Source organism: Carassius auratus, unplaced genomic scaffold (assembly GCF_003368295.1).
Source record: "Carassius auratus strain Wakin unplaced genomic scaffold, ASM336829v1 scaf_tig00214206, whole genome shotgun sequence".
In the NCBI taxonomy this organism is placed as follows: Eukaryota; Metazoa; Chordata; class Actinopteri; order Cypriniformes; family Cyprinidae; genus Carassius; species Carassius auratus.
The window spans coordinates 41,085-113,173 of record NW_020527559.1 but is presented as its reverse complement, the minus strand read 5'-3'; the positions used below and the strand labels follow the sequence as shown (position 1 = coordinate 113,173).

General features: G+C 39.0%; 2 protein-coding genes across 3 annotated transcripts; both read right to left on the bottom strand.

Annotated features, from left to right (window-relative positions):
• Positions 1 to 34,178: 34,178 nt before the first annotated feature.
• On the bottom strand, positions 34,179 to 41,047 carry LOC113091540 (uncharacterized). The gene is made up of 7 exons (XM_026257118.1): positions 40,883 to 41,047; positions 39,814 to 40,478; positions 39,640 to 39,685; positions 39,119 to 39,210; positions 38,629 to 38,739; positions 35,555 to 35,831; positions 34,179 to 35,466 (listed from the first exon to the last, which is right to left on the bottom strand). The coding sequence occupies exons 1-7, from the start codon at positions 40,892 to 40,894 to the stop codon at positions 35,248 to 35,250; spliced, it is 1,422 nt and encodes a 473-aa protein (XP_026112903.1). The 5' UTR covers positions 40,895 to 41,047; the 3' UTR covers positions 34,179 to 35,247.
• A 2,829-nt stretch (positions 41,048 to 43,876) lies between these two features.
• LOC113091538 (protein ALP1-like) lies at positions 43,877 to 46,003 on the bottom strand. Of its 2 annotated transcripts, XM_026257116.1 has the most exons (4): positions 45,830 to 46,003; positions 45,324 to 45,423; positions 45,142 to 45,234; positions 43,877 to 44,052 (listed from the first exon to the last, which is right to left on the bottom strand). In XM_026257116.1, exons 1-4 carry the CDS (start codon positions 45,928 to 45,930, stop codon positions 43,891 to 43,893), a joined length of 456 nt encoding a protein of 151 aa, XP_026112901.1. In that variant the 5' UTR covers positions 45,931 to 46,003; the 3' UTR covers positions 43,877 to 43,890. The 2 variants fall into 2 exon arrangements, with proteins under 2 accessions (XP_026112901.1, XP_026112900.1); XM_026257115.1 differs by lacking the exon at positions 43,877 to 44,052 and having other exon boundaries at positions 44,303 to 45,234.
• Between the last annotated feature and the right edge of the window lie 26,086 nt (positions 46,004 to 72,089).

Here is a 72,089-nt window from a genome sequence, read left to right as displayed (position 1 = left end):
TATTTATTTGTATGTTTATTGTATTTCATTTGACTGATCCTATCTTTACCCGGAAGTAAATTACACCATCGTGCCAAGTAAATTACACTTACACCGTCATGCAAAGTAAATTACACCATCATGCACATTCATATCCATGACAATATCATGAATAAGATTCCTTACATGTTGTTTAAAGGGCCAAAATGAGTCAGCCTCCGAGAAGAGGGCATGACCACCAATAAAATTGGAATGATTTTCCAGGTAAATTTAGAAATACGTTTCCTTCCATGGCGCTAAACACCATTGGGCAGTGGCCTTGGATAAACTCAGCCCAGGATTACTTTTTTTTAGTTTTGCACAGTAGCCACACAACAAAGATGACTTTATAAGCAGGGGCATTACAAAGCACCCAGTGTCAAACTATACATGTGGTAGTTTAATGTTTTGAACAAAATCATTACAATAATGGTAGAAAACCCAACAGGGAATTTGGTACACTAATCTGACCGTATACTCTGGTGATTTTTATGTTTTAATATGTTTTAGGTGTCACCACTGACTGTGTTCCTAACAGATGCCTCCAACTTGGCGGTGTTCCCCTCAGGCAATGAGTATTTTAGCACAACAGATTTGGTGCCCCGAGCACATTATGAGGTGCATGGGGCAGCCTATGAAGCCCTGCAACTATCACCCAATCCCCAACCCCAACAGCACTATGCATTTGCTCATCAAGGTGCCAGTGCCACCATATCATCTGCAACAACAGGCCTACCCCCAAGGGCCACACAGTCATAATCATATCAGAGGTACAGTATGTATAGTTGCATTTGTTAGTTGGGTAAAACTGAATAATTTCATTGTTTTGGGAATATGTATTGTTCATTTTAAATTTGATGACAGCAACATGTCTCAGAAAAGATGGGGCAGGAAAAGTTGAGTAATGCTAAAAACAACACCAGAAAGGACCTGTTACACCTAATTATGGTAACTGGCAAAAGACAATTATTTTCTAAAGAGCATCCATTCCTGCCCATACAGGATTTTGACGGCCCTACAATACATTGTTAATAATTTACTGTTGTTCATGCACTAAATGTGAATGAATCCCTCACATGCTACTGGTTTCCAGTACTAGAGCAAAACAGCCCTACGGCATGACGCTTTGCTTTTAACATATTGCACTTCTTCATTAGCTTTTCATCCTCCAGACCAAGCCAGTTAGCTCAAAAAATCAAGTTGTATTTCGTTCTTCCTGACCGCCAGAGACAGTGCTTCACACTGGATACTATCTCTCGTTGCAAATGCATCGGTCGAGTCTAATACAAACTATGTCCCTCGTGACCAGGATGACTCGGGGTGCTCCCCTATTTAACCCCGTGACTTCCTGCAGACTGTCCCTTAATCTTAAAAAATCAAAAAAAAAAAACTGGAATCCGTTCTTCACAGCTTCGTAACAAGAAGCATTGTTGTTGTCTCGCGATTGCGGGTCCTCCAGAGGCTGCAACGGATTTATTGGGATTCCATTGATAACGAAATAAAGCAGGTGAGTTTGTTTACATTTATGCTGGGGTTCGTTCTCGTTTTCCTGGCATTGTGTTGGTCGCTAGACAGAGTGTTTTCGCTCGTTGAAAGGACCATAATAACTTGCAGCTGTAAGTTAAGTTAGTTAAGACCACGCTTGGAGTGTGTGCGCTCTGTGTAGCGATTGGTATCTAGACTAATATGTACAATACTTATCTACTGTGTCATTGAATGAGCTAGCAGTTGGTAAAAAATAATAAAGATAAAAAAATAATAATAAAAAATATATGTATATAAAGAAATTAAGCTTGTGCCTTGTGTATATATTACAATATACACACATTAATTATAGTAGGATTTGTTAGTGTATTTACACGTACACTTCAATAATGGTGTGTGTATAATATATTATAGAAATAATTTCTCTCTAGTAAGTTTCTGGCAAGGCTTGCTTAGGAAAGTGACAGATTGATTCCGCTCAACCTACCAAATATCTTCCGGAACCAGAATGGAAAAGTTACCTCATACTTGCACATTGTGCATGACTGTTCTCCAGGCGGATGATGGGCATGACTGCTGCCCTTCCTGTTTAGGCCTAGAACACCTTAAACAGGGCCTCACAGAAGACACTTGCATGAACTGTAGCGTCATGTCTTGGGAAAGGAGGACTTCGAGGGTAACTATGGTGGAAGGGCTCTTGGGAGAGTCGCTACCACCACCTCCACCAAGTAAAACAAGAAGTAAGCGTAAAAATACTGGGTCAACCAGTGCTTCCGCTGGTAAAAGACCCAAGGAAGACCCTTTAGGGAAGAAGGTGGAGGTGCTGACGGCTGAGTTTGCTCAGATCAAGTCTTTGCTTATGAAGTTGCAACCGAGTGGGAGACTAGTATCCTCAGTCGAAAGCCCTGCTAAGGAGTCAACCATTTGGGAGGAGGATGTCCTTTCAATGGCGGCTTCTCAGAGCCAGTTCTATGATGATGATGATGGAGAAGTGGAGGTTAAATTTGATCATCAATCCCAATTCTCCCATGATGGCTCCCAGGAAGCTGGTCATGGATCGGCAGAAGGTCCACAGTCAGAGCAATAGCTGGTGAAGCAAGCTCTTCAGGCTGCATTGGCTCGCTTGGGTCTTGACACAGCCCCGGCGGTGGCAACCTCTTCTAGTGCTTTTTTCAGAGGTTCAGCGCATCCCTCTCCTCTTACAATTCCACCATCAAAGGATTATATCGAGGAGTTGCAAAGATGCTGGGCTAACCCTAGGTTGCTTATGCACCCCACCAGTGCAAACAGGGCATTGGCTGCGATGCAGGATGCAGACACTTATGGCTTGGGTCAGATTCCTAAGGTTGATCCGTTTATTGCCTCATTTGTTCTTTCTCCAGAGGAGGTATTGAGGCCTAATGTTCGATGCCCCCGGCCTCAATGCAGGATTACAGATGATCATCTTATCCAGGCATATAACACTGCAGCACGAATGGGTCGCATTGGCAATTCTCTCTCCCATCTCATGTTGGCCCTGTCTCAGTCCCTTCAATCATCAGGGAGTGATCCTTTTAACCAAAACTTAAGTGATGCCTCCCTTCAGGCAGTGGCATTCATGACAAGAGAGCTGGGAAGGCTTATGTCGACGCTCACACAAGCACACCGCCAAGTCTGTCTTGCAAAGTCACCTCTCTCTGAGGCATGTAGGACAAGACTAAGGGACCTTCCTCTAGTTCCGGGGCAACTGTTTGGGCCAGCTGCACAGGAGACACTGGAGCGTAGTGTCCAGGTGAATAAGACCAGGCAGCAGTTTGCTGACCTGAGGAGAGTGCCACAGGCTCACGTAAATTACCGACAGCCTTCTGGGGGGTATGAATTGCAACGCTCTACATTTTGAGATGTAGTCTAATACAAACAATGTCCCTAGTGACCAGGATGACTCGGGTGCTCCCCTATTTAACCCGTGACTTCCTGCAGACTGTCCCTACGGAATCTTCTTGCCTGACTCCGAGTGTCAGAAAGCTCTGGCGGTCACATTTTTTGAACAGTTGTTTGAAATGGATTGAATCATTATTTAAAATAATCTTGGAGAATTTTTAATTGTCTGAATCATAAATGCAGCCAGGTTTAAGCCTGCAGTGATGTTTTTTTGACTTGTGCGTATCCAGCACTCTCTTTACGTTCGTCCATTATTTGACGTTGAAAAAGGAAACGTCTTTTTTTAGACATGGAAAATCGATTTTACAATCGATTCAATGAACACTTATGTCTTAAAAAAGAAAATGATTTTTTCACAAAAGTGACAACCCTAATATGTATACAGTATATTGCTCAGAGAGAATCAGTATTTATGTTTCACGAGTTCACCCTTACATCTAATCTGAAGGCGAATAGTAGGCATATTTTGGTGTGCTGTCCTGGGGGAGGGGTCCGGGCCCAGAGCACAGCCCGAACCCAAATAACTCCCCCTATCCCCAATTTGGGATAAATAGATTAGAAGTGAGGAGTTGGGATGGAGGAGGGATGCCGAAAAACTGTCGTGGGACAGGAGGTAGGAAGACTGGATATATATACGCTTGTGTGCTATTTAAGATGATTAGCTAAACGAGATGCACCTGTGCCAAATTGAATGATTATCTGATCGTGCTTCTCCCGAACTTTGTTAATAAAACCACATTTCATGAGTTCACCCTTACATCTAATCTGAAGGCGAATAGTAGGCATATTTTGGCGTGCTGTCCTGGGGGAGGGGTCCGGGCCCGGAGCACAGCCCGAACCCAAATAACTCCCCAAAAGAAGCTTAAAGCCATAAGACAGCAGCCAGAGAGCTACATTTAGTTGCCCCCCAAAATATGCGTGTTGAGAAGAAAATGCAGAGTGACCAGGAAAGCCCGAGCAGTGTTCGACGAGAGCTGCGGCTCACAACGTCTTACCGGCGAGCCCTCCGAGCCGCTTATGAGAGGAGCACGATGCAGGGTATCAAGAAATGAGGGACTCTTGATGCCTCCGAAGGGAGCTGCGGCTCTGCTGCACCGGAAGGGAGAGTCCCTCTTGTGGCTGAGTACGAGGCGCGGTTTGTTGCATCTGATGGAGGGCTCTCACTGCGACTGAAGGGAGCCAGCGGCTGTACCCCATCGGGAGGGAGATCCCTGGCCGCCATCGAGTATGCAACATAACTCGGGCGGGGGGGTTCACACTGCGACCGAAGGGAGCCGTGGGTCTGCTGCACCAGAAGGGAGAGCCCCATCAGATGCAGAATAGGCAAGAAGATTCGAGGCACGGTTTGATGCATCGGATGGAGGGCTCCTGCTGGGATCGAAGGGAGCCAGTGGCTGTGTTCCCCCGGGAGGGAGACCCCTATCCACCATAGAGCATGCAACAAAACTCGGGCGGGGGGGTTCACCCTGCGACCAAAGGGAGCCGTGGGTCTGCTGCACCGGTAGGGGAGCCCCGTCCGATGCGGAGTAGGCAAGAAAACGCGACTGATGGAGGGACTCTCGCTGCGGCTCTGCTGCGCCATAAGGGAGAGTCCCCCTTGCGACTGTATACGAGGCATAATTTGATGCATCGGATGGAGGGCCGTCACAACGACCGAAGGGGGCCTGTGGCTCTGCTGCACCGGGAGGGATAACCCCGTCTGCCACTAAGCGCACAGCGCAACTCAATGACAGATGAAAGGCTCACACTGCGACCGAAGGGAGCCACTGCCCAGCTGCACTGGAAGGGAGAGCCCTGTCCGATGCTGAAATAGGCAAGGAGATTGTAACGATGGCTGGAGGGCCCTTACTTTGGCAGAAGAAACGATAACTGAGAGGCTTCTATTATTCAAGTATACAACATGACTTGGGGAGGAATATTTATTTATTATTTTTTATTTTTTTAAATGTCTGATGAACAACAACCGAGGGCATCTATCGGATTATATGAGAGGCCCCTTTTGAGCTGCTTAAGTTTAGGGCTGAAACGATTCCTCAAGTAACACGATTACAAAAAAAATTATGTAGGCAAATTCCTCTGCCTTGAAGCCTCTTTTAATTTATTCTAAATCCCACGTCATTTTTTTTTTTTTTTTTGGCGGAAGGAGACAAGCGCTGCGTCCGAAAATCACGTACTGCAGGGAGTCACTAATGTTCTGATTTGAGGGCGTAAAGAGAACGTCGTGGCATGTGTCCATTGCAAGATAGAGCTGGCATACCACAACTATGGCCCTACAATTTCCGCGATGCAGAAAACGTGGAGGGAATCGCGGAATCCAGTCATAAAATTGGAAATTTACAGTTGAACGCGGAATGGCACAGAACTTGCCCATTATTTATTTTATTTATTATTATTATTTTTTTTTATTATTATTTTTTTAATTATTATTATTATTTTTTTTTTATGTAAATGTAAATCCTGCATGTTCTGTGTGTCTCTGTTAATGAACGGAGCAGAAGTGCGACTTCCTTTATCACGCGCACTGAAGCGCGCGTTACGCTCGCGGTAATATCTGCCTCTGCTGTCTCACTAAATAAGAACACATGAACAACATCTCCAGAACTGCTCTGACAGTCAGTTCATGAGCATTTGACCATTTGATTTAAGTAAAACTAGCGTCACATCACATACACAGAACTGAAAAGGTTCAACCCATTGAAATAAAAGTCTGGTGTCCTGACATTTTATCCTACCCATCAGATTTACTGTGCATGCACACATCAGTATAATTAAGCAAAAACACATTTTAACTTATTACTCGATGGAATTTTTTTTTTATTTTTTTAAGAATACTCGATTACTAATATTTTTTAAACCAGAGTCGTTGATGAAGGGAGGGTTCAGCGCGAATTTAGATTGAGCATTCCGGAGTTGGACATAAAAGCGAGCCTGATGAGGTTGAATTGGAGAAATCGACATAAGTTTTTTTTTTTTTTTTTTTTTTTGAGGCTTCTGCGGTAGAGAGAACTGCGGCAGTAGGGAAGGATGGAAAGGGCTCCTGCGGGAGCAGACACTGCTGCGGCAGTGGTGAAATATAGGTAGAGGCTCCTGCGGGAGCAGACACTGCTGCGGCAGTGGTGAAATATAGGTAGAGGTTCCTGCGGGAGTGGAAACTGCTGTGGCAGTGAGGAAAAAACAGAAAAGGCTCCTGCCGGAGGGGACAATGCTGCGGCGGTGGGGAGATACAGAGAAGGCTCCTGCGGAAGGATGGCTCAAGTGAGGATTGAACGTTACAGATACTGTAGATAGGGCATGTTAGTAGGGTAAGCTATGGTAGATAAGGAGTTTTAGTGAAAGGGGATGGGCTGGCGTTAGAGTGTTCGAGATATATAAATAAATAAATAAATAAATAATCGGTCTGACCACTAATAGGTCTTGGTACCCTCTGCCTTCTGGCAAATCTGGAGCTGGAGGCCACTGAATAGAAAAATGGTTTGTACCATGAGGGAGCGGAAGAGTTGAGGGCGCGTTTACGAATGGAGCTGGCCTCACGTTTGCTTCAGCTGCTGTAGCTGTGGGTCGTGGGAAAGGGCTGGGGTGTGTGATATCTTGAAGAACCTGTGTAGGCCCGTGTTGCAAGTAAAAGTAGCTTCATGCTTGCTTATGCTGCTGTAGTTGTTGGCTGATTTGACAATTGCTCAAACCTTGTCTGAATTAATACAATCCTGTTGGAAAAGCATCTTTTCCTCTCGTTTTGGCCTTCAGGCCCTTTTTAAACAGCCTCCAGAGCAGATACATTTGGGATGCTGTTTTCCTGTTGTAGTATGGACTGTGGAAATAGAGGCTTTGAAACGATGTAGCATTATTATTATTATTATTACTATTTTTTTATCATTGTACCAATAGACATGTCTATAGCAGTAACGTTAATTGCATTGATGTGATATTCAAATTCAAGCCGTTTCTAAAGATATTTACTTTGCATGCTTTTCATATTACAGTCCTAAAAAGACGATAGAAAATTTACTCACACTTGCTGTTCTGCAGCCAAACACGAGGCAGTTGCGTGTTTTTTTTCTTCTTTTTTTGTGAAAAAATTCTGAATAATCATGCCAGTAAATGGTGAAATATGTCCCAAAATAATTGATCCTGCCGGAATAATTGCATTGAACTTATGTCTGTATCATCTCAGTGAGGTTTAAACATGCACAGTAAAGCAAATGTAATGTCTTTAGACATTTCGGTGTGGATGACAACTCTGTCTGGAAAAAGCCTTTGCTTCGTGTTTAAAAAGTGGCATCGGCATCGGACAGAGTTAAGTCATAACGTCGTTTGACAAATTTTGGCGTCTTCATAATCGCATTCTATATATAAAGTCTATTTAAATTGTTCAGATAAGCAAATCATGAGGTTTCTTGCATGAGTAGCATTTTAATTGTTTGGTCAGACGGTTCATATATTGGTCTATATATTCACGTTCATAAATCGGGGATTAAACGTGGAATTATATTTTGTATGCTAAATATGTAAACAAGCATATGTGCACAGTACCTATAACTGCCCTTTACATTTTGCAATATTGACATGCTAAATGGCTAACTGACCCGGTTTAATCTCATCAAGTTTGTTAAGATAAGATATGTACCAGTTCATTGCATTTACGAATGACATCTGTTTAATCAGCTCAACATGTATACCGGTTTAGTCCTTTCATTCACGAATGAGAGCTCTCGATCTCTGAGACTCATATTAAACTCGCTCATTGTGGATGACAACTCTGAAAAATTCTTCATGAATGAGTGTAAACTGAGAACGATTCGTTCGCCTAAAAGATTTATTCGAAAAACGATTCTTTCACAAACGACATCACTACAACGTACGGTCTTCGCCGCAAGTGGAGGCAGCATCGAACGGCGCCATGGCTGAAAAGGCGAGAGAGGCTTACCGCGGTGAGAAATGGAGCATGGCGGCGATCCAGCATTATAAGAGAGCCCGGTCCTGGCGGGACAATCGTGTTGTCGAGTGAGGCGAGCTCAGCGATTTGCACAAGCTTTTGGCCACAACGTGTGGCTTGGCGAGAAGAGCAAGATGACGCTTGTTGGTGTTCGGCGGATAGATATCTTCGTCGGAAGGAAGATTGGGGCTGTGGTAAGATGACGGACAGAGCGAACCGAATGCTGACAGAGCGAACCGAATACTGACAGAGCGAACCGAATGCTGACAGAGCGAACCGAATGCTGACAGAGCGAACCGAATGCTGACAAACGGTCTATGCCAAAAAAAACTGTCGCGGGACAGAAGGTAGGAAGACTGGATATATATACGCTTGTGTGCTATTTAAGATGATTAGCTAAACGAGATGCACCTGTGCCAAATTGAATGATTATCTGATCGTGCTTCTCCCGAACTTTGTTAATAAAACCACATTTTGCTTAAAAATTATTTGCAATAATAATTATAATAATTTCAGGTGAAACTCTGTGTCTTAGTACTTCTCATCTCTGTCTTGCAGGGCCAGTGAAAGAATCGATTATCTCAAAATGCTGCAGAGCCATCTGATGCAAATCATGCATCAGTCACTCACTGCAGACCTCAACTCAGTGTGTTATGTTTAGGGCAGACAACTTTGCCAACAACATTGTGGAGATGTCTGGCCTTTCTGAGGCCTTGAATTCTTTAGAGGATATAATTAAGGTGGATTAAACACACGGTTTTGTTATTGTTAGTGGTGCTGTTCATTATCTTGTAAAATACTCTGTTCACTTGATCGGCCTTACCAATGTTTGGAGGTCGGACCTTTTTGAATAACTGACCATTGTGCTGTATAAGGCCGGTGACACACTGGCTGCGTAGCGTGAGCGCCGCGTGTCTGAAGCGTCCCAGAAGCGTGGTGGATTCTGTGTCTTTACACACCAGAAGCGTGCCTGACGAGGTGCTGGCGCGCTGCTGCTGTAGAGGGAGACCGTTGACAGACCAGGCTCATGTCTTCATTACAACAATATATACTTTTTTTTTTACACACCTACACCTACGCCTACTGATAAAGGACACCGTCAAAAGTATTGACGACGAAATAGATTATGTTTGACAGGTGCAATATTTGAAAAAAAAAAAAAAAAATTATAAAATAGGCGTCGGTTCTATTTCTAGCAAGCAAGTGTTTTCCGCGCATCTCACGCAGGCGGTCTGTAAGCTCTAACCTGTTAACATGGGAGCCGATTTAAAAAACGACACGCCACGCGGCTGAGACGCTTTCGCCACGCATCCAGTGTGTCGCCGGCCTAACTGACCACTGTCAAGAAAAAAATACCTTTTTGAATCACACAAGCTGTGTTTCGAAGAATGTTTTTATTTATATGAGGAAGCAAAACAGTAACAAACAAATACCTTTAAACATTTTTTACATTGGGTTAAGTTAATGTTTACATTTTGGCAAGTAGCTTTTGGCAAACTTTGTTTCTCAGCAGAGGCCAAGAAAAATGGTAATGAAAGTTTCTGAAGTTTCTGTCTTTTGTCAAGTAGCTGTATAATAAGGGGATAATGTATACAATGGTGGTCATTATTGAGAAAATAAGTCTCTTCAGTGCGAAGCAAGACTGGTCCGCCCTGTAAGGACTTGTTTTCCCAGAAATAACTGCTATTCTATACATTATCTCTTATGAATGCTGTACATGCATAGTTGTACTAGATTTGAGATTTAGTCAAGTCTATAGGGTGAATCAATTCATCTTGGAAAGGTTTAAAATCCCTGTTAGCAAAGTTGTACAGATATGGTATATCAGGGTATGTTTGCCCAAATAGATGTTTAGTGTTCAACTTCTCTTCACTTCGGAATGGGTCTGCTCCAAAGAAGGAGACTCTTGTTAAGGGGTTTCCCAATACCTCTGCATAAAGGTAATGATTGATGGTCAGCTGACTTTCTCAGACCACATTGCTAAAACTGTCCGATCCTGCAGATTTGCTTTATTCAACATCAAGAAGATCAAGCCCTTTCTTTCAAAACATGCTGCACAACTCCTTGTTCAAGCTCTTGTTCTGTCCAGGCTGGACTATTTCAATGCCCTCTTGGCAGGTCTTCCAGCCAATTATATCAAACCTTTACAATTAATTCAAAACGCGGCAGCAAGATTAATTTTTAATGAGCCAAAAAGAATACACCTCACACCTCTGTTTATCAGTTTGCATTGGCTTCCAATAGCTGCTTTCATAAAATTCAAGGCATTGATGTTTGCCTAAAAAACTACCACTGGCTCTGTGTTCTTGTCACGAATGTGACCGGACGATGACTGAGTGTGTGTGTGTGGCTTTTGTGGTGCAGCGATGATGGGTGATGAGGAGCAGGTGGTGATGATTCAGGTGATGATTCAGGTGGAACCTGGTGTGTTTGTAACACTCTGCACCCATTTACCAAAATGTGTTACTTCAGACTTATGTGCCCTCTAGAAGCTTGCGTTCTGCAAGTGAACATCGTTTGATTGTGCCATCCCAAAGAAGCACAATGTCACTTTTACGGACTTTTAAATTAAATGTTCCCTCCTGGTGGAATGACCTTCCCAACTCAAGCCGAGCAGCTGAGTCCTAAGCCATCTTCAAGAATCAGCTTAAAACACATCTTTTCCATCTTTATTTGACCCTCTAACTTTATCACTCAATATTCTTATTCTATTCTTAAAAAATCTAACCACTTTTCTAATCTTTTTGTATTGTATTTTTATTTTCATTTATTATGCAATTATATATATGTGTGTATGTGTAAAGACCTCTAACTAGCTTGCTCTATTCTTTTTTTTTCTAGCTGTTTTTTTTTTTAAATTATATTATTTAAAATCCCATGCTACGTGTACTGTGTTAACCTAACTGAGACTTGTTATAGCACTTATATATCATTGGTCTTTTTGTTGTTTTTGATTGCTTCCACTGTCTTCATCTGTAAGTCGCTTTGGATAAAAGTGTCTGGTAAATGAATAAAAGTTAATGTAAGTAAAGGTCAGCTGCTTCAGTCGCGTGAGGTAGTAGATCCTCTGGGACTTTTTTCAGACACCCATCTCTTGCTAGTTGATTGGGTATTCCTTTTCCTTTAATTAAATTGTTACAATAAAATACAATACAACTGAGGAAAGTTTTTTTTTTTTTTCTGTAACTGGTTTTACCATACCAGGAATTCTGTGTGCGTTCCAAGTGTCAATTACTCTCCTCATGCCCAGCTCGGACAGTTGTCTAGTCAGGTTAGACACACAGTATCTGCTGATGTTGCAGTCCATGTCCAGGAGTCCTTGGTCTGTAAAGTGGATAAGGGCCTCTTTCAGTGGGTAACTGACCCTGCTATTAACCTCAGGCCACATCCGCTCAACTTTATGATTCTATAGAACAAATAAATATTAATGTGTGTTTATGGAGCATAGTAAGGGGTGAAAATATTTTAGAGGTCTTTTGGAGTAAGTAAAACGTAGCTTTAATTTTACACTCTTTAAACCAAGGATTTTGTTGAATTGTAGCTTGGATATTTGTTCTTGGTTGTAAGTTGATTGGATAAAAGCATCAATTAAATTACTAAATGTAACTAAGGCGTAGTCCACAACAACTACATGTGTGAATGTTTTTGAAATGTCTGCATACTCCTTTCTTTCTTTATATTTATTTGTTTTACTTTGTTGATGTGCTTTGGTAGTATGGTGGTTTGTCCTTACAATGTCTGTGAGATGCAAGAATTCCTGAATGAAGAGTGTCAAGTAGAATTCCTTGCTGTCACGGTTTTACGCTGCCTGAAGGAATACGGAGTCGAGGATAAACGGAATAAGGTTTTTAATATATCCAACACAGGGGATATCCAACATGGAGCACAGAGGTAGACACACGTAAGTAGCAAGTGATCACAAGTGAGAAGACCCGACCAAACAGAACTGAAGGGACAAGGCTTATGTACAACAGATAATTGGGGAAACACAGGTGGATGGAATCATTAAATTAACAGGGACATGGAACACATGAGGAAGATAATAGACACCTGGGAACTAATCAAACTAAACACGGAAGACAGAAACTGGTCACGGGCAAAAACAAGCTAAATGAGTCCAGGTGTGTGACAGTACTCCCCCCTCCCGGTAGGTGCGTCCTCGCACCGTAGAAACAACAGAGGGAGGCATGGGTGGGAACCTGGGAGGAGGTTCCGGTGGAGGACGGACTCCCAGGAGGGGGCCAGCAGACAGGGACCACAGAAGGAGGAGCCAAGGAGGAGACGACGGAGGAAGGAGCCAGGGAGGAGACAGGAGCAGGAGGAGCCAGATGGTCCACCAGAGACCAGCCAGGACGGAGATCCAAGGTGGAGTCGACGGCGGGAGGAGCCATGGTGAAGGAAGGGTCGACGACACCAGGGGGCCGACAGGCGGAGACTGCACCGATGGGTGAGGAGCCCAAGATGGAGCAGCACAGCCGCAGAGCCAGGGGGACGTCGAGGTTCCGGAGGGCCTAGGTGGAGCAGAAGGCTCAGGCGACCAAGGCGGAGGCAGGGTCCTGGCAGACCGCTGTGGAGCCGGAGCGACCGAGGATGGAGGTGGAACCGGAGGGAAGGAGGAGCCTGACAGAGCCGGAGGGATGGAGTGACGAGGTGGAACCAGAGGAGTGGAGTCCCGAGGCGGCGGATGGTCGACGACTGACCAAGGTGGAGCCGGAGGGACGAGGGAGCCCGGTGGAGCAGGTGGGATGACAGGCCACGGTGGAGACGAGGGAGCTAAGAGCCAAGGCGGAGCCGCTGGGTCGAAGGACCGAGGAGGAGTCCAGGGCTTGGAGGCTGGAGGCGGAGACAGGGCCTTAACACGCCAAGGCGGAGCTGGAGACTGGCAGTCCAGCGGCGAACCACCGCGCCCCGATGGCGCGGACTGAGGGTGAGCTGCGGGACTGACTGGCACCAGCAGGGATGGCGAGGAACTGGCTGGTCTAGGAGGAGGAGAGAGGAGAAGGATGGGAGGAAGGACAGGAGGATCAGGACTGGACGGAACCAGCGAAAGAGTAGAGGGACCAGCAGGTTTGGGAGGAGGCGGGAGAGGGAGGCTGGGAGGGAATGCAGGAGACACAGAAGATTCAGGGCTGGGCGGAACCAGTGGTGAAACAGAAAAATCATGGCTGGGCGGAACCAGCGGTGAAACAGAAAAATCATGGCTGGGCGGAACCAGCGGTGAAACAGAAAATTCAGAGCTGGGCGGAACCAGCGGAGACACAGAAGATTCAGAGCTGGGCGGAACCAGCGGAGACACAGAAGATTCAGAGCTGGGCGGAACCAGCGGAGACACAGAAGATTCAGAGCTGGGCGGAACCAGCGGAGACACAGAAGATTCAGAGCTGGGCGGAACCAGCGGAGACACAGAAGATTCAGAGCTGGGCGGAACCAGCGGAGACACAGAAGATTCAGAGCTGGGCGGAACCAGCGGAGACACAGAAGATTCAGAGCTGGGCGGAACCAGCGGAGACACAGAAGATTCAGAGCTGGGCGGAACCAGCGGAGACACAGAAGATTCAGAGCTGGGCGGAACCAGCGGAGACACAGAAGATTCAAGGCTGGGCGTAACCAGCGGAGAAACAGAAAACTCAGGGCTGGGCGTAACCAGCGGAGAAACAGGAAATTCAGGGCTGGGCGTAACCAGCGGAGAAACAGAAAACTCAGGGCTGGGCGTAACCAGCGGAGAAACAGAAAACTCAGGGCTGGGCGGAACCAGCGGAGAAACAGAAAACTCAGGGCTGGGCGGAACCAGCAGAAATGGAGCAAAGGAAATGACTGGAGGAGGTAGGAGTGGGAGACTGAGAGGGTATACAGGGGAATCAGGGCTGGACGGAACCAGCGGGGAAACAGGAAAATTAGGGATTACCTCCATAGACCAGTCCATTAGATCCAGAACTTGCTCCATACGATCTTCAGAGACTGCATACAGCTCACCCTCAGTCGCAGGAGTGTGGGCAGGGCTTTCCTCCACGCCCTCGATCTCCACGAGGACTCCCACGATGCACGGTGTTGCCGGCTCACACACCTGGTCAGTCGCGCTCTCGAGATCCGGCTCCCTGTCAGTGGATGGCTCGGACTCTGCGGCTGCGGTGGGCTCTGGCTCCGTGCGGCGTGATGGTGGCTGGCTGGTCTCTGGGTCGGGAGTGGGACTGGCGAGATCCTCTATGGGGATGAAGGTGAAAGATGAGCCATTTCTCGCCAGAGTCCACTCCACGTATGCGGCGAAATCCTCCCGAGGACCATCTTCGGACGACAACGCTCTGCACTTGGAGTTCAGGCTGGTGTTGTAGAAGGTGCAGAGCGCGTCGTCCGGGTAGCTGGTGGCATTAGCTAATAGGAGAAACCATCTGGTGTGGTCCTCGAGAGAGCGTCCTTCCTGCTTCAGCAGAAGGATGAGGAATTCGGGACGATAGAGGGGATCCATAGAACACTACGAAACAAAAAGACTTTGAAAACACAAAAACAAAACGGAGGGAAAAAACACGCAGTTTTCTATTTTCTTCTTTAGGTCGGGTCTTCTGTCACGGTTTTACGCTGCCTGAAGGAATACGGAGTCGAGGATAAACGGAATAAGGTTTTTAATATATCCAACACAGGGGATATCCAACATGGAGCACAGAGGTAGACACACGTAAGTAGCAAGTGATCACAAGTGAGAAGACCCAACCAAACAGAACTGAAGGGACAAGGCTTATGTACAACAGATAATTGGGGAAACACAGGTGGATGGAATCATTAAATTAACAGGGACATGGAACACATGAGGAAGATAATAGACACCTGGGAACTAATCAAACTAAACACGGAAGACAGAAACTGGTCACGGGCAAAAACAAGCTAAATGAGTCCAGGTGTGTGACACTTGCCATGTTTACCACAGCAGACCTTGAATTATAAAGACATGAAAGAGATCAGAGTTGAGCTGTATTTACAGTAAAACATCCTTGGGGATGAGGTGTAGTTAGCTACGTTTGACACAGGTTGATTGATTGTAAGTAGGTTTAAAACTACAGTCAATATTACCATGAAAATGGTGGAAATGCAAAATGTGGGTAGAGGACATGTATTTTTTAGAGCTATTTAAGGTTGCTAATTAGTATAGGCTACATTTGCGCAAAATTTCATTACATTAACAAATGTGAATGGAACAAATTGCCTACCTGTAAACGTCCTCATAAATAATGAGGTTATTATTTACAGGCATTGTTGCATGTGCCACTACTTTGCTAGAATATCCATCTATGCCAATCACATGTGTCACTCCAAACATTGCGAGTCTAAATGGAGTTTATTCCCCATATAGGCAGCATAGTATGGCACCGGATTGAAGTTCCGCAGGCCCTGTAATATGAAATGTATGACAAGTGTGAAATGGATTTGCCTATACAGACTACAATACAGCTCAAAGTAGTTCAAGTTTTGCTATAACCATTTCAACAGCAGTTGATTGAGATTTGTCTTGGTGTGCTCACACATATCACACATGACATTAACACACCAACACAGACAACATACATGCATACACTCCTGAACAAAATCTTAAGACCATGGGATGCATCGCAAGTTTTACACATTTCGCACAAGTGGATCATAACCGGGTTGTAAGTGCTGCTTCAAAATACCAAAAGTATAAACAGGATCATGAGACAAAAAATAGAGAGTAGGCAGTTTATTGAAAATAAACTGCTTGTGCAGCTCAACAATCCTGCCATGTTCAAAAAGAGAAAGCCTTTTTGCCTTTGCCATCAGGAGCTCTTGACAGTATGACTGCTTGAAAAACAATGACATGAAAGCCATATTTTTGTAAAGATTTGACCTTTTTATGGCTATGGTCTTAAACTTTTGATCAGCTGATAAAAAGCCTGTTTGACTTTAAATGCAGTTTTCAATAAATTGCCTACTCTCTATTTTTTATCTCTTGCTCCTGTTTCTTCTTTTGGCATACACTCCAGAAGCAGCACTTACAACCCGGTTATGATCCACTAGTGCGAAATGTGTAAAATTTGCAAGCATCCCCTGGTCTTAAGATTTTGTTCAGGAGTGTATTACATAAATCACAAAATCTATACATGTTGTGAATTAGTCCATAAAGTGCTTGGTGCAGGAGGCACAAGCCAGAGTGCAGTAGGATAGTGCAATTGCAAATGCTTATTCATTTCATGGTAGAGTCTCGCCATCAGATTTTCCGTGCAGGACTCCACCAACCTGATTTTCTGCAGCAACAATCCCTTTGGTCGCCAGGTAACCAGTCATAAACTTCGACCAAATGTTGGGCCAATCTACAAAAGTTGAAGATGATTAAGAAACTTGTTCAAATAAAGAACATCATCTGAGGTTGGCTTAAAAAAAAATCTTACCTCTTCAATTGCTGACGAAACGGCAATTTCCAACTGTGCGTCAGATACTACTCACTTGAGGTTGTGAACATTACAAAATAGTCGAACACTCATCACAGAGCAGCCACGTCCTGCGCCAATGTCCGTAAGGTGCTGTGCAATATCTGCATGTGTCGCATGCCTTCGCAACATATCACAAATTGTCTCGGAATATGCCATCAAATAAGCCATGTCATCCAAATGACAATATCAAACAAAACCATCCAAAGCAATTCCCAGCCCGCCCAAAGAGTAGTACTGCCAGGTCAACCTAAATATAAGTCAAAAATAGACTCAAACGCGGTTCAGACTGGCTTTTTTATTATTTTTTTTCCTTTTGTTCAATGCGTTCAGTATTTTATTTTCAATCCCTAAAACAGATGAAAACATGACATTCAATTCCATTTAACAAGTGATACAGAAATGCAAAAATTCATATTTCACTTATTTTTCGTTTCCCATGTGACCTCCAAAATAGAATAATGAATGAACGAAAAAGTACACGGACCTAATGCATACCATAGAGGGTTAAAATATATTTTTTTCTATATTCATTTGTGCATTTTTCAAATATTTGTTAAAAGTGCAAGAATCTAACAAATCAACAAAACTCTTTTCAGGCAGCATTTTGTGTGTACGGTTCTAATTTAAATGTTTTTCAGCATAGCATTTTAAAAAACAATAACAAATCTTTTTTTGTTTTTTCCATCATGGTTAAAAAAAAATAAGTATGCAAAAATAAACACAGACCTGTGTGCCTTGGTATAAATTAATTTAATATTGAAATCTGAAAAAAAAAAAAAAACAGCACATATTTTTTTTGTTCAAACAAAAGAAAAATTAAGAATTCACAAGAATTCAGAAACGCATCGATTTGCTACAGAAGGCCTTTGTTCACCCCCCAGAGCCGTGTGAAACATGGAAGGGCATGGATGGAAGGGCCCTTTTTATTTCAGGTCTTTTGGACTGAAGCAATGCAACACTTTCTGGCTAAAATGATAGAGCTTGAAAGATCAAAGAACATTTTTCATATAACTCCGACTGGATTCATCTGAGAGATGAAAGTCATATACACATAGGATGTCTCTGGGTGAGTAAAACACAGACTAATTTTAATTTTCAGATCTATATCCTGCTGATTATCTGTGATGTGAATGTCTTTCAGCATGCTGGATTGAACAGCCTCATTCAAGTTTTTAATTATAGTGTAAATCTCTAAATGACAAAATGATTTTTATTACTAACATACAGTCATGCCCAAAAATATGGACACCCTTGATAAATATGATCAAAGAAGGCTGTGAAAATGAATCTGCATTGTTAATCCTTTTGATCATTTATTTTAAAAATTCACAAAAATCTAACCTTTCATTGGATAATTAGAATTTAAAATGGGGGGGGGGATATCATTATGAAATAAATGTTTTTCTCTAATACACATTGGCCACAATTAAGGACACCATTTAATGAATTCTTTTTTAAACCTCCATTTGTCAGTTTAACAGCTCACATTTTTTTTCCAATAATGCATGATGAGGTTAGAGAACACCTGACAAGGTGAGACAATTCCTTCATCCAGAATCACTTCAGACCCTTTAGATTCCCAGCTCCATGTTGGTGGTGCAGCTTTTCAGTTCACCACACTCATTTTCTATAGGGTGCAGGCCAGGAAACTGGAATGGCCATAGCAGAAGCTTGGTCTTGTACTCAGTGACCCTTTTTTGTGTTGTTTATGAGGATTGTGTTTGGATTATTGTATGTTGGATGATCCAAACATGGTCCAATATAAGATTTCTAACAGAGTCAGTCATTTTTTATTTTTTATCTGTTGGTATTTTATACAATCAAAGAAGCCATGTATCTAAACAAGATGTCCAGTACCTCCAGTAGAAAAATAGGCCCTCAACATAAAAAATGCAGCAGTATATTTCATTGTACACATGGGGTACTTTTTATCCCTGTTTTCACCGAATGAAAGATTGACTCATTCTCGAGTCGAGAACCAGTTGCATCGGTTTTCGATCACCAGTAGTGATGGGACGTTCGGTTCTTTTCCGCAAACCGGTTCTTTTCGGACAGTTCGATTCAATAATTCGTTTGAAAAACGGTTCACAGGTTCTTTTGCGCTTGACGTAATGACGCCATTGGCAATGATTGCCCTTCATTCAAGCCTTTGGTTTACCCGCACTCAAAACATTAGCACAGAATCAGTTCAGAATCAATCACCAAAAGAACCAGTTCGGTTCAGATGCGCTGTGTCAGTTTGCTTCATGCTGAATCACGCATGGGCGTGAACGAGACTCGAGAAGAGTCAATCTTTCATTCATTATTTGGCTCTGCTCGGTGTTCATCTTCAGTTCTCTCTCACAGCAGTTCAGTTAGTGTACTGTTTGAGTAAATGAATTACTCTGGGATATTGGTTTATTCTAACTCAGAGGGAGTGACAGCCATGTTAAAATAGTTAACAGCTTAAGTCATTTGTGGATGAATGCTTATTGGAGACGCAAACCGTTTCAAATGATTCAGTTAAATTTGGTGAACTGGTTCAAGAAGAACTGGTGAAATCGAATGATTCATTCTTGAACCGGACATCACTACACTAGAGTGTTGTGAACACACTCACAACAGACCGGGAAATAAAGACAATGTTGAATAAAGTCGTAAAAAATTTTTTTTAACCAAAATGTATTTTCAATGGTTCAACAAATTCTAACTGACCCTCTGATGTCACATGGACTACTTTGATGATGTTTTATTACCATTCGGACATGGACAGTATAGCGTACATGGATTTTCAATGGAGGAACAGAATGCTCTCGGACTACATCTAAAATATATTAAACTGTGTTCCGAAGATGAACGACAAGAGGGTGAGTCATTAATGACATAATTAAAATTTGCCCCCATTTATATTTCTGTGAAACAGGAAGCAATGGCTGGATAATTTCATGTTCATATTCACCCTAGAGTACTCAAACTTGTGAATATGAATGGGAATATATTATGAGTTATTTCACTCATAAGAATTTCTAGGGGTGTCCTTAATTGTGGCCAATGTGTATTAGAGAAAAACATTTATTTCATAATGATATTTCCCCCCATTATAAATTCTTATTATCCAATGAAAGTTTAGATTTTTCAGATTTTTTTTTTTTAAATAAAAGATCAAAACACAGAATATCGCAGCAAGCCTACTTGCTAGTTGTACCCTATTGGCCCAACTGGATCTGGTTCCCAGAACTGATGCTCCTCATGACAGGCCCACCTTGATGGATTCCTATGAAGAAGGATCTGCCTTTTCAGAGATGGGGCACCCTGTGGCACCAGTGTCCAGACCGCTGATAACTCCGTTTCTGGTCCCTGGATGGGACGCAGGGGCTAGGTGACCTACCACAAGAGTTAGTTGACCCCACCGCTTCAGCATGAGCAACGTCTATGAGACACACTTACACCTTGAAGTGGAACCAGTTCGTCGAGCCGTGACAGATATTTGTAAACCTGCAGACTTGCCAACACCCAAACCTTTCGCTAGATTCTACAGCCTTCATGTTGAGCCAGTATCCTCCTGTGTTCTCACCTTAACAAGTAGAAGCACCAATAGGCCCCTTCTTTCTGCACCATAGTGTGCCGTTTTTTTTTTTTTTTTTTTTTTGCTCCAGAGAGTTCCCTGTCAGGTGAACCTTGTTGAGTTCCTCCACCACCTTCAGCAGCCAGACATGGTGGAGTATTTGGCGTCAGGCCTTCACTCGCTGTATTTTTTAAAATAGGCGATAGGCTGGGTGCCCATATGTAGTGACCCTGAGGGAGTCCCATGTGTGTATACTACCCTAAGCCTATGTCTTCCCTTGGCAGAGCCCGCTTTGCAATCTCTGTAAAGGTGTAGCCACCCTGACAGGATCTAGGCAACCCCAGAGAATTTCATATCCAGTTGTTATGCAAGTCTTGCTAAGTGGGTAGTGCAGGAACAGCAGTGATCAACCTTCTCTGCGTAAGCCCTATCCCATCTTCTAATAGGAAGGACCTAGAAGCTTAGATCGAATGTTTGGTCTTGGGGCAGCTGTGGCTTAATGGTTAGAGAGCCGGACTATTTACCCGAAGGTTGCCGGTTTGAGTCTCGGTGCTGGCAGGAGTTGTAGGTGGGAGGGAGTGAATGAACAACAGCGCTCTCTTCCACCTTCAATACCCATGGCTGAAGTGCCCTTGAGTAAGGCACTGAACCCCCAGTTGCTCCACGGGTGCTGGATCTATAGCTGCCTACTGCTCTGGGGGTGTGTTCACTTCTCACTGCTGTGTGTGCGCACTTGGATGGGTTAAATGCAGAGCACAAATAAAAAAAAAAAAAACGAAAGTATGGAACCCACTTTTTTTGTAAACTTTATTTAAAAGAGCCGAAAAGTAAACAAGCATGTTGATTTTGTGCAGACTGACCACAAGTAGGATATAAGTTGACCACATAAAAATATTTTAAATGTGGAAGTAAAAAATTGATAGATGGAAATAACTTGACAATTATATTTATGTTTGCTAACGAAATAAACAAATTAAAAGCCATTTGTGTGGTATGGCTTTTGTTTTCATGGTTAGGTGCTTATCTAATTTCAACATGCAGTTTATAGGAGACGTTTACTAGCCTTGGCTTTTAATTAACATTAATTTGTGTAAAACCTACATTAAAAACTGTCCTGGTTGAAGTGTACTGGAACCTTAATGTAGTTGGTCAAATCTGTGTTGTTTTGAGCAAATTTATTGTATTCTCAATGAAAAACGTGTTCTAGTGTGTAAATGTTGATTATAAGTAGTAGCCTTATTATCAAATTCATATCAATTTCCACCATAAATTATTGGGAAACCCACCACCACAAAAACCAACCTCTCCTCCATTTTGCTTGGGAACTAATGTGGTCAGAACCAGAGTTACAAGATTGGATTCTCTGGAATCTTTTCAAGCGGAGGACTTCTATATTCTGATTGGTTGCCGCAGAACTGTGATATAGCTCATAACCATAAAGGTGAACTAACTTATTTTCTCCTCAACACCCACACCATCCAAGATGCTCCGCGCTGTGCCGCTGCTTACCTGAACTCGCCACTGGCTCACATTGAAAATGGATGATTTCCAGTCACTTCGACACTCTCGCCAGCGGTGGTGTAAATGCACGGTTACACAGGGCATTGCAAGGGGCAGCAGCAGGGCGCTTTGGTGGGAATTCCCAATTCGTTTGTCATCGATGTGACATTGAAAGTGACTGACTGAAAGGAACTGTCTAGTTACTTGGGAATGGAGATTCAATGTCCCATCAACACAGTTGCTGTACCACTGCTGAGCAGCGGATGAGGGCTACACAAGTAACTGAGACATTACTCCGATTAGTAATATTAAGTGATAGCATAGTTTTCTAATACTTTGATTTATTTACTTTGAATAAATTAAATTTACCACATTGTTTAATATAATATTACAAAAACTAATGAGGGATTACAGCAGAACTAATAGGTAATTGTTCATTAACACTTAATTCACTACTATTGACTTCTAAGGAAGATTGTTAACTGGTCAGTATATAATAAAAGTTTTTGATTAAGTAATAGTCAGCTAATCAATAACTAATGAATTCTGTCATACCTATATGAAGAACTACTATTAATTATCTTCTAATTTAGGTTCAAGAAAGATAACTATGAAGTAACCACTAACAGTCATGAAAAATGGCGATAATGAAGGCCCTTCCTTCTTTTCTCCTACCAATGTTATTATTATGACAGAGCAATATTAATAAATACATCTACAAAAAAATTTCTGCAAGTTTTTGCCTGTTTGGTAGTTAATTGGTTTGTGAGCATGTTCTGTAAGAAATATTAAAAAAAGGAACCCCAACTCCACTATACAGGTAAGTAAGGGCCCAGCCAACCTTCCTCATATAACTTACCTCACACTTGAAACTGTTTTCTAAAATAAAAATATAGGGAGCCCATTAGTAATTAATAAATAATGACCACATAATTCTAAATCAAATAAAACTTATGCTCTAAGAAAACTATTATCTTTCATTATCATCTAAACCTTTGTCAAATAATACAACACAACGACTAGTACATGATTCCTTTCTTTATTTCTGATGAGTGCAGTTATTATTATTATTATTATTATTATTGATATTATTATTATTATTATTATTATTATTATTATTATTATTATTATTATTATCCCTTAAGATTGAAATCAAATTTGAAGTGTCATTGTATTTGTCTACTAAAATATGGGGTTGTTGTCCATCTTTCATATTTCAGAATGTGTCACAGGCTGTGTTTTATATATAATTTCATGAAGAAATTATTATTATTATTATTTTACCAAAATGCAACACTAATCATATTATTAATATTAAATATATTTTGACAGTGTCACATTTCCATCTGTACTAATGAAGAATCCATAAGATAGCAGCATTTTGATTTGAGAGACATAGCAGCAGGAACACTGTCTAAAACTCTATGAATCACACTGCTTGTTTTCTTCTCTCTGTAATTATGATGCTAATATCGACACTCTGAACAAAGTAGCAATTTCAATGACTGATGTGAGTGAATTAGGCCATCCTTTTCAAAAGCTGAAAAAGCTTTGGCTATTGTAAAGGCTATGAAAGTGAGCTGTGAAAAGCTAGAAATTATTGTGTGATTTCATCTGCATGCTTATACCATCACCTGAATTGTGCATTGTGCCCACTGTGTTGAAATATCATAACTTGATGAGTGAACACTTTCATATGAACCTCCTTACAATGCTATCCAAAATTACCATTTGTGGCATCGTCACAAATGTAGAAGAACAATTAGTCATGTTTGTATGCAAAAATTAATTTAGAGTGAGATGCAGGAGATAGAATACGAGAACAAAAGGCAGCTTTTTGTGCGTTCTTTAGTCTGACAGGGATAATGAGATATATGAAATAAAAATTCCTCTGTGGGGGTCCTGTTGACAAGGCTGTTGTTGTGTTGGAGCACTCTGACACAGTCTGATCCCTTTGTGTGTCTGTTTACGCTGTTGCAGCTTCTACATCCCTTTCAGAGAAACACAAAAACTCACAACCATTTTGACACCAATATCGAAAGGAAATTTATACAGCATTCTACATCCAGCAAACTCTGTTATATTGTATAATTTATTTATGTGAGTAACTTTTCCAGTTTTGTGGACATGAAAAATTGTGTTTATTATAAGTCATTTTGTGTTTCCGGGAATTTGAACAGGGAATTTTATTAGGACATCTGGTTCAAAGCTGTTCAATATTGTATTAATTTTTCGTGTCTTTAGCCCCAATAGCAAGGATGCCTTTACATATTCTTGTGTTCATTAACAAGATATTTCTCTTAAAATATATTCAAAAATGTTATTGGTTCTCATTTGCTACATACTAACATATTTAAGAACATTATAAAAGAACAGCCAAATTACCATGTGCTTAGTGAAATGAGTTTGCTAAGCAAAATGCTAGAGCAAGTTTTTGTGTCATCTATTGGTTTAGCATATAATAAAACTGAATGTTTTTTTTTTTTTTTTTTTTTTACTCCGATGCAGCATTAGTCTCATTGTACCCTACTGGTTCCACTTTGCGCTATGGAGGCATATTTTAATATTTACACATAAAAAGAACTACTGTTAAAAATAAATAAATAAAACTACTGTTGATAACAATAATAATAATAATAATAATAATAAGCTGTAAAGTCAAACACATTGGTAAACGTAAAAAGTTATAGTTTTTAAAAAATATTAATAATAATTATATATATATATATATATATATATATATATATATATATATATATATATATATATAATGACATTTTGATAAAAATATACCCAACATAAAGCTGTTATCCTGGCAAAGGCAGTCTTCTCCCCCCCCCCCCCCCCCCCCAAAAAAAAGGGGGGGGGGTGGGCAGCTTCGTTCCTGAAGACCCACTGTACAGCAAAATTCAGCTCCAACCCTAATCAAGCACACCTGAACCAGTCTAATCAATGTCTTTCAAGATCACTAGAAAGCTACAGGCAGGTGTGTTTGATTGGGGTTGGCGGTAAACTCTGCAGGACAAACTCTGCAAGGACTGATCCTTCCAAGTCACTTCCTTCAGAGGCTAGGCGAGACTCCTCTTCGCATTCGGAGAACATGTAAATGGAACAGGCTAGCAAGTGCACGTAATTGCGTCATTACGTCAGTGAAAAGGTCCGTTTGAATAACGCTGTGAATGGTATCATTAAATTACTTTGGACAACTTAACTAGTTATTTATAAAAGAAATGCCAATGAAGCAACCAATTGTTAAATGGCAGGTCCGGTTCAGTTAACCATTTGTATTTGTATCATTTACAATATCAATACGGTAGTAATTTGTACTGGCATTTAAACGTCAAACTTTACTTATATTTACTACTGTTATAACAAATGTTTGGTAACGTAAATAAAAACCGTTAACGCACTGACATTTTTGCATTTTCAAACTAATGTTAGAAAGAAAAGCTGTGCGCATAGGATTGTGGGTGATTTAAGAGCGCGAAGGATACACATATGCATCCTTTCGTGTGTATGGGATATTCTTCGAATGAAGGACTCAGTCCTTGGTTGAAATTCAGAGGATCCTTGACATTGGAACAGTCCTTGACGGATGTCGATGATGTAGCATCCTCGAAATACTGGCTTCCGAGGATCCTTCCTTGACATTGAGAAACACCTAGTGGCTCTCCTGGACCCGAAGTTGCCCATCCCTGTTCTAGCAGATCTATCAGGTTCCAACTTATGGACTCTCTTCTTCAGCTCATCCCACAGGTTTTCTGCAGAGTTTGGGTAAGGGTACTGCTTCATTCTGTCTATGGATTACAAGTTATCCTACATGGCTATCTTCAGAGATGGGCGTAAATACATGGAAATGTATTTAAAATACAAAATACTTTGTAGAAAAATGTATTTAAATACAAATACAGAATACTGTGTGGGAAAATGTATTTAAATACAAATACAGTATTTTGTATTTTGAAAATACACAAAATACATATGAAATTGAAGATTCAGTGCTGGTATCCCTATTAGGCTGAAATCTATCTGGGCCTATTCTGAATGCCAAAAAGCCTTTAGATTTGTGCAACTGCTTAGAAACTTTTGTTTTAATTTTATATACCTCTTCCCTTCCCCTGCCCTGTAGGAAATAAAAAATAAAAAAAAACGAAAAAAAAAAAACTAATCTTTTAACTTTTATTATGTTTTATCACTATCACCAAACAATCAGCTCATCTAATCTTTTTTTGTGACACCTCTGTGATTAAGGACCCTGCAAACAACTTGCTCTTGCTTGTATTTGGTGTTGGCTGGAGTCTTTTTCTTTGCTGATGAGGCTGTGAAATCCTGCATAGTCCTGAAGTGCTTCAGGGTGTATCCTCTTTAAATGACCTTTGAAATTTGTCGTTGCAGCTAAAGAGCCAGATATGATGGTTTTCTTTTTTGTGCACAATTAACATTCGGCTTGAACTTGAATTTTTAACTTTTATTATGTTTTATCACCATCATTAATTCGAACTCAGTAACAAGAACTCGATAACACATATTTTAAATAACTGATTGTGTACTCTTCCAGGTGGTGTACCTGTGTGTTTCAGACATCCATCTAGCAGAGATGGGACCAAGTCACACATGTGCAAGTCTCAAGTAAGTCTCAAATCTTTACCTTCAAGTCTCAAGTAAGTCCCAAGTATTTTTTTCTTGGGCAAGTCAAGTCAAGTCCTGTAGTAGGTCAAGTCAAGTCCAAGTCAAGTCACCTTATTATTGTAATTTTACCTGCAGAATCTGATTTTAATGAAGTTAAAAGACAAGATATAAGTAACTGTCAGTAAATTAAAATAATTTGTAAATTATTGTATTGCATTGTAAATACTCATGTTCAGTAAAATACATCATGGAATCAAACAAAATTGTAACTTCATAAAATTATTTATTTTTCACTTCTGCCAACAGTGTTTGAAATGTTTTACATTTTAAACATTGAGTCCATAAAACAAATAACAGCTAAACATCCAACAGACTCCTCTCTGAACACCTCTCTCTCTCAAACACAGTTAACATACAACATTAAACTTTGTTACATTTCTCGAAAGTTTGAGCACCCTTTGCAGAATCTGTGAAAATGCGAGTAATTTTCAAAAAATAAGAGAGATCATACTAAATGCATGTTGTATTTTATTTAGTACTGTCCTGAGTAAGATATTGTACATAAAAGATTTTAACATTTAGTCCACAAGACAAAAAAAAAAAAAAATGCTGAAATTATTAAAATAACCCCACTCAAAAGTTTGGGAACCCTTGGTTCTTAGTACTGTGTGTCGTCACCTGATGATCCTCGACTGTTTTTCTGTTTTGTGATGGTTGTGCATGAGTCCCTTGTATGGCGTTTATTTAGTCTCAAAACTCGCGCACGTAAAATCTAGGCGCGTGCACAGGATACGAGGGCAAAGAACAGCATCCGCGCGCAAAATGCCATCCTCGCGCGGGCGCATTTCTGCACCGCGAGCGCACAGAAAGTATCCGCGCGCATTTCTGCTCCACGCGCACAAATACTGTCTTGCGAGCACGGGGCTGTGACGCACTCTCGCTCGTTCGGCTATCAAGATGAAATTTTAGACTTTGGAGGCGGGGCCAGTGGCTGATGTCTCCGCTCATTTGATTGGTCACTTTCAACATACAGTCACCTTGAGTCTCCCACCTCTCTCTTTTACCCGCCGTTTTTGAGGGGAAGGAATCAGCCAAGATGTCTGAGAAAAAAGAGGTAAAATGAGGAATAATCTCTATAGTTTAAAATCTATATAAAAATATAGACCTAATGCATACCCAGATAGCAAACCGACGTAAAATCAACACAGAAACGATTTTGATCCAGCATCCTTTTGCGCATCGAAGTAGGCCTACTGTTGAACTGACGTCAGGCGCACCATTGAGGCCTAATGGAAAATCGACACAATTAACTTAGTTTGTTTACCTTAAAGGCTGCAATACACTACATGACTTTTGCTGAGGCTTAGTATAGATCACACTTCTATGATCTACGAATAAACTGGGTCAAGCGCCTCGCGTTGTGTTTGCACTAGGTAGAGCGCATGTGTATGTTTGGGATCTCGCATATTGATGTGTCATATGTGATATCTGACATATGAGTAAACTATCTGCCTATTAATGCTTATACTTAGTTTAACAACTTAAATTATACACAGTTTATCAGTATTTTTAAGAATAAGAATTTTTAAGAATAATTAAGATAAATGTGGGTATGTACAGATTAGGTATTAGATAGAAAACAGAATTTATGTTTTTAGGTTTACCTATTCCACAAAATGACCAACTTATGTTAGGTTAATTTATAAAATAATGTTATGTGTATATGATAGGAAGAGTTGCAGGATGCTGCACGGCGGGTGGTGTCCCTTTCTGCAGAATGCCCTGTCTCAGCCAGCACCTAGAGAAAGTGAGGATTGTTGTTATTGTCACCTTAATATTGTTTACAAGCAATTATTTTTAATATTCTTATGGTGGGCAATATTTTATATACTCTGTTATTCATTTATTGTCTTTGTTTGAATGGCAAATTTGTGGTTTTGCTGGTTTCTCATAAGGAGTTTCTGCAGAATCTGCAAACCAGAGGCATACTGGTAATGCCATTGAGCAGAACATGACAAGGTTTGTCATATTCAGGCAATAGAGCTTGACAGTGCTGTTTTTTTTTTCATCATTACAAAATCATTTTTTTTTAATGTTGTGCGCTTAACATTGTTTGTCTCTTAATGCATCTTACCCTGTCTCATCTCTTATTTTACTCTTCTATAGATCCTTCCCAGGGCTGTTTGGGAAGACTTTTACCAAAAGAAAATCAGCGGGGAAAAAGAGAACAAATTCTGCTCTTAACATAAAAAGCCTCAGTAGTACCATCAAATGCTTCCCGATTCAGTTCTACTTAGTGAACAAATATGTGGAGAAGACACCCACAAACATTGAAGAATTAAACCTTCTTCAGGCAGGGATGGGCCGGAGAACAATTGCTGTAATGGAAGATGCTGACCATTCATGGGTAGGTTTTCTTTAACACTATGCACATTTAACATTTAATAAATTAGCATACGCTTTTATCCAAAGAAATTTACAAATGAGAACAATAAAAGCAATCAAACCAGCAATAGGGCAGAAATATGCAAGTACCGTGAGTTGTGTCCAGCCACAGCTAGTCCAGCACAGTACATGTAGCAAAACTTTTTTTTTGTTTTTTTGAAATAGACATATAGACTAGTAAGTGTTAGTATTAATGGGTCAAGTGTTAACGAAAAAGATGTGTCTTTAGCCATTTCTTGAAGATGGGGGACGATAATACCTAAACTTAACATCTACCTTACTAACTATTAATTAAGCAGTAATTAGGAGTTTATTGAGGCAAAAGTTGTAGTTAATGGTTAGTTAATAGTGAGAATTGGACCCTAATCTAAATTGTGACTGCTTTTTAAAATTTAAAAAGATTAAAAAGAAAAATTAGGGTGATTATGAATAATTATGAATAATTTATTGCCATTGTGTGAATATGTAATCCTGTAATCAAAAAAGTAACTGTAGTCTGATTACAGGTATTTTAATGTAATATAATCTATTTCCAAGAACTTGATGTTTGGAATCCAGTGTTTCCCACATAAGTTTTGTGTTATCTGTGGTGGGTGGACAACTGGACATTATACACAGGCTTTTCTTTAACAGAAAACTTATATTAATTATACACAGCTGTCCAGAAAACTTGAGGAGACATACACTAAAATGGCTGATTTGAAAGGGGCATGGATGTTGTACAAGGCTGTTGGTAAGATAATTAATTTTCCTATCTTTATGTACATTGTCTATCAGCAAATTTACTTTACTTAAAATTGTACAATATTAAATGTTTGTTTATTTTTTCTTGTAGGGGGATGTGGACAAAGAAAATTGTGTATTGTGCCCCCTGAGGCAGAAGGTTATTCGGGTATTTACCTAAATTCAGTTGCACGTGGGAAGTCAACTCTGTTCATAGTACCAGTGCAAGGAGCACTTGATTTGACACCACTTCCTTACTCTTCAAAGGAGTTCGAAAAAATGCCAAAAGCAACATGCCATTCGTGCTTAGAAAACATGCCAGTCCAGTTATTAGCCGCACATGTGGCATCTTGTGAGACAGTGAAGGTCTCAACTGACTCCGATGAACAGGCAGGAATATTTTAACCAGAACAATTACTCTAAATAAATTAATTAATCAGATTTTATTTGTCCTTTGGCTAATATGTTTGTTTTGTTTATTTGTTTGTTTTCTTGCAGACTGAACATTTCCCGGGGTCACCAGATAATGAAGACCTGCCATCAACCAGTCTTGCCATTGACATTATGCCATCCATTGACAACTCTCCAGATGGCACTCCCAATATTGGCCTGTCTGTGACAGTAAGTTGTTAGAAACTCAAATATAAAGTCTGATATATGTTCCAAATTAGATCATATTTACTGTTAAAAGTTTATTGTTCATAATTGTTACACTCTAATTTGTTTTATCACTCATCTTACTTTTAAAGGACTCCACAGATTTAGATCTTCCTTCATGTGTCAAGGTTCCTGACGTCCAAGTAAGAAAAAAAATGGTCCATGTCCAAGGCATGCAATGAATACAATTTTCCTTACAATAAACTAAATTGTAGTTTAGTTTAAACTAAAAATAAACTTTGGCCACCTTTTCAATGCCTTTGTTAATTAGTTATAACAAAATTATGTTAACATTAACTATTTTACTTGTGAATGTGATATTAAAAGCAATAAAAAGAGTCTAAAAGGCCCAGTAACAACATCTGGACCAAGTAGTTAGACTGATGAAGGAAACGGCTGACAAAAATAACGACTTTATAATAATTTCTTCACGTCTGTGCCATGATCTTTAGTTTAGGACTTCCCTCAGGCAAAATATTTGGTGTGTACAATATAAAAAATTTTATTAATACTGGGCTACATTTTAGACGGCTTGTCCCATTTGTGAGCGGTTTTACCCCAGCGACTTTGTTGAAATCCATGCAAGCATCTGTGGTGAAAGGTATTTCTCAATTTTCTCATGCATTATCATCTTCTGAAGCATAATTTAAAGTGTCAAACAGTTGTTTTATCCTCTCAATCTTTTAGTATGACTAAAGCATGTATTCCAACAGATCTTATGATGAAACAGAGACCATCAACTTAGATAAAGAAACTGATGGAACAGAGAAATGGCCCCAAAAACGATTTAAGTTACATCAAAAGATTAAAAGGTACTTTCAAAATAAAGCTTTCTTCAGAAAGTTTTATTAATTTGACAGTAATGATATGAAATTTCCCTAACTCCTATTTTTTTTCCTTCCCAATATTAAGCATTGCTGATGTCATCAAAATCCTTACTGAAAGGATGGATGAAACCAGCATCTTCAGCATTTGTGTTACAAGGGATCAGATGCTTGAAAGAGGCTTAAAACAGTGGCAGCGACAGAAAAAATCTTCACCAAAAAATCCCCTTAGAGTTTCTTTTATTGGAGAGGCTGGCATTGACAATGGGGCTCTGAGGAAGGAATTTTTAACCGGTATGGCTTTATTTGTTTGTTATCTACCAAGAGCAGAATTATGCAGTTTATTTTTTTTATGTTCTCTATTTCCATATTCTGAAAAGAAATGATGGCAGGAATAGAGAAGCGGTTCTTTGAGGGAGGGGATAACGGCAAAAACCCCAAGTATTCAATGACGGACATGGACAAACACAACTTCAAGTAGGTTATAAAAATTGTAAATAGAAATTACATAGTGACACTTTTCTATATACCGGATCCATGTTAGCCAAGCATTTCACACTGACTGTTCACATGCATACAGATACTTGCATTACAAGAAGTGTGTTGTTTTAAAAAAGACTAACATTAGATGGACTATATGTAATGAGTTTTACATACAAGTAAGGGGGTAACGATACCCTCATGCCACGATTCGATACATATCAGTACTGAACTCATGATATGATGCTATTGCGATACCCGAAGTAATATAATCTAAACACAGTCCAGCGGGGGCAGGGGGACGGGGGAGCAATCTAATTACCCTAAAACTCTGTAAACTCTGTAAAAACAATTCTTACACAATAATTTTCATTTTGGTGAACTATACACAATACATAGTTGCAATTTTTTGTGTGATATATTGTGACAATATATTTTTACACCCCTACATTACAAAACATGTTTCAGATTATTGTACTTATCTCTCAAAAGTAACCTCCCTACTCACTCATTCTGATATTGCTACCCAATGTTGCAGTAATATATTTGTTGGATTGTAGGACTATTGGAGAATTGTTTGCTGTCAGCATCGCACAGGATGGACCACCCCCAAATTTTTTTATGCAGTGGTGTTACAACTATATATCCACTGGAGAAATCGATCAGGAAGCGATAACTGAAAATGACATTACAGACCCTGAACTCATGGAACTAATAAAAGAGGTAATTCATTAAAATGTGAAAAAATTGCATTGCGAATCATAATTTAATGTTTAGGTGGCAAATGTTAAAATATCATCATTATTAATTCCATACTTTCGGTCCATAATAATACGTAGTTTCAAAATAACAAAAAGGACCCTTTTTCTTGTAAACTTAATTTAAAGTCTCTTATTTCAGGTGGAAGTTTAAGTGTGGTTTTGTGTGTTTTAAAGATTAATGCAGCTGACAATGCAACCCTGATGGTGTGCACAGACAGGATTTTGTCATGTGGATACACAGGGGCAGTGTCCATACAAAGAAGGGAAGACATTGTGCGGTAGGACATTTCCTTTAATTTTAATTCAAATTCTAGAATTGGCCTTTTATTTATTTATTTATTTATTTTTAACTTTTTGTTACAGCTCTGTAGTTCTGCACGCTACAGTGAGGTTACTTCCCATGCTGCAACAAATCTGCTCTGGAATGAAACTGTATGGGCTCCTCAGCTTGGTCCAGCAAGAAGCGGAGATCTGCAGACAGCTGTTTGTTCCAGGATCTTTTTGCAAGGCAAGCAATTAAAATACCGTCCATTATAAAATCTGCATTGAATAATTTTTAACAAAACTTTTTTATTATTTTTTTTTTAACACTGGATGACTTTCTTCTCTTTTGCAAACTTCAGGTGGATGCCGATTTTCTAGTAAAGTCACTTTCACCAATCTTCAGTGAAAAGGGTACAATGAGGCGTCAGAGAGAGTCCAGAGTGGTCAACTTTTTGCAGGACTTTGTACAGGACATGGAGGATGAAGGTGAATAATTTGTACAAATTAATGTTACCATACTAAATTAGAGAACACTAAAGGCACCAATATACTCACGACAAAGTTTTTTCCCGTTATTCGTTTAGAGGTAAAACGAAGTTCGAAATACACAAGCAGCGATATACCTCCGAACACACCTACCTATTACATAATCGCCACGTCAATCAACACAATGTTAAGGAGTAGCAACATTTTACAGTCTTACAGTTACAACCGGCCCTTTGAGGGCAGCCATAATGCTGAAGTGGCCCTCACTGAAAAATTTGTTTGACACCCCCGAGCTATACAGTAGAAACTTAGTAGGATTAGTGGTTATATCAGTAGTTGTAGTAAACACTTGTGTTAAAAGTAAATTAGTTTCTAATTTTACTTTGTAATAGAAGTAATGTTTTCCTGTTTCATAGCAAACGAGGAGCTATAACTTGATTATCTTATATTGGCAAGTTATGATGCTTTTAATCATCCTTTAAATGAACTTTGCTCACAATGATTTTATATAACTTTTTCAGAAGAGGGCAACAGAGGAGACATGCCTGAAGAGAAGGGTGAAGATGAAGATGTTAAGGCAGAAACACGTATCAATGACATGAACATTAATGTTGGCAGGTTCTGCCAGTGGCTGACAGGACAGGCTCATGTTCCACTAATTCATGCAGACCGTGAAAATTTCAAAATTGTCATGGAATTTGACCATGACTGTCATGTGCGCTATGGTACACATAGTATATGCTATCCTGTGGTTAATTCTTGTTCCCGCTCAGTGACATTCCCAGTTACACACCTGACGACTTATGCAGAGTTCAAAAGTGTTATCTCTCAGGCCATTGTCCATGGGTATGAATTTGGCCGCTGTTAGAAAGGAAGTGAGTTGGAGAATTCACCTTCTCATTGTTCAGGTTTATTCTAAAGACACTTGTCAGGTACAGAAGGTATACAATTATAAAATTGATGTCTGCAAAGTTCCAGAACAATTTTAAAGGGTTAATTCACCCAAAAATTCTGTCATTCATTACTCACCCTCATGTTGTTCCAAACCTGTAAGACTTTATTCATCTTCGGAACACAAATGGAAGACCTTTTTGATGAGATCTGAGAGATTTCTGTCACTCTATAGACCGGGGTGGCCAACCCTGGTCCTGGAGAGCTTCAGTCCTGCAGAGTTTAGCTCCAACCCTCATAAAAACTCACCTGCCTGTAGCTTTCTAGCAACCTTTCAGACCTTGATTATCTTGTTCAGGTGTGTTTGATTAGGGTTGGAGCTGAACTCTGCAGGACTGAGGCTCTCCTGGACCAGGGTTGGCCACCCCTGCTATAGACAGTCAACACAACTACCGCTTTCAAGTCCCAGAAAGGTAGTAAAGACATCATTAACGTAATCCATGTGACTCCAGTGATTAATAAAACCTTAATTTTATGAATCAACTCGAGTACTTTGTGCAAAAAACTATTTACCACTTCATTTGCAAAATATCTCCAACACGCAATAAGTCTATTTTAGTGTCAACTAGGGCTGGGCGATATATCGCATGAAATTGTTATGCGCATCTCGTCAGTAAAGCCGGTTCCTTGATGAGTAGTAAATCGCCATCACCTGCTTTCAGATGGAGCGGCATTTCCTACTCAGAACCGTAGTTCACTGACAAGCTGAGCCATATCACATTAATTATCGCAGGCCGTGATAATTAATGTGAAAGTCTTACGGGTTTGGAGCGACATGAGGGTGAATAATTAACGACAGAATTTTCATGTTTGAGTATGCATTCATAAAACCTTGTAGTTTTTAGTAGTACTTTATTAGCGTTAAGGAGTGTTGTATCAAGTATGCAGTATCAATGCTTTCTTACATTTCTGATACTTTCCATGCATATTTTTGAAATTCAGAAGCATTTCAAATACATGAATTACAAATCGTTACCTGTTAAATTTATTGAAATTGTGCAATAAAAAAAATGTTAAAAGAAAAAAAGTGTTTGCAATATTTCAAATATACATTACAAAACTGTTGTTCAAACACAGACAAACTAAAAGACTGCTAAGGCAAAATTCCTTAGCATGTATGTGATCGTTAACTAGAGGACCTAAACGAGGCAACGTGTTTGCAATGATTGGAACATCAGACCTGAAGAGGTTAACTGTGTGTCTGCAGCCGTTTTATGTGTTGATAGCAGAGAATGTATAGCTGCTCATCATCAATGTTTGGATCAGCTTGATCAACCAAAGATTGGAGTTCCGTCATCTCCTCTTCAGTCAGAGGGCACTCGTATTCAGGCACTATAACACCAGTTTCTGAGTCAGGGCCATCAAAGTCAACAGCGGTGTCCCAGTCAATGTCTGGCTCTTGAAGGTCCTATGAATGCATCAAGGCAAGCTGTTAGTAAATCTGGTCCCAAGTCTTATAAATTTTCTTTAGAAAAAAAAAAAAAAAAAACACTTACTGCAAAGTTCTCTGAATGTACATTGGTGTTTAGCATCCGAGCAATTTCCCAAATCTGTGTCGGACTCCGGTTTCCCTCAGTACGTAGTGGATGGTGGTTCCAGCCTTCAGTGAATATCTCCAAGTCTCTTTTGAGTCTTGGAAGAATTGCATAATGCACACAGAATATGTCATCTGTACATGAAATGTCCAAGAGGTCATCTTCTTCAAGGGAGTGCAGAAGATTGTAGTACTTCGATGATACTGAAATCCACACATCTCGCCATAATCGTTCTATCCTACAGAGGATTAAAACAAAATTATCTTGAGTACAGTGTAAGAAAACAACATTGTGCCAAAGTCAAGCAGGCAATACATTTCTAATTGGAAAACTATGTTGGTGCATCACATGGTGTAATTGTGTTGTGCCATGTCATACCTGGCTAGCACCCAATCTTGGAAGTGGTAAAACCATATATACTGTGTTTAAAGAACTTAGTGAGATTATGAAAATGTGGCGTTAATAATAGTAGTTTAACCCCTTTGCGTGCAAACATCGCTGACGGCCCCAGTTTATTATTGTTTCACTTTCACAGCACATTAAACATCACTGTCTTACTTCATCTGGACAAACTGTGCATCAATGGAAAGTTTAAAGACTCAAGCTTCGATATTTGACCAATATTTTGATAAAACATTGTTGCAGTGACAGATATTTAGTGATTTATGTCAGGAGTGCAAAATAATAAATCCGTATTATGCCACATTTTGAATAGAAATTCACAACTCACTCATATTCAGTCACGTCAAGAGCGGTTTATTTGTGTTCACATAGACTCACTGAACAGCGTCAATAAGGATTTACAGACCAAAGATGCATATCTGCGGAGATATATGGATATATTTACTGATGTTTACTTCATATTTCTTCAGACAGAATCGTCATTTCTATTCATTTTCCACGGATTTACGCGATCAGATGATAAACAGCCTCTCCCAGCGATCTCTGTGTGCGTGCAGTAGTCACAGCTCGTGCGGTGTGTGACTCAGACTCTGATTGGGTCTTTCAAACGTCAATCTTAGAGTTTCATATCTGGACACCGCCCCATCGTGTCACATGCTTCCTGCACACTTCCTGGTAGTTATCTGGCCAAAACAACACTGAAACACCTCTGTACACACAAAATATCCGAATAATAAACCCGCGATTAGGATAGTAAAGCTTGGTATGAGAATTTCTTGAGATCTGGGGCGTTTTTATAAAAAAAATCGAAAATGTACATCGGAAATGCTAACTTGTGCAGCGATGAAAAAGGCAACAAATAACATATTTTTACAACAGTAAACGACCAAATTCCACCCCTGATCGCTAAAGGAAGTTATTATAAACACTCGATCGGGGTTTAAAGTGAGTTTTGAGTAAAAGTGTACTAATAATTTCATAAATTGTCTGCTGTAGCTAGATGCTAACGTTAGCTACAATGCTACTAATAGCAGGTGCTTTTCTTCTTCATAATGCATTTTTGTCTCAATAATTCACGTAAGGTCGTAAGAAAATGTTTTGTTGTATTTTTATAGTAAGACTTTTGATAAATAAGGGCTAAATGCAAAGAGAGACTGAAGTGAGATCGCTGCTTTGTTGCTTTGTAAAGCCTGAAAAACCACAATCAAGGCTAATAAAGGTGGAATAAAAACAAAAGAATAATGATAAAAGAATAATGCGGATAATGTGTCATACTTGGCGGAGGTGTGAAAGAACCGTTTGGTGAGAACAATACAATCATGATTCGGGCAGTTTTCAACAGTGAAACATACACAAAGAGCACAGGAAAGTTTACATGTGAGATCTTACAGAGATGACAAGGGCCATAAATCAATCTGATTAGCCTTCTCTAAAAACACACATGACATGGCCTTAGAAAATATTTCATAAAATTCACAGTTTTACAGATTCGATTATGAAATTTTTTATGAAGTCTTGGAAGACTTGTGGCCTTAGCTACACTGTGTTTTCAAACTCATTTCCTACATCAACATTTTTTTAAATACATTTAAAACATATGTTTTTAATATATTTATTTTTGTTTTTATGTTTGAGCTTATATATCTCTATTATCATAACAGTCTGAGTGATTCTGATTCCTGAACAGTAAACTTTAAAGTGTCAGCTTTGTGAACAAAGGTTGATTATGTATCTAGTCAGAAAGAATCATGAGCAGAAACCTTTTTATTTTGGGTATGTAATTTCGGTCTCCATGCCAAAAAAGGGGGGTTACTAGTAAGGGGTTAAAGTAAATATCTGGGTGACAAACAGGTAAAATACAGTTACAGTTTCTGGTTAACAAAAAAGACAATGCATAGGACATTGGCCAGATTTCTCAAGTTCTATTATGCAATTTCTTAGTCATGTGCCAAGATGCGTTAAATGGTTATGAGTATTTTATACTACTTAGTCTTAGAGCATCAAATACATAATTGATATTAGGTTTATTTATTCCACTACTAATACAAGATTGCAGTAAACAAATCTGTTGTATTAACACTTATTTTATGGAGAACAAGACAGGTGAAGACGCATTATTTCAAGGGATAGTTCACCCAAAAATTTTAATTCTGTCATTTACTCACCCTCAAGTTGTTTCAAACCTGTATGAATTTATTTATTCTGCTGAACAAGAAAGCAAAATTTAAAAAAAACTATGCAAGTCAATGGGGTACATCAACCGTTTGGTTGCCCACATTCTTCAAAATATCTTCTTTTGTGTTCAGCAGAAGAAAGAAATTCATACAGGTTTGAAACAACTTGAGGGTGAGTAAATGACAGAATTTAAATTTTTGGGTGAACTATTACTTTAAGGGAAGCAGTACTTAAAGTCAAGCCAAGTCACCTTTATTTATATAGTGCTTTTTACAGATTGTTTCAAAACAGCTTTATGGTGATAACAGGAAATTAATACAACAAAGACTGAAGTCTTTCAACTCTTTTTTGTTTGTCATGTGTATAACATACCTGACCATAAAGGTACGCTGTTATAAAATATGAGGACGAGTATGAATATCAGGAAAAAACTATGCAAGTTAAGAAATGAATTGTACCTTTGGTTGTGCACACTTTTTCCCGAGATGAAGCTTCCCCGATCAGTGCCACGGACAGTGAACATAAACCGGGCAATGTCCACGTTCTCCACTCCCTGGTCAGCTCTTACCCTGAAATCACAGTAATTATGGTACCAATTAGGCCTAACTGAACTACTTATTTATATTTTTGATGATGGTTCAGTAACTTCTTAGTTTAATAAACACAACCCTCAAGAAGTAGTCAATATCGATAAATTGATAAATGTCATCCAATATAAACCCACAACCAAGGACGATGAGTGTGTACAGTGGGATGAGTGTGTAAACAGAATAATTATTTTGTAATGACATTTTGCTTTTAGGAAACTACGCTCAAGTAAAGTGTCAGATTAATCTAAATTTTTCCATGTAAGATGAAGCTCATATTAAACAATTTGAATTTTCCCAGCCTATTTACCTACAGTACATAGATAACACTGTAGCTTTTTAACTTTCTAAAATACACTACCTTGAAGGTAAACCATGCAGGTGAGTTGCCTCAAGGAAGAAGTGAAATGCCGTTGATGCACAGTTATTTGTGGCTGCATTCAAGTACATTATCTACAAAAGAAACATTTTAAACAATTATAGGGCATCAAAGTTAAAACTGATAGGGTTCCTTCTCAGGAAGCATGAGTATGCTCAGCAAGCAAAGCACACTGACCAAGTTCTATTATGAAATTTGTTTGTTGTGTGCCTTTTACTTAAAGGTAAATTATGTAAACTTTGTATGCAGTTTTGTTTATTAACCGGTTGAGTGCCAATGCATCTTGCGGGAACATGATTGTAGCCGGAGCTACTTCTCTCTGTTTATGTCTATAGACTTTCAATGAATTTAAGGTCTGAGCATTACAAGCGTTATATTTAAAAAGTTATGTAAAAATCTTTATTCTTAAGAATGTTTACCAAAGGCACAAAGTCTATGCTGGTATAGCCCGTGTTCAACATGTGGTATTACTAAAATGTTAAAAACCAGCAGCAGCTAGTTACCTTCCTGGAGAAACCATCCACTCCTCCAAATATCACAATGTTGTATCTAGAAAGCAATTGGGCATAAAATATCATATTAAAACAATGTCAATGTGTATTATGAAATCCAAAATGAAGTAGCCATCCAGTACTTTAGATTAATTAACTTCAAATAAACTTGACTTTAATACAAACCTGATTAACTTGTGGTTTGTGTCCACATGTACCAGAGACAAGGGTCCTGGTACAGAGTAAACTCTGCGTACAACACAGCCAAGACTTGACAGCCTTGAGATGATGCCCACAGAATCAACCCTATGCATGGAGGCTGCAATTCTTCTCCACTGAACGCTATGGCCTATTGACTCCAGTCTCCCTCTGACCATCCTGTAGCCAGCGTTTGGTAAATGATTCTTGATTGAAGCAACCAAACCGTCAAGTTCATCATCACTGATGGAACTATACATGTTCCTGACAGAGAGCTCGTACTCTTCCATTCGTCTGAAGACTGTGCTTCTTGAAACACCCATCAGTTTAGCTATGCAAGACACAGGAAGTCGAGTATGGAGCATTTCTTTCAAGCATTGTTCTCCAATCAAAATTTTGGGTCGCCCTGTGGTACCAGCAGCAACTTCCACCGTGAAACATGTGTCTGGATGTTCCAGTTGTGCCTTCACAAGGTCAAAGAGATCTTGCAAAGCCTGGGTGATAGCAGGATGTACTTCTACATGATTGGATAGGGCATGCAGAAGATACAGCTCCTGACGACAAACAAATTCGAAGTAATCCAAATTCAGTGGTGTTGTGTTGAATCCCAGTTCTATTTTATGCAAAAGCCTTTGATAAATGTGATGTCTTAGCTGTTGCAAGACAGAACAAAGTATAGTTAATAATGTCTCATGGTCTCACACACACAAACCACCGTTTAAAATTATCACGAAAATAATGTATGTATTTTTCCCAATTAGCATTCGCAGGTTTGTACGCTAATAATTTTACCAATCAACACATTACTGCATTTCTAAAGCTAGCTACCCCTTTGGTAAAACCGCTAAATGTAAATTTCCAGTTATTTAAATATAACAGTTTTAGCTAAAGGGTAGCTAGCTTTAGCAAATTTCTGGAGGGCAGAAAACTTCTGCTATTAGTTTTACTAACGACAAAAATATAGCTAACTTGCAAAATTACAGTGCATACAGGAAACAAAATCAAAATCATCAAATAATATTACAATGCGATCTCTGAAAGATGATTTGTGACTTACTTGTTCCGACATGATGGTCCATGAAAATCTTTCTTCTCTCAACCTCTCATCTTCTCTTGACTGCACCTGATCGGTGTTGAAAGTGACCAATCAAATGAGTGGAGAACGGAGACATCGAGACATCAGCCACTGGCCCCGCCTCCAAAGTCTCAAATTTCAGGCTTGTTCGACTTCATGCAGTTTTGCGCAAACCGATCGTCGGCTGACTTGAAGCAGTGCATGCCGGTTAGAAATTTTGTCCGACTTGATACAGCGCTGACGCCACGTGACTGTGACGTGTGCCGTCAAAGTACCACGAGAGCGATTCGAGAGTAGCCGGAGAACTCAGCCAGCGCAGCTTCTGAAGAGCGGCTGCACAGATTCTGATGACGACACAACTGATCCACGATTGGCTGGATTCACTGATGACACCGATGACGTGCATTTCAAGTTTATTGCGAGTCGACTTCAGTTTCAGAAATTCTCATATGGACTTTTAAAACAGTTCAATACGTTTTTATGTCATCTTCATCTTATAAATCATATGTATTAAATATTGTTTTACTGTATTTACTTTATTGTTAATATAAAGTTTGTGTATGTTTATTTTGCATGACTTTCTTTTTTATACAGACCCTTTACAGTATTCAGCAGCATAACCTATTCAAATGAGCATTTTTAATAACTAAAATATTAATCTTAAAAACATACAATCTAATGTGGTCATAAATGTATGCTCCATATACAAATGATACATAATACATTATGTTCCTCCATTTGTTTGGTTTCTTCATATTCTCTAGTTTATTTTGCTGTGTTTATACTTCACCTGCATGTGGTTAGCAAACTGCTAACAACTTGCTGTAACTTCAACTTAACAACTTGACAACATTCTGTTCACTTTCAAATAGTTGGTCTAAATCACAATGTAAATCCAACACAATTGTGCTTTTCTGTATATGAAAATCAGTGGTGTTATGTTTAAAATGTTAAAAAGAGCTCAGCTGGAGGGTACTGAAAATCTTGTTGCTGAAACCTTCTTAAAAAACACTTTTTTTTTAAAGGTTACTTTTATCATTTTGTATTAGCAGAAACACCCATGTCATACTGCTAAAGTATATATCCAATATGTTATATTGAAGACACCCTTCCAAAACACCACTTATACACACATCTTAAACGCGTGTTAATACCATTAATACATAGAGTTACTTAATCACTTAATCATGAAAACAATGGAAATCACTGATACAAATGTTGAGCCAAAACTGAAAGTGGACTTAAAAGGGTAATTGCAATTGTTGCTAACTATAAGTAATAATGAATGGAACAGGTGTTGGCTATGGTCCCATGATTCCTTAGGATATATAAAGAACCTGCATTACCCTGTGTAACACACAACAAAATGGACAATGTAACCATTAATGTGTTAGACAGCAAAGGCAATGTTGTCATGCTAACGGTTTCCAAGGACATCGCTGAAAGGATGCAAAATGGTAAGTAAACCACATGACTGTGAAATAATTACAAGTCACCAATGATTTGTGCAAGTTTTTTATTTATCACTTATTCCCCCAGATCAAATGTTCCTTTCCTCTGTCATGGAGAAAGTATCAGCTGTTGAAACAAAAGGTACACATTTACTTAATGAACCAGAATATACAGGAAATAAGTCTTGAGTGAAACTGACCACATCTACAATCTTCTCTCCAAACAGCTCTCCTCAGTGGCCCAGCTTGTGCTGCAAAGCTTTTCCAACCTCCTATTCCATGTCCCACTACCTCCACTAGGTCGCTGACACCCCTAAACCTCAGTTTTGTGAAACCACCATCCACCAGCCAGTGCCCCATTACTACCACTAGGCCCCCTGTACCACCTCCACCATCCACCAGCCAGTGCCCCATTTCTACCACTAAGCCCCCTGTACCACCTCCACCATCCACCAGCCAGTGCCCCATTACTACCACTAGGCCCCCTGTACCACCTCCACCATCCACCAGCCAGTGCCCCATTTCTACCACTAAGCCCCCTGTACCACCTCCACCATCCACCAGCCAGTGCCCCATTACTACCACTAGGCCCCCTGTACCACCTCCACCATCCACCAGCCAGTGCCCCATTTCTACCACTAAGCCCCCTGTACCACCTCCACCATCCACCAGCCAGTGCCCCATTACTACCACTAGGCCCCCTGTACCACCTCCACCATCCACCAGCCAGTGCCCCATTACTACCACTAAGCCCCCTTTACTACTTACCTCCACTGTCAAGGACCCACCACCTTCCACTCTGCAATCTGGTGCAGCGTGTGGAAACCCTTCAGCATCCATTCAACCTTCATCCCCTTCCTTCCAGTCAGACAGGCACGAGTCTCAAGGTATTGCATCAAATACTGTAAGGAAGATAAATGGCAATACTGTTGTTAAATTACATAATTTTCTTTGTTGATCTATTTCTCTCCTTATCCCCTCCATTTTACAGAAATAACACATACAATGACACTATTTCTACTGGACCTTACAAAAACTCATCAGCACCTTTATTTTCGGAACAAAATGGCATTCTATAAAAAAATACAAAACTTATTTTCACTAAAGGGCTACAACTTGTCAAGTGAGAAAATTCGAAAAAAACTAGCAAACATGTTAACTACTTATAAGAGAGTGAAAGACCGGCGTCGTGCCACTGGGGAAGGGAAGATCACCTGGGAGTACTATACAGTAAGTTGAAGACTGATTTACTTTGTTTCTGAAATAACATTGTCCTGTGTTACATGACTGAAACATTGGTCATTTTACATCCACCCCCACCAGCTAATGGATGAGTTATTTGGGTCATCGGGGATCGGTACTGCACCACCTGGCACCATTCACTCCACACCTCTGGGTTTGGAAGAGACCTCTTCCACAAGCAGGCCCACAACGTCTTCTCTTCAAGACCAGCTGGTAGGTGCTAGTATGGATGAACAGCCAGGAACTGCAACCATACAAAATGCAAACATCACAAGGCGGCAAAGACGACCACAACCCTTACGATTCCTGGACTCTTATGAAGAGCATGCAGAGAGAAGGACCGCTGTGCTTGAGTCCCTGGTAAGGCCAGATCTGGAGAGATGGCGGCGACTTAAGGAGAGGCGGAGAAGGTCCTTTGAAAAAAAGATGGTGACCAGCTTGGGAACAATTGTGGAGGAGCTAAAAAAAATGGGGAAAAGACAAGCGCAAATTATGCATCTATTACAGAACCCACATGAACCCCAATAAAATTATAATCTATAGATGTTAACTCTTTTGATTTACACCTTTCCCCAAAATGTCCCTTGCCCCCCCCCCCCAAAAAAAAAACATTTCTAATGACAAACTAATTTTGTTCAATAAAACAAATTTCTTTATTTCAACAAAATCTGTTTGTTTTCTCATTTGTTGAATATTTCTGAACATTCAAATCTTTACTTTTCATCTTTTGTTTTGTATGTTAAGTATACACACAAGTTAGATCTGGCCACAAATCTGGTCTCTATAATGACATGCATTAGTGTTGTGGGGTTGCTGGGGGTATGGTTCATCATCAACACCATCACCTACCACAACAACTTGATCACTGGGCTCTAAACAAAGATTATGCAAAATGCAGCAGGCTGAGACTGCTGAGCTGATATTAGAAATGCTTCTCATTTGCAGGTAATGGAGCCTCCTAAACTTAGATTTTAGAATGCCAAACGCATGCTCAATGACCACGCGAGCTGCATTGAGCTTTCTGTTAAAATATCTTTGCCTAGCAGACAAGTGGCCATTGTCTCTATAAGGCCTCATAAGTTGAGGCAACAAAGGGTAGGCAGAATCCCCAATTATGTGCATTCCCTGTGGAACAAGTGAATGAGGATCTTCTTCAAGAACACGACAAACTTCTGTGAAGCGAAATGCTCTGGCATCATGCCAACTCCCAGGGTGACCCACACTAATGTGACAGAAGCGCCGCTGACTGTCACAAAACCCAGTTAAATTTACAGAATAAAACTGTTTCCTATTCATGTATGCTAGGGGATTATCACAGTGGGGTCTCATTATAGGAATGTGACACCCATCTACCGCACATACAGTGTTGGGGAAACCTGCTGTGTCAAAGCCTAACTTTGACATCTCCAGCCTTTGACCTCTGGGCCAGGATATGTGGTGGGCCATGTATGTGTTAATATTGTAACAAAACTCATGGAGATGCTTGGCAAGAGTGGATTTTGACATGTTAAATCTATCTGCCACCCCACGATATGACTCCTGATTCACCAATGTCCAAAGGCAGGCAAGAACACTGTTCGTGAGTGGCAGTTTGGTCTGTTGTAAATTCATATACACAGGACCAAGGGTAGTGATGACATCCTGCAAAGGTAGAAAAATAGGTAATCAAGACAACATGCTAACACTTGTAATAGTTCAATGAATTTTATATTAACCAGTCCAGTACAAACCTCCACTTGTTCTCTGGAAAGCCTGAAATGACTTCTAAATTCTGAGAGACTGTAGAGAGGGACAACATCCTCCACAAAATTGGCTATTTTTGGAACCATTCTATATAAGAACAAGAGGAATTGTACTCACTATATAGGCTACAGTATGTAGCCTACCTGAACACACATGTAACATTAGTCAAACATTTATTATCAGGGTTTTATGTTGAATAGGGATTTTAATTAAATAATTAGTATACACAGAAGTGTTAAAATTTGAGTAAAACTCATTCTCTCTAATTAAACCAAAATAATAACAACTATTGTTAAAAGGCAAGCAACAAGAGCTATTGATTACAAAAAACACCCATTACATCATTGCAAATACTTTAGACTTTCGATACAGTGTTTTTATTCAACATAAAATTTTCCGATTCTATGTATAGGTCTAGTAACTTTAAAGTTAAATTGCTAATGTGTCTATAATTTGTTTAAAAATAAACTTTTTACATTTAACCTTTACTCACCTTTGTTGCTCATCGTGCTCAATGTATTGCAAAAATAATGGATTTTCTATTGCTTCCAGCTCATCTGCGATCAAGTAAGCAAACGCCACGTGATCTGCCATGACTGACGTAATTGCAGCAAACTACGGGAGCCACAACGTGTCCGGCTTTATATCTCCGTTTTCAGCTCCTCCCCACCTGCACGCGGCTACTCTCGCCGATCGGTTGCATCCAGCCGCAGCCGATGTCGAACACACCTTTCATCTTGATAGCCGAACGAGCGAGAGTGCGTCACAGCCCCGTGCTCGCGAGACAGTATTTGTGCGTGCGAGTGGAGCAGAAACGCGCGCGGATACTTTCTGAGCGCTCGCGGAGCAGAAATGCGCCCGCGCGAGGATGGCATTTTGCGCGCGGATGCTGTTCTTTGCCCTCATATCCTGTGCACGCGCCTAGATTTTATGTGCGCGAGTTTTGAGACTGAATAAACGCCATACCCTTGTTTGTTCTGAACAGTTAAACTGAGCAGTGTTCTTCAGAAAAATCTTTAAGGTCCTGCAGATTCTTCTGTTTTCCAGCATCTTTGCATATTTTAACCCCTTCCAGCAGTGATTATGATTTTGAGATACATCTTATCACACTGAGGACATTTGAGGGACTCAAACACAACTATTTAAAAAGATTCAAACATTCACTGATGCTGCAGAAGGAAAATGGAAGCTTTAGCCTAAGTTCTGCCAGGAAGACTCAATCACTTCGTCATTAATTACCTTCATCATTATCCAATCACGTCTTTATACTCCTGTATAAAAGATCGTACTTACACATGTTTGAGTTCGCAGATGCCAACGCGACAACAACCGCAGATTCCGACGCGATTGTACTTGCTCAAGCTGTTGTGTTTATTCCTCTACTTGCTGTAATTAAGTTCGTGCCCCGCAAACTATCTAGAGTTTGACGTTCCTCTAAGATGCACACGGGATCGTTGGCTTAGCTCCGTGTCGTATGGAAGGCCAAAAGGGTCAAATTCACGTGAATTTTAACGCGTCAACAACACGTTAAATATCTGTATTTCACGCGTAAACGTAAACGTAAACGTATCTGTATTTCACGCGATTTTACGTGTTAAAAATCAGCGCGTACTTAACGTGTATTTAACGTGTATTTCACGTGTAAAATACACGTGAAGTACGCGTTAAAAATCAGTTTGAACGGGTCAATGTCATTGGCTGCTGAGGACTTGGGTCAAACCACTTCTGTGAGCTTAGAGGGGTGTACCATTCACAGATAGGCAACCATCATTTAACATGCTATAGATCAGCTTATTCAGCCTTATTATTTTGTCTTTTTTTGTATAGACTATAGAAATAATATAATTTAATTGCAGTTTTATGAAATATTTATTTTTTAATAAATATTAATTAACATTTTGTGGTGATAGTATAATGTTTATTAAAGTTACAGTATTTTGTAATGAAACAGGACTTTTTGTTTAGCTCTTGACTCGCCAAAATATACTATTTAAATACTGTTGCTTTCTGAGTGCCATACACAAAAATACCAACTCATAACTCCACGAATATAGCAAGGAGAGTCAAAAGTTATAGTCTGAATCTACTGTGACGATCCAAGGGGCTGTAGTATTTTATTTTGCCCAGCAGGTGTCATGGGGTAACACTTTTTGTGTCTTTAGGTTAAGTGCTGTGATGCAGGTGTGGAAAATTGATTGTGATTAACCATGCTGCCTATAAGATGCTGGCTTTCTTACCCTTTGGAGGGAAGGAGATTGGTGCTCGGTCTTTGCTGGTCTTGCTGTTTGGTGGTCAGGCGGACTTTCTCACGCTCTCCAGTCCAAGGCTTGATGTTGTGTTTTTGTATCTTTATATTTTTTTTATGTTTTACCTCAATGTGGTTATGGCTGTTTTCTGATTAAAACACATATTTGTGCAAATTTGATTATGTTGTATGGACTCTCTATTCATGTTGCTACTCCTTGATCCAAGGGGTTGTAACACTACGTTCTGTCAAATGTTTAATAGAGCTCTCCAACTGATTCATGGGTTTAGGTATTATTTACATATGAAAGATCACAATGGATTGTTTTGATTTTGGACTCATTTCAATCTGGAGAATCGGCTGTAAATAATGATATGCCATTTTCACAATCAGAGCATGTTTCATGAAGTTATAAAGGTAAAACCTTTTAAAAAAAAGTTTTTGTTTTGTTGTAATTCGATTACGAATATCTTCAAATCTGAATGACAGATTATTGTATAATTGGGCTCATTTTAATCGAGAGAATTTAACACTTTCCACGAGCTATGCATGTTTCATGAAGTTATGAATGGAAACGTAACCTATGTTATTTTGTCAGTTGAATGATTTCATGTGTGTGATAATATCGTAAGTAATATATTTAGATCAAGTGAACAAATTATGATGAATTTGAGCTCCTTTTAATCTGTAGAATTTTGTAAAAAATGACATATGATTTTGCATGATCTAATGTTTCATGAAGTTATTAATAAAAGTGCAAAGGGAAACTAAAGTTATTTGTTGTGCTGTGCCTGTTGGGTTTTATGTGTTATAGCAATATATTTGGATCTCATCCATGGATTACAGTATCTCTGGGCTCATTTTAATTGGGATAATTTTCTGAAAATAATGATCTATGCATGATTCTTGAAGCTATGAATGAACGTGAAGTATCGAGCTGTTTTTCTTTGCAGCCTCAGTGCGCCAGTCTGCTTTCATGTGTCACAGCTCTATGAACGAAATCTTTCGATCTGATCATAGGATCTATGCATGTTTGGTGAAGTTAAGAGGCACGGGACTGAAACCTCTGATTTTTTTTTTCTAAGATATATTACCTAAGTTTTTTTCTATGTGTTATATCTTTATGAAATATATATTTAGATCTAAATGATGTATTATGGTGAGTTTCGACTGTGTTTAATCTGCAAATAGTGACTTGTCTTTTTTATGATATAGCCTATGCTTTTTTCATGAAGTTATCAGGAAAATTTTTAGATATAAATGACAGATAGTTTTGGGCTCTTTTAATCAGGAGAATATACTCTAAATGCTGGTGCATAATTTTACACTGAAATCTTGTTTTTTGAAGTTACAAGTAAAATGGTGACATCAATAGGGCTATTATTATTATTATATGGGTCTGGGGTTGACTTCTTGTACAAAACTCGCTCTAGTTTATTCAAAGCCTCAAACAATTTCTCAATGGTGCGACTAAAAAAAACTCTGAGGTCGCACCGGTGCAACGAGCCATTTAAGGGGAACCCCTCGAGCCGGGCTTCGATTGTTCAGATGTGGGCCGGGCCTCCAGTCTGTTTAGACTTCTTCTTACTTTTATATTTTAGACATTCGTCAATTAACGATGAAAAAAAAACTTGCTGCCCTATTGGAAACAACAGGAAACCTTGATGCCACGACTGTAAAGAGTGGCTCAACAGTGTTTTGTGTCCCGCAGCAGCACTGCTGAACAGTTCTGCGTTCAAATAATAGGCTTAAGAAGAAGATATTTTAATTTACTAATAAACTAGTGTTTTCTGAATCTGTATCACAAGAATGAAGTTGCTGTCACGGAACAGAGAGAGAGAGAACCCAGGAGGCGAATGGCAAGTTAATGCTCTTGTAGTAGAAATAAGGCAAAGCCGCAACGGCCAAAAAACAAAGGCAGAGTACAGGGATAATTCCTGGTCAAAACAATGGAGCCTAAAGTGGCTGGTCTGGGAAGCCTGTGATCAGCGAGGGTACAGGTGAGGCAGCGGACCCCTCGTTACTCCTCACGGCAGATAACTGGGGGAGAACAAGACAGGCAACAAACAGTCCATACAAAACTCTCCCAACGACTTGACTAGACTAGACTAGACTAGACTAGACTAATGGTCTGTAGAAAAAGCACAAAAACGTCAGAAACATCCAAAGTGGTTAGTAATAATCTAACAGGGAATGGAAAGAGACAGAGCTAGAAATAGAGAGCCTAATGATAGGAGATAGAGAGCAGGTGAGCGGAAGAGAACGAGGAACAGCTGAAGATGATGAGAGTAGAGATAAGTGAGCGCAAAGGAAAAGAAAGAACCAGCAGATGGAGACCGAACTGGGATCATGATAGTTGCAATCCCGACTCGTCATCTCCTCATTAGAAGCGTTTTTAGAGATAAGTACATCTTTATGGGTTATAATTATAATGAAAGAGTTTTTGTTTTTTATTTTTTTTATTTTGTTAAGTAGTTATTTAAAGCTATATTTATGTATGTATGTATGTATGTATATATATATATGTATATGTTTTCACTGAGTTTCGGTTAATTTTTGTACTCCTATTAAAGACAACACGGCAGAACGAGCAACTGTTTTGTTGATATTGTGTGTACAGTTACGAATAATGTATTACTTTTACCTTTTATAAGCAAGAATGATGGCATATCCAAGGAAAAAATTGCAAGTGATCATGCTGCCGTCTCCCTGTCCTGAAGCATCTCCTCACAAATGATTGGATAGCTTACATTTATCTGGGTCTAACAAACACTGTCATTTGCTTCAACTGTTTTATATCTATAGATTTTATTTTAGGCAAGTCGTGATGATTTGAGAAGGCTAAATTGATCAAACATATAGGCTCACTGTCTGCCGCTGGCAGCTTGGTCGTTACTTAAAAAAAAAAAAAAAAACCTAAAACTTATATTTAACAAACATAAAATGCTTCAAACGCTTTTCTAACTTAATAAAATATATTATATTAACAAAATATAATGACTTTTCTATTACATATAAAACTGAACTATTTTAATAGCTGATCCAATAAGTGTAAGCTGTTTAGGGACTGTTCACCTGTCCCATAAGAATCAGTGTAGATGGCCAAGTCTGGAAGATTTTGATGCTAGAGAGAGTGTGGCCAGCTGGATTAGAAAAGGCCAAAGATCAAGAAATCAAGAAGGAATTGTCCATCTGAGGCAGTGTTAATTTTGACACGAAATTTTTATTTAGTTTTAGTCTTAGTCTTTTGACTATAATTCTTTTTAGTTTTAGTCAAGTTTTAGTCATCTGATTTGTTTTAATTTTAGTCTTATTTTAGTCGACTAAAATTGCTTGGTATTTTAGTCGACTAAAATTGCTTGGTATTTTAGTCGACTAAAATAAGACTAAAATCAATAACAGATTTACTAGACAATTTTTTACAGCTGGTATAGGAAACAAACTTAAACAAAATATATAAAACACAAATTCAACTTTATTTCATCACAACTGTGTCTTTATTTCGATTCAAAAGCTTTTATGCAGCAACAAACACTGTCATGATAATTTAAACAATAACTAGCTGCCAATTGACCATCAATAAAAGAAAAATAAAAGTTAGGTCCAGGACCTTAAAGCTTACAGCTGAGCTGAACAATAAGTGCATACATTTAAAGTAAATATTTAATAAGTTGGCAGCTAGGTGGATAAAAAAAGTAACAAGATTTTATAAGGTATTCATTTGTCTAGCAATATTGTATGTTTTAAATACTACAATATTGCTAGATTTGTATGTATAATGATAGGATGTGAACATTCATGTTTCACATGACTAATATAGAAATATTTGTGATATTGTCAACAAGTAGAACATTATAAAATATACTAAACATTAGTATTAATCAAATGTATTTATCATGATATTACGTATTAGTATTGTGCTCGCATCTAATTTGAAGAAGGGACTATTTTACAGTACTTTTCAGTTCGTAATATGTAATGCTACAACATCTACGCACTGCACTATTCCAATTTTGCTTAGCTCAATAAACAAAAGAACATCGTTGTAAAATTACATTTGAGAAAATGTCCGGGTGGCTCGTCTGTAAATGTCTTTTCAAATTGGTTGTGTTCTTGCCACGAATGAGCGCTCCGCGTGCTTTACAGTTTGTTTTGTTTTGTTCGTCGTCAAACGTGAAGTGAGCTGTGGACATTTTGTCGCTCTTTTAGACAGTAGGGACTTTAAGCAACAGCTGCGAATGGAACGGCTACAGCGACCGGAAGTTTGCCGTCACACCGCTCTAGCCAACAACGTAAAAGTCACTAAGCAACGGTAAAACAGAACAGCGCAACGCAGCATTAATTAATTTATTGAGATCCAAAAAAATATATAATTTAAAAAAGCAAGAGAAGGATTGCTTTTGGCGTTAAATGACAATCTTTTGTCAGAAGAGGAGTTTTTAATATTGTATGATGTAAATAAGTCTAAAAACATAACATTTATTTACCTAACCTCTCACGTTGTAGCGACTCCGGCAAATCAGCTGTTCTCCCGTAGTAGACCGTTAAATTAGAACGTCACAAAGTAGCAGTTAAATTCGCGCAGGCGCAATACAACGCCAGAATGGCGTTGCCGTTCCACCAGAGGCTGTTGCTTAAAGTCCCTATCACCTCTTCGAATGCCGACTTCCCGGGAGCTCATCAAAAACTGAAAACCTTCGCTTCACGTCTCAATAAGTCAGGCTCTGATTGGTTCTCTTCTCTCATGCAGTCTGTTCTGTTTTGCCGGTTCTTTTGCTCATTCCTCGCATCTCTGCCGTCTGCTGATTTGATTTTCGTCACAGTCTATTTTCGTCTCGTCCTTTATTCGTTGACGATAATGTCAATCAATTTAGTCATAGTTTTAGTCTCCATCAGTGCCTTCTATTTTAGTTTTCGTTTAGTTTTCGTCGGCAAAAATATATTCGTGACGAAAATAATGACGAAAATATTTAGTCAACGAAATTAACACTGATCTGAGGGGCATGTGACTGCAGTGGAGGATACTCCATAAGACATTGAGCCATGATATGTTCAGTTTGAAGCCCTTAAAACCCTTCATTTAGATTTTCTTTTTATTTCATGTATCTTGAGATGTTTTAGGTTTAAATTTCACCTCAGTGAAACACTTTAAGCACCAAAACTTTTTCAGTAAGTTACCATTCTTGTAGAAATGTACTTCTAATACATTATGTTGACCAGATTGTTAGTTAATCTTTTAGGCTACAAGTCAATATTGTTTATATGGACAGCGATTAAAAAAAAAATATATGATTAGTAATATTGATGTGTTGGGGGGGGGGGGGGGGTTGACTGTGGTAGCAGTAGAATACTTCTGTTGTCCTGACCCTAGTACAAGCTCTCATTCTAATCCTGAAAGTCTTAAACGCTTATGTCTTATAACATCACCTGTGTACCTAATTACTGATTGTCTGATGAGTGCATAATCGCTGAACAACAAGTGCAGAATTGCTGAACAAAAAAAGAGGTTTCAATAAGTGCCACCTGCTTGGTGATTGCTGTAAATGTAAGCACAATAAAAGCTGTTGATTCCTAAGATGATTGTTTTCTAAAGACAGATATTGATTTCAATGGTTTGTATATCTTAAACCTGAACTGATTGCTTACCTCCATTGTAACTATTTCCCCCACACAAATGTTAATGCTCGATGCTAACTTAAGTCTTATACTATCACAAAACTTTTGAAACAGATACTTCAACTAAACTTATGTATGTCCTGAGATATTGAATATCAAATAAGATGGATATAAATAATTTATCTTGAACACTATATTTTTTCTTACATTTTGTCAGTTATTTCTCAGCAGGAGAATGTGCAAATATATATTTTTATTTACTGAAAGTCAGAGTTGAGCAGTAGTTACTAGTAATTTAGTTATTTTAATAATATTGGAAAATTAAAAATTCTCTCGATTAAAATGAGCCCAATTATACAATAATCTGTCATTCAGATTTGAAGATATCCGTCATCGAATTATAACAAAACAAGAAAAAAACTCCAAATACACACATGCTACAATATTCTCATGGTTTTACCTTTATAACTTCATGAAACATGCTCTGATTGTGAAAATGGCATATCATTATTTACAGCCGATTCTCCAGATTGAAATGAGTCCAAAATCAAAACAATCCATTATGATCTTTCATATGTAAATAATACCTAAACCCATGAATCAGTTGGAGAGCTCTATTAAACATTTGACAGAACGTAGTGTTACAACCCCTTGGATCAAGGAGTAGCAACATGAATAGAGAGTCCATACAACATAATCAAATTTGCACAAATATGTGTTTTAATCAGAAAACAGCCATAACCACATTGAGGTAAAACATAAAAAAAATATAAAGATACAAAAACACAACATCAAGCCTTGGACTGGAGAGCGTGAGAAAGTCCGCCTGACCACCAAACAGCAAGACCAGCAAAGACCGAGCACCAATCTCCTTCCCTCCAAAGGGTAAGAAAGCCAGCATCTTATAGGCAGCATGGTTAATCACAATCAATTTTCCACACCTGCATCACAGCACTTAACCTAAAGACACAAAAAGTGTTACCCCATGACACCTGCTGGGCAAAATAAAATACTACAGCCCCTTGGATCGTCACAGTAGATTCAGACTATAACTTTTGACTCTCCTTGCTATATTCGTGGAGTTATGAGTTGGTATTTTTGTGTATGGCACTCAGAAAGCAACAGTATTTAAATAGTATATTTTGGCGAGTCAAGAGCTAAACAAAAAGTCCTGTTTCATTACAAAATACTGTAACTTTAATAAACATTATACTATCACCACAAAATGTTAATTAATATTTATTAAAAAATAAATATTTCATAAAACTGCAATTAAATTATATTATTTCTATAGTCTATACAAAAAAAGACAAAATAATAAGGCTGAATAAGCTGATCTATAGCATGTTAAATGATGGTTGCCTGTCTGTGAATGGTACACCCCTCTAAGCTCACAGAAGTGGTTTGACCCAAGTCCTCAGCAGCCAATGACATTGACCCGCTCAAACTGATTTTTAACGCGTACTTCACGTGTACTTCACGTGTATTTAACACGTGAAATACACGTTAAATACACGTTAAGTACGCGCTGATTTTTAACACGTAAACAACACGTATTTAACGCGTTAAATACGTGTTGTTTACGCGTGAAATACACGTATTTAACGTGTTGTTGACGCGTTAAAATTCACGTGAATTTGACCCTTTTGGCCTTCCATACGTGTCGCGGTGATTATCTGCAGTCGTTTGTGTTGGATGATTTACAAGCTTTTCTCGGCAGAGGATGTGAACATAGGCGGAGTTCCGTGTGCTTTCAGGCCAGGGTTGCCAGGTTCTCAAAACCGCCAGTTACTACTATTTAAAAAAATATAATAATAATAATAATAATAATAATAATAATAATAGCCCAATCGCGTTCAAAAGGGATTTATCGGTAGAATTCACATTCTAGGGGCTATATATAACACTATTGGGGTCACCTCAAACCCAGGACTGAAAAGGCATCCCACAAAAAAAAAAAAAAAAAAAAAAATACGGTCTTGGCAACGCTGGTGCTTTCCGAGATGTCGCGTCAGTGCTGCTTGGGTCTCAACACCTGAAAAGACTTTGGTCTCAATCAACAAATATTCATCTGTACGCTCACGTGAACCTGCACGAATGAAGTCTCTCCGGACCAGCAGACAGAATTAAGGCTGCCGGTCTCTTTGGCATCTCGCCTCCATCACTTCACAAGTCTACAGCATTATAAGTATCATTTCGTTCTATGCACTTGCGGCGCCTGGGCATTAATTTATTCTCTGCAAGGATTTCTACTTACACGTTCAAATAAAGCACTGGGCGTTTCGTGCTTGTTTATCTAGCAGACTTGCACAGCATAATTAAGATGTTGATCATAGTGCATGCAATTTTCTGAATAACTTCTTCGTAATGAGGCACTTTAAGGCTCATCATAAACGCTACAATCTTTATACTGATAAAGATTTTTCGCATTTCTTAAAAAAAAAAAAAAAATAAAAAAAAAAAGCTCTGTCTAGCACACTTGAGATTCGCTGTTTTAATCCTATGCTTTAATATTTGTTTATTCAGTCTTTCATTTGCGTTATTCCTGAAAAGTTCATACTCTAATGGGATTCTATGGTTGCAGATGCAGGGAACCGCTGCTCTCACCTCATCTTTACATGGCTTACTCTTGGGCTAGCGAATTATGAACACTGGATCTACCAAGCTGATGCGTATATGGACCCTTCTTTTGAGTCGTAGGTAAGATTCGGCTCAATGCTCAGTCAGCAGGCTTATATTACTCCACGTGACACGAGTTGCTGCTGACCTTATTTCAGAGTAGTGACAGATCTCCAGTTTAAACCGAATATTAATTAGCAGGCATGGTTTGTTTGCACTCCTGGTCTCCGTCTCAAGGCGCGGTCGCACTAGACTTTAAACATGCGAAATTATTTCGAACGCCACTGCGAATATGGGCGGGAGCAAGATAAAACAGTCTCCCCTCAATTTTCACAAGATGGATTATTATGTTTCTAGCACTGTGTCTTTTGCAACGGCGTCGAAAGCGTTTTATATTGTAACGTTACTCCGTATCTCTCTATAAATATATACACCCTAAGGGGAGGAGGGGGAGAAGAGAGAGAAAGAGAAAAAAAAAAAAATTATAAAACGTTGTCATTCCAATGTATCACCTGTTCCCGTCGACACTACAAACCATGCAGCTTCTTTTCTTTTATAAATCTTTTAATGTATTCTAAACTAGGACGCTGTGCAACAGCTAAAGTTATATAGTGCTTCCTTTTTGAATTTTTGTACAGAGGGGTCATGCAGCAATCTATCGCTCTTCTACTGGTCCACATCCTCACGTTATTCAAATTCCCTGGTCAGAGTTCACCAAACTTGAACTTTGGAACGCAGCGAAATGCAAAATTTTTCGCATAAGCTTGCGTTTCCGGTCCGACGCATTCGCATGCGTATGAATGGAAGTCAATGGAGAGAAAAGTGCAGTGTGACCGCCCATCACTCATAACTAACTAACGGCTGGAAGGGCGCGTTAAGTAGGTTCTGCTCATGCTGTCAAACTGACGTCATCAGAAAAATTATTCGTTACAGGGTGGAAATATTCAGAATTTGATAAGATTGCTAAGACAAACAATGTTTAATTGTTTACATCAAGATTAGCAATGTGTGCTAGTAAGCTTAAGTCACTTCGATTTATGCGTATTTTAAACTTAACCTTCGATACCTCAACTTAATATATATATATATATATATATATATATATATATATATTAAAAAAAAAAAAAATTGGGGAGTGACAGTTAAGGGGTTAAGCTACAATCAAGGCTTGTTTATATTCGCGCATCTACTGGTGTTGGTTCATCACTCTTACTCGGCTGTTGCGGCTTTCACTTTACACTTTTAAAACTTTCAGACAGATGTGCCCTCAGCCAACCCGGATTCTTCAGTCTGCCCTCCGTTAGCAGACATAATACTAAACGAAGTGCTTACGTCAGCTGGAAATCACATTTCTAAGGCGTTGCTCCCTCTACAATCAAGCCTACACGTTTGCATGGTCCGCTTCTAATGTTTTTCCTTCCAATTTTTGCGTTCCTATTCTAATTTCAACCGTTGCTCCTTTCTTGTTTAAAAAAAAAAAAAAAAAAAAAAAAAAAAGAAATCGCAATCTTAATTTCTCTATTCGCAGACTCCTTGCCTGCATCTAATCCACGCTAAATTGTATAATCTAATTTTCAAGCCTTTTGGTTATTCAGTTCCATTACTACTTGAGGGGTTAGCTAAATCTTCCAACAAATTAAAGACAAATATCTGCCTATTACCCTGCCCATATTGCAAAATTAATTACTTCCATCTGCTACGGCCTTCCTTCGAAGTACCTCAATATTCTTCTGGAGGCAGCGTTTATCTGCCTTCTACAGGTTATGCTTCCAGGGGAATTCACTTCAAACTAATCAATTTGATCCTGCTCGCGGCATTTCCTTCAGATCTATGATTCGGACCAAAAATTCTTCACACTCTCCTCAAGCACTCAAAAACCCATGTGCAAGGTTCTGGTGTCACCTTAACAATTCTAAAATCAATAATCCTATCCCTTCTCTGCATGGTGAAATTTCTTAAAAATCCGACCTAGAATTTCTAAAACGCACCAGCTCTATTTTTTCTAATGGAGCCCCCTTTCCAAGGCTGTTTAGAACTCGCTTAACCACTGTTCTCAAAGCTGCAGTCTATCTACTGGCCATTCATTCAGAATTGGGGCAGCTACTTCAGCAGCTGAATGAGGGATCTCTACATCAGCTGTTAAGATCATGGGCAGATGGTCTTCCTAAGCATTTGAATCATATATCAGACCTGATTCAAAACCATTATTGAAGCTCAGCAAGCTCTCCTGTAACTAATCAGGTAAATTCATGCAATTACTGGTGGTGGTGTTACGATATCTGTATGGTCTATCAAGGCCTGTACATGTCTGGCCTTTGTGGCTATTTCTGCACGGTCTATCGAGACCTGTCCGTGTCCGGCTATCATGGCTATTTTTCTGTATGGTCTATCAAGGCCTGTCCCATGTCTGCCTATTGTGGCTATCTGTGTCTGGCCTATCGTGGCTATTTCTGCACGGTCTATCGAGACCTGTCCGTGTCCGGCTATCATGGCTATTTTTCTGTATGGTCTATCAAGGCCTGTCCCATGTCTGCCTATTGTGGCTATCTGTGTCTGGCCTATCGTGGCTATTTCTGTACGGTCTATCGAGGCCTATCTGTGTCTGGCTATAATGGCTATTTCTGTACGGCCTATCGAGGCCTGTCCGTGTCTGCCTATCGTGGCTGTCGGTGTCTGGCCTATCGTGGCTATTTCTGTACGGCCTATCAAGGCCTGTCCGTGTCCGGCCATCATGGCTATTTTTCTGTACGGTCTATTGAGGCCTGTCCTGTGTCTGCCTATTGTGGCTATTTCTGTATGGCCTATTAAGGCCTGTCTGCGTCTGCCATTGTGGCTGTCTGCGTCTGGCCTATCGTGGCTATTTATGTACGGTCTATCGAGGCCTGTCTGCGTCTGCCTATCGTGGCTAATCATGGTCTATCGAGGCCTGTCCGTGTCTGCCTATCGTGGCTGTCTGCGTCTGGCCTATTGTGGCTATTTCCGTTGGTCTATCAAGGCCTGTCCGTGTCTGGCTATCATGGCTATTTTTCTGTATGGTCTATCAAGGCCTATCTGTGTCTGGCTATCATGGCTATTTTTCTGTACGGTCTATCGAGGCTGTCTGTGTTCTGCCTATCATGGCTATTCTGTTTGGTCTATCGAGGCCTGTCTGCGTCTGCCTATCGTGGCTGTCTGCGTCTGGCCTATCGTGGCTATTTCTGTTGGTCTATTGAGGCCTGTCTTTGTCTGCCTACCGTGGCTGTCTGCGTGAGGCCTATCGTGGCTATTTATGTTGGTCTATCGGGGCCTGTCTGTGTCTGCCTATTGTGGCTGTCTGCGTCTGGCCTATCGTGGCTATTTATGTACGGTCTATTGGGCCTGTCTGTGTCTGCCTATCGTGGCTGTCTGCGTCTGGCCTATCGTGGCTATTTATGTTCGGCCTATCGGGGCCTGTCCGTGTCTGCCTATCATGGCTATTTCTGTTGGTCTATCGAGGCCTGTCTGTGTCTGCCTATCGTGGCTATTTCTGTTGGTCTATCGAGGCCTGTCTGTGTCGGCCTATCGTGGCTATTTCTGTTGGTCTATCGAGGCCTGTTTGTGCCTGCCTATCGTGGCTGTCTGTGTCTGCCTATCGTGGCTATTTCTGTTGGTCTATCGAGGCCTGTTTGTGCTGCCTATCGTGGCTGTCTGTGTCTGCCTATCGTGGCTATTTCTGTTGGTCTATCGAGGCCTGTCTGTGTCTGCCTATCGTGGCTGTCTGTGTCTGCCTATCGTTGCTGTCTGTGTCTGGCCTATTGCGGCCATTTCTGTAAAAACTTATAAGAAGTTTAATCTAACGTCATTTATACTGGTCATGCTAACTCTCTTTCTATTTCTTCCAGGAACCTTAGGATTCACAACTGGTGGGTATACTTCATCTACTTTTTTGGGGGGAAGGCTGGCCCTGTCTGGAGGTCTCATAATCCACCTAATTTTGGGGGTCTGCTGCGCCCCTGCCTTCGTCTTCAGGCAGGAAATGCAGATTCGCTACCCTCGGATTACGAACCATGGACGGGGCCTTCCGCCAAAGCAATTTATAATTGTGCTCGCTGAGCTGTCAATAAATGTATGCTTCGTACATTCCTCTATCTCCCGAGTCTTTCTGGTAGAACAAGATACATTAAGAGCTGGGGGGTGAAAACTTTCAGAATTTGAAGATCAAGGTAAATTGTACTTAATTTGTGTACCGGGAAACATCGTGTTCAAAACCTTTCACCCCCAGCTCTTAATGCATCTTCTGGAGCATCAGTGAAAACTGAAGAATCTGCAGGACCTTAAAGATTTTTCTGAAGAACGCTGCTCAGTTTAACTGTTCAGAACAAACAAAGGACTCATGCACAACCATCACAAAACAGAAAGACAGTCGAGGATCATCAGGTGACCACACACAGTACCAAGAACCAAGGGTTCCCAAACTTTTGAGTGGGGTTCTTTTCATAATTTCAGCATTTTTTATTTTTTTTTTGTCTTGTGGACTAAATGTTAATAACTTTTATGTACAATATCTTACTCAGGACAGTACTAAATAAAATATAACATGCATTTAGTATGATCTCTGTTATTTTTTTGAAAATTACTCGCATTTTTACAGATTCTGCAAAGGGTGCCCAAACTTTCGATCCCCACTGTATATATATAACTGTAATATGCACTTCTCATGATTAGGTAATCGCGGCAGCTGTAGTCTTATTCACATTTGTTTTTCTGATTAATTGTTTTGCTCTATGAGAAAGACAAGGTAACAAAATATTCGGGCTTAATCCCCTTTAGCCCAGCCCTAGCTTTGTTTTGAAACGCGTTTTTTAACGGCCTGCTAGCGGATCGTAAGGGGTGTCACATAGCACATCTTTTATACGCGCAAGTTCGTTATTTCCAATGTAGGCGCGCGGTATGCGCGCTCATAATGGAAGCAACGCTTGTTTTTTCCAGGCGCGTCCGCAACGCATCGAGTTAAAAACATATCAACTTTTCAGAGAGCCGCAAGCACACCGCAGGTCATGTGACAAGAAATAACCAATCAGCTTCATGCTTTCCCGTAACAATGTTGAAAGCTCAGCCAAGATGAAGGAACAGCTGATCATAGCTGTATATGGATTGCCATTTTGAAATAAATTTAGTAGCAGAGCTACTGCAAGCGATTTTTAGAGCTGCAAATCCATTTATCCTTTGCTGAAATTTCCGCGTCTCCATGGAGAGAGCACGTCACGGAGAGAGCTCGTCATGGTTGCTTAGCAACGGCAGATGCCTCAGGGGCGCAACTACCCGAGCGCTTTGGAAAGAAGGAGAAAGCGGCGCACTCAGTGTTTTCTACGCGTTTTTAAGTGCGAATTATTGAAGACAAAAGCGATGACCATCGGTAACCCTCAGGCTGACATGTTGATATGATGTGATATCTGATCTAAGTGGGCGTGGTGTGCTTAAGGTAGAGAGGACATGACTGATGATAGTGTCCTGATCCAGTCACGATTCAGCCTGCGCTCCAGCTGAGTAATCACCTTTATTTTTAAAAATAATTAATATATTTTATATTTAAACTGAAAACATGGTGTGATTAACACTCAAGTCATTCAAGTCATCGTCTCTCAAGTCAAGTCAAGTCCCGAGTCTTTAACTTCCAAGTCCAAGTCAAGTCTCAAGTCATAAAAATAGCGACTCGAGTCGACTCGAGTCCAAGTCACCAAGTCACAAGTCCCAATGTTTGCCATCTAGGCGATACCCTTTAGCACCACCAGCTTTTCAAAAAGATTGGGTTTAAGGCGTCGCCTGTGTGGCCTATTGATTAAACCGGCAAAGGAAAACAAGCGCTCTACAGGAGCTGAAGAGGGAATGATTGTGTTGAACCTCACAAACAGCTGTCTAATAAGTGGATACTGGTTCAAGATGTTCAAATCCTTCCCCTGATCTTCTAGGAAGTGTAATGTCTCCAGTTCAGCTTTGCTGTGTGAAGACTTGCCAGAGATCTCAACATCTTCGGTAAAGACAAAAAAGTCTTCCACTTCACCATCAGCAAGTGTTGAACTTGACTCGCTTTCAGTGACAAGCCCAAGGTCTGCTGCTGACTGGAGCATTAGTTCATTCTTTTTTTTTCTGACAATTGTTGGGGTACCCAGCGCATTTTGAAGTATGGATGGACACTTTCCAGGATTGCCTCATTGACTTCTGGTTTAAGTTGCAGAAAGCTACCGAATCTGCTTTTGAAACCATCCATAATGGCTTGCAAAAGGTGAGGACAGTATCTGAAATTAGAGGAATGTAAAGCTTCAAGTTTAGATTCCACAGCAAACAGGGTGGGAAGAAGCTCAGCATAATAGCAGGATGACTAGCCCTGTAGTCTATAAATGGCGACTGCAATGGGCTTCAAGATTTTGGAGTACTTCTCCAGGTAATCCAGTTCAGCATCCCTGAAGCAAGGTAGGTTCAATTTAACCATGATATCTCCAAGTTTTTCTCTTTGAGTGTTTAGCTGGTTGAGACTGTCGTAGAGAGAGTTCCATCGTGTTGGACATGGTGTGATTAACCTACACTTTAAGACCTCAGAGAGCTTCTCTGCACTCTTTGGTATACCTGATGCATTCCACAAGGCAGAGCATTTGCCCATTGTGGCATTGTTGAGATGAGAGAGACTGGGACTGTCTCTCATGGCTTTCTTGGCATCTGTGGTGGCCACTAAACTCAAGGTGTGGCATGCACACCTCAAGTGGGTTGGCAAAACAATTCCACTCTCATTCTCCTCTGAAACTGATGAATCATTTTTTACTAAAGACAGATCCTCATTGCCATCTTGCTCATCTTTCTCTTCTACAGTGACGCTAAACTCTTTAAAGGCTTTTACGAAATTAGACTCGTTATCAGTCACTGTGGCAACAATGTGCTCGTGTGACAGCCCAAATTCAGAGTGGATTTCATCCAACAGTTCAGCAATTTGGTTGTATGTGTGTGTCAATGTGACAGACTGGCGTTCCAATGTGCCATTATGAACCCAGTGTGCTGTGACTCCTTTGAAACTAGACACACTAGTGGACCAGATGTCAGCCGTGGTACAATGTTTGGTAGTTTTCAACAAGTTTTTTACACTACTAACTTTTGATTCAAAGTCTCAATCAATTCTTCTGCACAGTGTTCTCCTTGACATCACAGATGAGTGTGGGCTAAGTCCTTGAATCAATTAGATAAATTCCTTCTGCTCAACTGTTGAGAGTGAATGCATATCTTGAACAACATAGGAAACAATCAGCTCATCTAATCTTTTTTGTGACACCTCTGTTACTGAGGACCCTGCAAACAACTTGCTCTGCTTGTATTTGGTGTTGGCTGAAGTCTTTTTCTTTGCTGCTGAGGCTGTGAAATCCTGCTTGTGTTGTTCATAGTCCTGAAGTGCTTCAGGGTGTACCCTCTTTAAATGAACTTTGAAATTTGTCGTTGCAGCTAAAGAGCCAGATATGATGTTTTTCTTTTTTTGTGCACAATTTACATTCGGCTTTAACCTGGCCCAGTTCTGTTTGTTTCACAATTTTAAAATATCTGCCATCCAATATTGCCGACCTAACCCACACAGTTGAACTAGTTGATGGAATTTCTGGTGAATCATCATGATCCTGTTCTGCCAGGTCAACACTGTAAAATGGATAGGATACTGTTTATTAATATTATGCATGAAATTATATGTGAAACATTTAGATTTTTAAATAGAACATTTCATAGAAAAGTTATGGGACAAGAACAAAACACTAATCTCTCATTTAAACACTGAATGTTATATATAATTTGTTAAGCTAATTATAAATAGTCACAGTGAATTAAGAAACTACATAGGCCTACTGACTTTTAATTCCTTACCTCATTTCTGCTCTCTCTGTCATTCTCTCTCTCTCTCTCTCTCTCTCTCTCTCTCTCTCTCTCTCTCTCTCTCTCTCTCTCTCTCTCTCTCTCTCTTACTTAAGTGCTTGTTTCCTTGCTGGTAATGACAAATAAACTTATGTAGTGCAAAACAACAGCCATTTATATACTTAATTCTGACAAGGTTACAATGTAGTCTATTACTTATGGTGAACACTACTAAAAATAGTGTTATTTCTGCTCTATGGCAAAGAATAGGGATGGGTGAAATGACCAAAATCTTAATCTTACTTCACAGTAACAATATATGGCATGGTTTCACAATTATCAATATAAGTTTTGATTCCACAGCATGGAGACAGACAATGATTTACCTAATTATTTAGTCTCTACATAAACAAACATTTGCATAGATGGGTAAACACAATTACAATTTGGAAATGTGTCCAGTTACATTTTCATAAAGCACCATGTTTGTAAATTTAAAAATGATTACATTATTTCTGCATAACAGAAATAATGAATAAAGTAATGGTCTGTGTTTAATACAATCATTAATTGAAATAAAATAATTAATGAATTTAAAAAAATATATAGCACAGTATTGTTCAGTTTAGTGTTATACATATGTTATCATAATAATATGTTTTGTTCTTATGTCACAAGTCACAATTTCAAGTTTACTGGGTTTAACTTGATTATTTGGTTAGGGTTTAAGAAGTGTACTAAAAAACTTTTTCACATGTGTTGTCAAAATGACCCACAACCTAATCAGTTTACATGTGAAGAAATCCATTTATTCACAAACTTCTCACGAGATGAGTGTTTGACAGACAGTATAAGATTTGTTTGACAAATTATTCGGCAAACTACTTCCTCTCTCATCGCTGCTTTTTGGTGGCTTGGAGAACAATTACTCAGAGTCGGCCTCTGTAATTTCAAAGAATTATACAACAGAGAGCACATCAAGCATAAAAGCCTTGTAGGTTTACTGAGGAGCGCACGCAGTAAGTAGGTTCATGTCGTAGAGCCGTGCGAATTGCGAAAATATAAACAAGGCTTCAACTGCACAAAGCTAAAGAGAAAGCGGAAAGTCCTATCTATGTAAACGATTTAGAAAATGTTCCATCGATTCACAATTTATATCATTGAATGTACGATATTGTCATATGATATCACCCATCCCTAACATGCAGTAATGTTAATGCTTTAAACACATTTGACAAGCTACTTTAATAAGTACAAGTAGCACATCCTCACCTTATTACAGAAAAGTTGACGGAACCAAGGCTGGGTTGTACAGCAAAAACCCAACTCTGTAAATAAAATAAAATAAAGTAAATAAAAAGTGAAATGACTGTCAACTACAACTGCCAAAACAAAATACGGAAAATTACAGTAAAATCTCTTAATTTAAATAAAGTGCAAAAAACTAAAATGTTACCGAAATTTTCATAAAAGGTTTAACAGAGAAAATAAGTTATTTTATTATTTTGTTAATTTAAATTTTTTTCTAGTTTCAGTTATGATATTTTACTTAGATTTAATGTGTTTTGTTATCACTCCGATGCAGCATAGCTGGCAGTCATTTGACCGTGTTTTTATTTTTATTTTAATTTTTAACATAACTTTTATTACAGTATTAAACCCTTATTTTACAGATTTCTTCCTAGATTATAAAAATGAAAGCAAATGTTCTACAGAGAATCAAGATGGAAAATTAACATACATTTTTAATTTTAATTAAATGTTAATTTTAACATTTAATTTCTCTATTTCAGAGCCCCCAGGAGGAATTGAATAACAAAAAATTGCATTTCTATCATGCCAGTGTTAGGGAGTAACTAGTTACACTTAACTGACATTAAGACATGCTATATAATTATTGTGCATGTTAATTAATATAGTTAATGTTATTAACTGAAATTTTAATTAGTTAATAAAGTTTAAATTAACACTTTAATTGCCATATCCCTTAAAACCAGACTGCCAGAGGGTTACTGTAAATGCATGTGCCCACTGGGCACAGTTTTCCTGATGCCACAGGGGTGGGATTTGCACTGATGGCTTGGGCCCAACATCACTGCTTGCAGGTATATTCTAGTTCAGGGGTCTCCAACACATCGCTCGTGAGCTACCAGTAACTCGAAGCCTGATTTGAGGTAGCTCACGAAGACATATTGACATATTGGCTGTGAGGTTATTATTTATTTTAATCATCAGTAAACCCATATTTGATCGTGATTTGAAAAACTCACAGTAAATATAATTCAGCTTTAATCAAAGTTATTAAGATTCTTATTGTGGAGAATTTTGTATGAAAAAAAGAAAAAATAACTGACGGCAGAATGCTGAGGGAAATTATATGAAAGAATATAGGATTTTATTATTTGTGTGAATGCATAATAGGAAACTGAATGTCTTTATAAAAGTGTTGAATGCATTTGCTTTCCATCTTCCCTCTGTGTAATGCGTAATAAAGCAGTATTTAAGCTTTGTTTGCAGTTCATAAATACCCTTTGATATCAAGCTCTGGATTTACAAATTCATTTAGTCTGCCATATTTGTGTTCAGACCAATGCAAAATGAGACCAGATCTTTGTTGTTAATCTTAACTGGTCAACGGAAAATAGCCTACCTTGCACAGTAGCTTATGTAGAACTGTTTTTGGAGCAGATAAAATGTTAATTTATCATTCTTATTCATCCTTTTACAAAAAAATAAAAAATAAAAATAAGATTTAAAGGCTGACATATTATAATTTTATTAAAAAAATGGTCAAAGTTGAATGTAGTACATGTCAAGATAACATATATATATATATATATATATATATATATATATATATATATATATATATATTTATATTTATTTATTTTCGTTAGTTTAAAATCTGGCCATGATTTTTTGGCTTGTCTCTTAAAACTTGGTAAAATTATTTCAGTTTGTGTATCAGTACTTTTTTAATATTTCCATCACATTTTAACAACATTGTGTATAACAGTTTGGATTGATACATTATTTAAGAGATTTAAGTACTGTATAACATCTCAGCTGCTTTAATTTTTAAAAAGTATTTCCCAAATTAAATGAGGTTGGAGACCCCTGTTCCAGTTAAGTTGGCTTGATAAAGTATCTCCTCCTAAAGCTTTCAGGCTATAACCACCAAACTTGGGTCAGACCTTCAGACAGGTCTGACTCGGTTTGCTATATCTTTTCTAACTGATCTAGTATATGGTTTTTGTAAACTAAACTATCAAAACCACCTAAAATACCATAGAGTTTCATTGAGGGGGTGAACATTTTATACAGTATGTATTTATGAAGTTATTGTATTTGTAACTTGTGAATATTTTTTTTCTAGAATAATTTTTGTTCTCATTTATATGGAAACCCTGTAGTTGGAAACATTTACAAAACATATTCTATATCTTAGGTGGCAATTGCCTCCGCCCACATTTGGAGTAGTCGGCAGGGTCTTGTTTTCATGCAGGGGTGTGTACATTCAGTCCTGGGACATTTTGTTGTACATGTTTGAACTTGGAGGTGTATTTTTGTTTGTTTGTTTGTTTATTTGGATGTTTTGGGTGAGTATTTATTTTACAGTGGCAAAGCAGCAGTGGGCAGTGATCATGTCTTTTTTTTTTTCGAGACTGGTAGTTTGTCAAATTACCCGTTTTTCAGGTTTATTATTATTTATTTTATTTTATTTTATTGATATTTTCTTAATGGAGAGTGAGTTGGAAGATCTGCGAAGGCAGGTTGAGTCCATGCAGTCAGAGAATGAGCAGTTGCATCGTCAAGCTATTTCTGTAGTAAGGCCCTCGGTTAGTATTAGCTCGGCCTCTGATACACATGTTCACTGTGTGGTAGATGCCCCCAGGCCCATGGCAGAGCATGTCATTCTTGTCCCTAGAGGAGATTAAGAGTAATTTAAGGGCTTTGAATTTATCAGCAAGGGAGGAACCTGTTTATTCTTGACCACCTAGGAGGATCTGCCAGGAGTGAAATTAAGTTTAGACAAAGGGAGGAGAGGGAGAATCCAGAAAAGGTGTTTTCTGTGTTAATGCTTTGAGGTCTAAGGGTATTTTTGGGGCCTGGAGAAATTTTTTCATGTCCTGACATTTGTGTTTTTTTTTAGGTGCTTATGAACATCTAAATGGCCAAAGTCTAATCTCACTGTAATCAGCACAAACTGGGCTATAATAATATGTGAGAAATATGTACCTGTATGTACATGATTGTGTTTTTGAGAAAGAAAATTTTTATATCCGTGGTTAGTGAAAAGCTAAAAATGTTAAATCACTTGAATAAGGCCATAAAACACAAACGGAACATTGGTTCCCGGGATTTTTGAGAACTGGAGCTTGTAGCCTAGAATTTTTCTTTCTAAATGATGTGAAAATCATCTTGTTTACTCACTTACAGAAAACAATATATTGATTTTTCAATATATCAATATATATATTCAATATATTGAAATTTCTAAGACACTTTTTCATGGTAAAAGTCATATGCGAGTAGGCGTCAACTATCATGAATATCATTGTGATTTACACCTGAGAAGACAAAGGCCTGCATAATGAGCTGCATAATGAGCCTTTCAGTCAGCTGTGCCACTGAGAGGGCAGATTTACAAGAAAGAATGTGAGGAAAAAATAAATCTATATAATTTTATGTTTGTAGTTTATTTAGAATATATTTAATTATCCCACAACATAATTTAATATCCACTTGGGGGAGCAGTTAAACAGTTTATTAGGAACAATCAAAGCTGACTTTAAAAAAAAAATGTTGGGGTCTTTTCTCCAGTCACACAATCCTTTCAGAAATCCTTTTAGCAATCTTATTTTCTACAAAAAAAAAAAAAAAAAAAAAATCATTTATTATTATTATTATCATTATCATTATTATTAATGTTGAAAAGAGCTGAGAATATTTTTCAGGTTTTTTAGGGGGAATAAAATGAAAGAACAGCATTGTTTTAAAATTTGTTACAGTTATCTCTATTTGTTACATTTATATTATTTACATCAAGCTTTTGAATTGTATAGTATTGTTTATTGTTACTGAAACTTCATAATGTTTCACTTGATTATACATTTAGTCAGGAATTATAGTTTGGAAAAAGTCTTTGGAAAAAGTCTAACTAGTAAAATGTTTACACATTATGTGAAAACTAGTACAAGTATATAAATAAATAAAAAGAGACTTACTCATGTTTATGATCTCTGTTGAATAAAGTGCTTCATTCTTTTTTTTTCTGAGGAAATCTAATTATCAAATCCTCAACCACATCACATCTTTTTGGGGTGAATAATGTCTTATTCCTCTCATCGCGAAGCAAACATTAAAATAAAAAAAAACTTTAAGAACCGTCTCGCTGCTTTTTCTTCTGTGTGGGCGTATTCAAGCAGTGCGATTCAGTTTGAATCTGAATAGCTTGTTCAGCCCAGGGGCGTGGTCACATTAGATATAATGGTAACACTTTATAATAACTGCATGCTATTAATCATTAGTGTAAGCATTAGGAAACAGTTAATTCATCATTTATATATCACTAATAGACCTTTATAAGCAGCTTATAAATACAGATATAAATGCTTTATACCTGATTTAAAAGCATATCTATAATGTATTTAATAATTGTTTTTTCATTCTTTATTAATAATCAATGTATAATTTCTAAATTAAGTATAGCATTATTTACACACCAGTTACTAAGGAGTTGTCAGTGGTTCATAAGATCACTTAGAAATTGTAAGTAAATGATTAATAAACTATTTAAATGTGCATTCATACATCTTTTTATTCAGACATATAGTAATAGTTACTTATAGTGTTAATAAATGGTTTATTAACATGTATTTCTACTGTAATTCAGGGTTAATTCAGGTAGTTATAAAACATATGTAGTTGTTAGTTAACTATTTTTGTGAGCTCATCTAAAGTGAGGACTATTTTTGCCTTGTAAAGCTTTTACAAAGCTTTTTTTAATGAGATTTAAAGGCTGTTAATATTTCTATGTTCTGTATTAATGTGTTGTGTTCGTTTATGTTTTATGTTTAGAATATAACTGAGCCTTTAAATATCCTTTATAAATGCTTTACAAGGCATAACTAGTCCTCACTTTAGATGAGCTCACATAAATAGTTAACTGACCACTACTAAATGCTTTATAACTACCTGAATTTACTACATTTCTTGTGATCTTATGAATCACTGGCAACTCCTAAATTTTGCTATACGGTTTGTAAATAATGCTATACGTCATTGAGAAATGATAAATTGATCATGAATAAAGTATGAAATTACACATTATAGATATGCTTTTAAATCAAGAATAAAGCATTTATATCTGTATTTATAAACTGATTATTACTGTCTATTAATGCTTTATAAATTATGAATTATCTGTTTACTAATGCTTAATTAATGATTAATAGTGTGCAGTTATTATAAAGTGTTACCGATATAATGAAGGGAGACATGAAAAAAACGGACGTTGCGATGTTTGGTCTCCAAGAATCCTTCTTCCTGGAGCCAACAACTCTCTATGGTGGAGTACGCTCACAAATTGTTACCAGTGTCAGCCACGGGCCTTTCTCCGTTCCAGTGCAGCTTAGGTTACCAGCCATCAGTCTTTCCCAGTCTGGAATCTGAAGTTGCAGTCCCCTCTGCTCACGCGTTTGTCCAGAGGTGCCACTGCACCTGGACCAGAGCCTGCGAGACTCTGCTCCGGATGAGGGAGCGTACTAAGGCCAAGGCCGATCGCCACCGGTCAAAGCCTCCTGTTTACGTCGTGGGTCAAAAAGTGTGGCTTTCTACCAATAACATTCCTCTGCGATCCGTATCTAACAAGTTAGCTCGCAAATGTATTGGCCCGTTTACTATCACCAAGATCATTAGTCCGGTGACAGTCCGCCTCAAACTACTTCCAGCGTACAGGAGGATACATCCCGCCTTTCATGTGTCCAAAATTAAACCCGTGTTTTAACCCACTGTAACAGAAACAGGTCAATTTAGCTCAAAGGGAATCATTTAAGATTTTAAAGGGAATTTGAACAGAATCAGTGTTTCACGGCTGGTCAGTGAGATGCCCTGCGATTCAGTGAACGAGCCGTTTAACATCAAATCTGCGCTGGATACTAATATCCAAACTATAGTGAAACACTATCAATTAACAGTAACAAGATCGACAGTTTAAGATATTAACTTGTAAGCACAAAACACAAGATACTTCTCTTTTCAACATGAATAAGGCTTTATTAGATAAATCTAAGACACATAAACTAATCTAACGCATAAACGCATGCACTCACACATTCATACAAGTTGCAGGAAGATCGAAAGTTAGGGAAAGATGAGTTTAAGAGAATGGAAATATGGAATCCCAAGTTTACAGCAATACATTAAATTGCATAGAAATGAACAACCATCAATCACGTAATTAGCCCTCGGATTGAGTTCCTCAGTGAGGTTAAAATTATATTAGATACACCAGTAAAGGTCAGAGTGTGGAGGTAAAGTTACTTGTGTCTCCTGTGAAAAAGGAGTCTCGGTGAAAGGGCTATCCCGAGGTCGTTGATTGGCTGGAAGTTCAGTCGCTGAAGTGACGTCTTGGGAAGCCCGTGGTTGTTGGCCGTTGGCTGAAAGTGCAGAGTCGTGTGCGCTGGTTGAAGTTGAACGGGCATCCGAGGTCAGAGACGCCGGAGACCCCAAGTTTACAGCAATACGTTAAATTGCATAGAAACGAACAACCATAAATCAAGTAATTAGCCCTCGCATTGAGTTCCTCAGTGAGGTTAAAATTATATTAGATACACCAGTAAAGGTCAGAGTCTGGAGGTAAAGTTACTTGCGTCTCCTGTGAAAAAGGAGTCTCGGTGAAAGGGCTATCCCGAGGTCGTTGATTGGTTGGAAGTTAGGTCGCTGAAGTGACGTCTTGGGAAGCCCGTGGTTGTTGGCCGTTGGCTGAAAGTGCAGAGTCGTGTGTGCTGGTTGAAGTTGAACGGGCATCCGAGGTCAGACGTCGGAGACTCGACATTACAAAACTTAACCCCTTTGCGTGCAAACATCGCTGACGGCCCCAGTTTATTATTGTTTCACTTTCACAGCACATTAAACATCACTGTCTTACTTCATCTGGACAAACTGTGCATCAATGGGAAGTTTAAAGACTCAAGCTTCGATATTTGACCAATATTTTGATAAAACATTGTTGCAGTGACAGATATTTAGTGATTTATGTCAGGAGTGCAAAATAATAAATCCGTATTATGCCACATTTTGAATAGAAATTCACAACTCACTCATATTCAGTCACGTCAAGAGCGGTTTATTTGTGTTCACATAGACTCACTGAACAGCGTCAATAAGGATTTACAGACCAAAGATGCATATCTGCGGAGATATATGG

Coding starts and splice junctions, on each gene's coding strand:
- LOC113091538 (XM_026257115.1), bottom strand. CDS start 45,930: ATGGCAGATCACGTGGCGTTTGCTTACTTGATCGCAGATGAGCTGGAA. Junction 45,424..45,829: donor GAGCACGATGAGCAACAAAG/GTGAGTAAAGGT, acceptor GTTCTTATATAG/AATGGTTCCAAAAATAGCCA. Junction 45,235..45,323: donor TTTCCAGAGAACAAGTGGAG/GTTTGTACTGGA, acceptor CTACCTTTGCAG/GATGTCATCACTACCCTTGG.
- LOC113091540 (XM_026257118.1), bottom strand. Junction 39,686..39,813: donor ACAAACCACAAGTTAATCAG/GTTTGTATTAAA, acceptor ATTGCTTTCTAG/ATACAACATTGTGATATTTG. Junction 39,211..39,639: donor TGGATGGTTTCTCCAGGAAG/GTAACTAGCTGC, acceptor TTTCTTTTGTAG/ATAATGTACTTGAATGCAGC.